The 62,508-nt window shown below is 40.7% G+C and overlaps 2 protein-coding genes across 3 annotated transcripts; one reads left to right on the forward strand and one right to left on the reverse strand.

Moving 5' to 3' along the window:
* The first annotated feature begins 33,680 nt into the window (after positions 1-33,680).
* nectin4b (nectin cell adhesion molecule 4b) lies at positions 33,681-52,512 on the forward strand. Of its 2 annotated transcripts, XM_076295064.1 has the most exons (12): positions 33,681-34,202; positions 36,598-36,789; positions 37,705-37,872; positions 38,119-38,397; positions 38,579-38,696; positions 45,456-45,607; positions 46,327-46,486; positions 46,593-46,668; positions 46,780-46,824; positions 46,940-47,122; positions 50,850-50,886; positions 51,828-51,915. In XM_076295064.1, the coding sequence occupies exons 1-11, from the start codon at positions 34,151-34,153 to the stop codon at positions 50,883-50,885; spliced, it is 1,461 nt and encodes a 486-aa protein (XP_076151179.1). In that variant the 5' UTR covers positions 33,681-34,150; the 3' UTR covers position 50,886; positions 51,828-51,915. The 2 variants fall into 2 exon arrangements, with proteins under 2 accessions (XP_076151179.1, XP_076151177.1); XM_076295062.1 differs by lacking the exon at positions 50,850-50,886 and having other exon boundaries at positions 51,828-52,512.
* Positions 52,513-56,341: 3,829 nt separating this feature from the next.
* Positions 56,342-60,638, reverse strand: LOC143134579 (uncharacterized). Its single transcript, XM_076295065.1, has 2 exons — positions 60,229-60,638; positions 56,342-59,571 (listed from the first exon to the last, which is right to left on the reverse strand). Exons 1-2 carry the CDS (start codon positions 60,506-60,508, stop codon positions 58,250-58,252), a joined length of 1,602 nt encoding a protein of 533 aa, XP_076151180.1. The 5' UTR covers positions 60,509-60,638; the 3' UTR covers positions 56,342-58,249.
* Between the last annotated feature and the right edge of the window lie 1,870 nt (positions 60,639-62,508).

Consider the following 62,508-nt stretch of genomic DNA (forward strand, 5'->3'; position numbering starts at 1 on the left):
TCTCCTGTTCAATTTTCTGTTAACACACATTGAGCTTAGGAATGCTGAATGCAAGCATCGCTAGGATGGAGGGGTGTGAGGAACTGGTGATGCGATGGGCAACCGGTGATGCGGAGGCAGAGCAGTTTGTTTTTTCAAAGGTTTTTTCAGGTAATTAGGTAATATAGGCATAATAATAGATTTTTTTTCACAGCCTGTATCCTTGATTTATTGGCCAAGGGAAATTTCTGAGATGCACACATGTGAACAATATGAATTTATTTACATGGTATAATGAATAAAGAAATAAAGATAGTGCCCAAACTCGCCATTTTGGCAACCATTTTGTAAATCCTAATTAGATGGTCAAAATCTCAAAATTCAGCTTGGGAACAGGGCTAGTTGGATTCAGCACACCTTAATTATGATAAAAAGTCCTGTTGCCAACTTTTACTAAGACATGCCTCTAGGATGCACATATCTCAAACATAGCAGCTCTATATCAATTCAATCCACTATCTGTAAAAAATCAAAAGAATAACATGATCATATATTTCTAGACTTCCACTCTTGTCTTTATCAGACTGTACTGCGGTGGATGGAATGATGTGCAGCTTCGGCTTCCATCCAAGTTCTCTCTCTTGTGATGTGATAATGCATTATGGCCCACTCCACTGCAGACACCAAACTAATAAGAGGCCTCTCCACATTGCACCTCAATATGAATCCCACTCGTCTACTAAACTAATCTAATGATAACAGTTTATTCAGTAGGTTTTAGGTGTCAGAGAAATGACAGTAGCAGGTCAGATACTGAATCCTAAATTTATGTTTGGTTCGCATTATAGTCTTATTTTCCCAACCATACCAGAAAACTGATTGTTTTATGTTTACTACAGGGACATAAAGAATAAGTTACAGTGTTATCACAGAAGTAGGCACCATTTAGTATAGTGTTATACACTGAGTTAGAATGACTTACAGCATATTGATAACATTACCATGTACTTTTATACACCTTGGGAAGGTTTTGGGTTAAGATATCAATATAAATACATTTATGTGTTAAATACCTGTGTTCTATACCCCACTGTCACACAGCATATAATGGTGTAATTAAATGTATCAAAAATGCAATGGCATAATGATCAGTTAATATGCTTGCTGGAAGGTTTCTCGTCCTCTTGAAATAGATTATGTGTGTAGTTTGATCACTGTTTCATTATTATTCTATGTTTATTCACCATGTGGTAATCACCATAAATTGTAGCAACAGGTGAACTGATTGATGCCCAGTGTCTTATAAATATCCAGTAGGTGACCAGAATGGAAAACTCAGAGGAAACATCACTGCTCATGTTGATATATCAGATACCAGATATATAATAAGATTGTTCATAAAGTTTGACTGTATTTTGCTTGATGCACCACATTTTCATCCACAAATTGACGTTTCACTTTAAAACTGTTTAAGATGTCCATTTCAACATACCATAGCAAAGGATTGGAAATATGCCATGATGCAATTGAATAATATGAGTTTTGAAAACACTAATGTTACCAAGATTGACATCAGATAAGATTACTTAACTACAAGAGTGATTCTATTCAGAAACAACCAAAGTCATACAGTAGGAGTCCACTGATAGGGACCTGCTGGCGAATATTCGTAACAGCAACTAAGGCTAGCTTCTCAAGATTAGCTATTTAACATGTGCTGGCCTGGCAGCATGATACGTTAAAGCTGGAAAGCCCCCCTTAGGCCTACACCTCACCTCAAAGTTCTAAATATAGGCAAATATTAAGTGATTATTATGAGTTTGAAATGATACTCACTTTAACACCCATTTAACCCATTTACTCCTAAAATGCCTGCTAAAAACGCCTATAGAATCCTATGGCATTCTAGACTAAATAACCTTATTTCCTGAGGGTTTTCTGAAAACATACTAAAAATTGTCAACGTCTACCAAAATGTAATATCTAAGCCTCTGTAGCACCTAGAAACATGAAATAAAAAGCATGCTGCGCTACGCAGCATCCAGCGGGAGGGTCAATGTTGCGCTACGCAGCATCCAGCGGGAGGGTCAATGTTGCGTCATGCAGCATCCAGCGCGAATGGGTTAAGGAGCAAAACATAAACAACATTAACATAAACAAAACCTAATATTTCGTCAATTTTCATCTAGTTAGGCTACTCTGTAATTAAACATTACAATTTACACTTTTTTCGAGGAAAGCATTTTTGACATTAGAAAAATATACTAATAGATACTTCAAAATACTATAAAAAATACCTCCCCTGATCATTAAACAACCATTACAACCATTTATGAATGTGTTTAATATTTTCTGTGTGGATTCATAGAAAGTGTTGCCATAAATGTCATAGAATGGTGGTTATTAGATTCTGGATTTTTCTCAAAAGTGCACTCTGCTGATGCAATAGCAGTCAATTCAGTATGATCAAAAAAATCTTCATGATCATGACACCCTTGAAAAAGAATGTACAAAGCTTAGAGTGAAGAGGATCCAATTACGGTTTTCTAAGGACAGAGAATCAATAACCTCTTTGCAAATTGACAATTGAAGTGTTACACTGTACTCAGTGGCATAATTACACTGTTCCTAATGCATTAAAAGCACTTACATCAGTAACTTATTAATTTCACTGCTTCAAAATGTGGTGATTGCCTCAAGTACTCAAAATCACTTAAGCAGCAATTTGTCAATTCTTGTTTGATTCTATCAGGAATTTTTTCCCCTTCTGCTGCTGAGAACTTGTTAACACTGGCTATGATTATTCACGTGTCTGTCAAAACTGACAATTAGCTTTGACAGTGGCCCAACATAGAAACAAAATGACAGCATGTGGCATCACGCATGTTGCTTATATCAACATACTCTCTTCTCTCCCCCACCCCCCCGCGCTTTGCTTGCATGGCTGATACACATCGTGTATCATCGCTCCCTGTGGGGTTATGAATGATGACATGTCTTAAAACGACCCTAACCTGCCCACCAGCTGACATCCCCTAAATAGTAACACTGGTGTTCATGAATATGGTCACCTCTCAGTTGCTGGATCTGAGATGAGAAGAAAACTACTGCGTGAGAAGGTTTCACTCTACCTGATGTGTTTAGTGAGGTGTGGGTGGGAGTGTGTTGGGGGGGGGGGGGGGGTGCAGGCTTTACAGATTAAACATTCCAAGAAATGAGACATGGGACAAGTGGTGATTAAAAAAGTGTTCCTCTGCCGACGGTCTGTTTAGCAGAGTGAGCACATACTTATAAAATACAATAAAATAGTTGAAACACTGCCAGTGACTGTTCCCAGAAATTCACTGACCCCTAGTGTCCACAATGCAGTGAGTGCTTATGAAAAAAAAGACCACAAGATAGGATTTAAAAAAATTATTCTGTTGAACTTATTTAGTGTTGTTCTGTATCACACATGTCCTATACAAAGCCCTCATTGTACTGCAACAAAAAAGACACCTATAACAAGATGCATAAGTATTGCAGCTCTAGCTTTAGTCTATATAAGTGGTACTTAGTCTCTATACCATAGACTTTTATCAAAATATTATACATTGTATTTCAGAGGTATGGTGTATATGTTAAGTCTAAACAGAATGTATTTCCTTATGTTTCTTTAAAGCAAAACACATCAAATCAAATGCATGTCTTACCTGTGTCCAGCAGAATCTGTTTACTTGCAGCAATTCCGCAATAAAAACTGTCCAACTGGTAAAAATCACCCACAGGATGCCAGCGGTGCTCTCGTATCCTCTTCTCTTTGGAATTCACCCTCTATCACACTTTCACTCTGTCCCTCTCCTACTCGCTGTCTCTTCCTTTTCTCCCTCTCTCGTTCACGCACACTCACTCACATTTGCTCATCAGAGAAGTGAGTGCACACTCTGTGAAGGCAAAGAACAGACAGGAGAGAACTGCCTCAGTCTCTCTCTCTTCTTTTTTTCTCTTCCTCCTCCCTCTCTCTCCTGCACTGTCAGAATGATGCTAGCCTGTGATTCCGGCTGGCTGCTAGGTCGCGGATGCTGTTAGCGCTTTACTGTGCTGGCTCCACACTGCTGCAGGGATGGTAAAGCCAAGAGGTGGGTGTCAGCCTGCCTGCCTGCCTGCTCCCCAGGGACATGGGATCTTCCCTTTTTCCAATCCCTGGATTAGTGGAGGACCCACCCCTTGCACAGATACACTGTCTGATGTTCTTTGTTATGTTGGACACCAAGAGAGTAGAACTCTTTCATGGCAAAAAAAAAACAAGCTCTCAGTCATATCCCAATGCAAAGAGTGTGTATTTTGTAGGTGATTGCTGTACTGTGACAAGTTCAGTCATATAAAGATGTAGTCTCACAATTTCCTAAAGCTGACCTGTCCCACCATGCATGTTGTACTAATTTCTGATTGCAAAGCTCCTGCTGGTTAATGTTTAATAACTTTTGATGTATGATTCCCATGTCTTCCCCTGACCTATTTCGGAAACCATTTATTTTAGTAAAGCCGCATTGTCTGCAATTTAGTGCTATGTTAAATGGTGACACACTTTTATTGTGATTGATCTTGTGTACATTATTCATATTTGTTCTGGTTTGTGCTTTACTGGTTCGTAATTGGAATCACAAAATCATGCCACCCCCCCCCCCCTCTCTCTCTATTCCACTAGTACACACTGGCCATATCTGGCATGGAGTGAACTGTAGTTTCTGGAGAATTGGGTGTGCTTTTTAAAATTCTCCAGTAAACACAAACATCAAAGCAAGGATGCAATGTTAAAACTGGCATAATTGTACAAAAAAGTATGAAAAATTACACCAACAAAACAAACAAAAGTGAGCTTCAGTCACATCTCCAAATAGAAGTGTCTTCTATCCTAAACCTTGATCTGATCTGAGATGAGGGGCACCACCAGGGAGTTTTACTGTCTAACAGATCAATTCTCTGGTTAAAATAGATCTGCAAGAGCAGTACACTGTCAGTGGTGCAAGTGGTCACATGTCCTTGAAAAATAGAGATATATTACACTGCTGGAACCAACTACAGAACCAACAACTACAGTTTTGAGGGGATAGAGTGACTGGATTAGCGAACATTGTGTGTGACAGTAGAGTGGGATTTTCAGCTTGTCATGCCTAATGGAGTAAGTACACACAGGATATCCAATACAATTTAGCGGATCATAGAGCCGGCTACAACTGTCGCCTGTTGTGATAGGCCTATGTCACGTCGGAGCTCCTTTGAACACTTGCGCAACCTGCAGTTTAAACGGCATCAGCACTGGTCTCGGCCCTGCTTCGCTTTACCTCACAGCTCTGATGAACAGCTGAAAAGGCTGAATCCACATGCTAATACAGTCTCCCACTGTTAGCTCATGTTTGTTGCTAAGCCACAGCTTTTTTTCACCCTTAACCTTAAACGTTTTACCTTAATTCGATTGTGGTCGTGAGGCATTGGGTAGCGTTTACTCTAACCAACCTCAAAGCAGATGGCATGATGTGCCCCCCCTCCCAACCCCACCCCCCAGAGAAACCCTGAGTGTTAATCCCTGCAGCACATGGTGGGCTACACGAGAGTGCACTCTTTACAGAGGAGGCACAGGAGGTGGGAGGAAGGGCGGCCGGGCTACTGTTAAGCTCATACACCATTACCAAACGGCGGCCAAACTACAGGATCTAATTATGAGTTTGACAGCTTTTTACAAGGAGCCTTGGCATGCGCATCCTTTTCACATGGACAGGACATCCTCTCTCTCACTCTGCCTTGGTATCACTCACACACACATACACTCACACACACACACACACACACACACAGTGGTAAACTCTCTCTTACACTCCTACTGTAATACTCAGAAATCTCCCTTGGTTTCACTCACACACACATACAGTACACTACACACCCACATAGACACAGATACACACACACACACACACACACACACACACACGCACACACAGTGGTAAACTCTCTCTTACACTCCTACTGTAATACTCAGAAATCTCCCACTCCGCACTGAGTGTCCTGCAGTGAGGGATTATGACATACAGTTCACCGCGGTGTAACCCTGACATGTGTATATTAATCTTCAAACAGCCCCTGATGCACAGATACATGCATATACACTGTACTACACACATCTCATAGGGAGAACCTGTGTCAGTGGCAGGATTCGTTTGTTAATGTGACAGAATGACACCATGAGGGTACTGAAAAAGACAACAGCAGAGGAGACTTGAACCTATAGACTGTGCTGAAACTGCAGCCTGCTTCCTTGTACTCTCATCAGATAGCTGTTTTTTTTTTGTAGTCATTACCAATTCCTCTAGTGGGCAGACACATGTATGCATACAGACAGAGCAGCCGTTCCGTCTTTGATAAGTAACTTGGCTCTGAGTGTGTGTCGGTTGGAAGATGCAGGGAGCCTTGAAGAGTATAGATTGTGTGCATTAGGCGTGAAAGCTTGTCAACGACAAGAAGTGGTTCTTGCCAGCTAAATGGTGCACTGCTACTGTATAAATACAAAGAATAGCATATAGGAATGTATGATTCCAGTTCATAAGGGTTTTCTTCTGTATTCATGTGAATGTCACATTGTATGGAACTGAGTTACATTTCTACCCTCATTCTTCTGATAGTTTGAGCCTTGTATGCTTCAGGCCTATAGCTCTACATATTCCACACACTTCTTCTGGTACCCCCACTGTCACAGCACAGGGGAGCTGAAGTGGTTTTTACAAGGGAAGAGGATTTTGCCTGACCTCATTTCTGACCATAACTCACCAACACTTGGCTTACAGGATTGGATTTGAGGTTGAAATCCCCTCTGGGTTATCTGGTCAATGCTCTGTATAATATCAACTAGGGGATACATTTCTTGGAATTATAGTAAACAAATGTTATTCAAGTACTGTAATCAATATGTTATTCAGTATTGCTATCATTCTTAATATTTTCACAAACAATTAGTAGAAAATAGATGATATCATCCTGAGCCCTTGCATGCGTGTAGGACAGCTCTGACCCCTGTCACCTTGTCACGTCTGTTACTTTTTCATGATGTGACACAAGCAACCCTTGAGTGGGTAATGTGTAAAACATTCCCTAAAACAATAAAAACAATAATCAAAACAATACAGACTAGTCTCTACATCTTTGAGGATCTCGCATTACACTTGGATCCACTAAATCAATTCAAACAATGTTTTTAATTAAATTTGAAAATAAGTCATCTTATAATGTGGAAATAATGAAAGTCATCTTGTGGAAGTAAACAAGTACAACAATATTATTGCTACAAAAAAAAAAAAAGAAGCAATATGTTTAGTGTTATATCTATGGCTTGTGATAGGTCGGCATGATATATTTATAGTAATCCATTTCTCATAAGCCTGTTAAAAAAAAGACCCCTCCTACACTGATTGCATGATTGTGGCTTATCATTTCCTGAAGGTTAAAATCTTCGACTGTCCAGGCAACCTGACCATACACAAATGAGAAACAGCTGATCGAGCAGGGAAAGCTCCAACTTACACTGTTACTGGTGCAAGGATTACAGCAAGAGACAAAGCCTCAGCTGTGCATACCATGATCAGCTTTGTTTACTTTGACATTATAATTATTCACACTCTAACCAAACATAATATGGCAATACTGCTTCTACTCTGGTTGATTCCTTTGATTAATTCGGGGAGCTGGTAGAAGCTCGCTTGCTTAGCATAAACATACACAAAGTTAATCATGGTCTGTGTCACTGGTTGTCAGCCATTCCCTATAAACAGTTTGATTGTGTATACTTCAATGCAGGATAACATCAAACCAAGACTGCAAAACAGTCAAATAAAGATGCCATGCTTAACTCAAAACCTAATCTTCAGTGCAACCGTGCACACAGTGAGCCACATTAGGCAAAGCTCTTGGCAACAACAATTCAGGAAAGCGTAATCTTTACCATAGTATGATTAGACACGATCTGAATTGCCTGTGGAGTGAACGGTGGCTTTTATTATTCTCATTAAACCCTTTCACATATGCATCGAGACGTGCACAGAGACACCCCAGATCACCACATTCCAAGACCACGCTAAATGCAGAGGGCTAATTAGATTTCCACTCAGACATTTAATGGTTGACGCAATTAGTGGGGAGCGAATGACCTGGAAGGGCAGGGCATGAACACTCATATGACAAAGTACGTCTTCAGGTTATCCCACGTCTACCGGGGAATGGTGTAGGCAAGGCCCTCCACACAGGGTCAAGGACCAGCGGGGAGCAAGCAGCCCTCTGACACCATGTGTGGTGAAGCATGTCAAAGTCGCGGGAAATGAGACTGCTAGCCCTCCCTGCACTCTGTCCTTACTCATGAATACAATGCATACAATACTCTCTGATGAATTTCCCCAAGGGGACAACTAATAAACTAACTAATACAAAGATGTTAATCACCATTTGTATGTGGTAAATAAAGGTGACCCACCTTGTATGTGGTAAATAAAGGTGACCCACCTTGGTCTGGTTGTCTAGTAAATACAACCATAGGCCTCTATCTCTATTCTCCTGTTCATAGTTGTGGGAAAACCAAAGTTATTCATCAAAATACAGACAGGTGGCTCTTCTGTATGACAGCAGCTTTGTCGAAGTTTCCATTTTCATTTGCAATCAGAGATTGCACAGGGAACAGAGTCCATCTTTGTGTTTAGTCAGGAAATTATAATTGCTCTTCAGGACAGGAGCCAAGCGTAAAGCATACAGATGCCAACAACACTGGCACTGATCAATGCGTTGTTAAAAAAAAGGTCACCTTTCCAGGGATCGCTGGATTCCTTTTAATATTCTAGTGAAACTCAAAAAGGCACCTCATTTTGTCTGTTGTGGCATACTAAGTGGAGCACTCTGTCAGGACCTTTCCTTACAAATCATCATGATAGATGAAGAAGACCTCAGGCCATGAGGCAGATTCTCCGACATGCATAAAGCATCATAGACCCTAACTGAAATGTGACAAGACATGCTGCTCTGGTATGGAATGGTGTCAAGAATGCTGCAAAAGATTCTCACTAATTCAGAAGCCTGAAAGATTATTACACGGTGTTGTGGGTGTAGATGAATCCGTCACTGATTTACCAATAATGATCAGAATTCAAACAGAAAATGCAAACAGGGTTGTAGTGGAGGCTAAATGCAAGTAAACGCAGTTTATCTACCACTGAAATTTTAGAAATAGAGTTTATCCACCTATCAAAAATCACACTGCATTATCTACATTCACAATATGTACACTCATCAATAGGATCCATTTAATACCACTGGTATTTATATACTAGAAACATTGGACAATAACCTCCACCCTTATCAAACATGTTCCAAATGCCTTTTTAAAAAAATCTAATGCCACGGCACAGTTATCACAGAATTCATTGTTTACCCACCTCTTTTACCACTACATCCCTGAATGCAAACCTAGTTTTTCTATAAGATCCACAGGGTTTGATGTTTTTGCAACGATATTGAGCCATGCGTCCCCAGAGTGCTGACTGACCCTAACAGAGCCGATTCAGTTGTTGAGAAACAAAGCCATTACAAACAGATATACAGGCTCTTGCTTGCCAGTCAGGATAAGGATTGGTTTTGTTGACATTGCATTTGTTCCCGCATAGGGCCTGCACTGCTAGAATTTGTGTTGCATTTCATCACCATAAAAATGAGCCCTTAAGCACAATGCAATGCTAATGGATACTCAGGTGGGCCTATGAAGGTCAGAGTGTAACCCTAACACAACTTTTTCAACAACCTCCATCACTTCTGTCTTAGACAATGATGGATGGGTATACCATGGGAACAAACTTTCCAGTGTAATTGCAGGTTATGTAAATCCATGCTTGTTAACAAGATTGTATCTTTCCAAACAAACAGACTTCCACTTCCTCTTCAACAAGCTCCATATTCTGCTTTAAGCCGATGCTGGTGAAAATGACATCTATCTCTAAAATCACCTGCATTACATTTGTTGTACAATGATTCATGCTCGCTCTCACAGCAAGAGTCTCCCATCAGGGCCGGTTGTTAAAGACTGTGGCACCTCTTTCCACACCAGAGCTTTCACCTTCCACAATGCCTTTGTTTAATTATCTGTTCAGCCTGGTTTGGTGTGTTTGGATGGACTACTGAGTAAACGGGAATCTCTTGTTATCCCCATGCATCCTCAGTATGCTCTGCAGCACAGCACACACAGCGCACAGAGCTTACTCTGGAGACATTTGCATTGTTATGCCCTACACTTGCCCTGCTTTGATGTGCAGAGACCTCCCTGAGGAACTTCTCCTCCCACTGCAGTCCTACCTGCTGGCTGGCTCGCGCTGTGGAGGAAAATGAGCTCATTCAAATTTTAGACAGGGCATTCTGAAGTCACAATGAGTCAAATTTTAGCAAATCTGTGATGCATATTTATGAAATTTCCATGGAACTTTCACACAAAGGAATGGGGCACTCTGGGAAAAACTCCATATTTTTTATGGTCAAAATGCAAAAAAGGTATCAAAGACTTGCTAGGGTTACTAAAGGTTGCTAGTTTCCACCTCTGTGACGCCAGATGCTTAATGCAGTCATATCTGTGGTGTTCTCCAATATAACACTGTTCTGTTGTTTCAGTTAATGGAATAACACATCATTTGTAATACATAAATGTTACATTAACTGTGTCTCAATGGCAACTGATTCAACATAAGTTAGTTTGACTTTGATTGACCCTGAACATCATCTGACTGAATATTTAAGCAATTATTATGACCGCCCCGCAGTCCAAATTTCCGTCAAGGATTCCCGGGACACTGTAAGACCGGGGTACACGAAACTTGGTGGGCATGTAACTCCACATGGATAGCATGGAACCATCGTTAGCCCCCCCGCTGGACTGGACCCCCCGAAAGGAGGGTAGGGCAGACACAGTTTTCTGTTAATATCTCGAGAACCGTAGGGTTTAGGAGGACCTTTTTTTTGTATGTTGATCTCAAAGGGCCATGTCAACCCATTCCAACAGATACACACGCACACACATACATTCACAGTAATCCTACGTATGACACATACTCACACAGTAGACATATATACGCATGCATGCACATGCACACACACAGGCACATAAACAGGAAAACACACAAGCACATGCACGCACACACACCCACCCACCCACCAGTGATGCCAGTAACGTGTTACTTAGTAACGCGTTAGTCTATTTTGACCACTTTTTTCGGTAACGAGTAATCTAACGCGCTACTATTTACAAACCAGTAATCAGATTAAAGTTACTTATCTAAGTTACTTTGCGTTACTATTTTTTTATTTTCCTTAGTAAAAAGATATATTCTTTGCTTTCTTCTTGTCTTGGGGATTAATGTCATGTAGGCTATGCTCAAGTTTTCAGCATGAGGACAATTCACGTGTAAAACCATGCAGCAACACAAACGTAAACAACAATGGAGGGAGAGAGAGACATTCTGTACTGGCGACAAAGTGCTGTCTAGCTAGACGTCCCAAGTCTCCCGAAGTTTTGGGAGTCTCCCACATATTGATAGCGGCTTCCTGACGCCTGCAAATTACATAAAATCTCCCGGAACCTAGAGCGAACAAGAGCACGCAAGCCAGACCGGACTTAAAATCGCGTGTGCATATGAGTTTAACGCGCACACAACGGAGAGGGAGAGAGAGAGAGGAGAGGTGCGTTTGTGCCTGAAGCGCATACAAGACAGAGAGCATCCTGTTCTGTTTTGCTAAATCAACCAATCAGTTTTCAGTGTAAGTGTGCTTATATCTCTTTTCTCCCAAACTTAATTAATCAGTTCAGTCAGTGTATCTAGGAACAGGAGCGTCATGGCAGCGGCAGCGCCCCTCAAAAAGGAAGATTTAAGACCCATTTCACATCAGACTACACAAAAGTGTACCCAATTGTCTCTTAAGATTAACACATAAGTCTTGCACACTGCACTGTTTGTAACAGCGACTTTAGCATTGCTCACAGCGGGTTAAACTGATTGCAAAAGACTTGTTGAGGTAAGTTTAACAAGTGTAATTTCATTTGCATATTACTCAGGCCTATACAAGATGGTTAGTTGCCAAGGCTACATGAAAAAAAAATCTACAAAAAAATCTACATATTTTACTATAACAATTTCTATCAATAGGCCTTCCTTATTTTGGTGTTGGTATTATTGAACAAACATCTGAATTTCAGTATCTAAGTAGGTTAGGTTGGGATGTCTGCTATACATGGCTGACATTAAAGGTGTTTGAGTCGTGACTCACTCGGATCTTTCACCCGTGTCTTTAAATTAACCCATGAGTCGCGAGTCTCTAGTATCATTAACCCGGATCAGTTGAGTCCTACTACAATTCAATCTAAAACGATAAACAGCGCCACACACAAACCTCTTGCAACATTAGCTAGCCTCCTAGCCCTAGCCATCGTAGCTGCCAAAAATGTAACAATTTCGTAGGCAACCACAACTCCACAAATCGACTCAAGCGACTGAGTGAGCAGGCAGTCCGAGATAACTGGTTAACTTCCCGCAGAGCCGGAAACATTGCAGACTCACAGACCATGAGACTAGAGTAGCAATCCGGGTTAGTCGGATCAGCCGGCCGGTTAGGCTACGTTGAGTACGAGTCAGTCGAATCAGCCGGCTACGTTGTCATGAGTGGATCTGCAAGAGCGAGTAGCTCCTCCTCGAGTTGAAAAGCAATTCCACAACAAAAGCCATTTCTTTCACTTCTGAAATAACATTCAATGTTCTGCATGTAGCCTAGACATAATTAGATTTGGTGTATAGATGTAGCATATTAAAATGCAATTAGGTCGTGCAGACAGTCCGAACTGCACGCTCATGGAGCTGCTTGAGTAGCCTATCCGGGTCAGTCGAATCAGCCGGGCAGGCCGGTTAGGTTGTTATGAGTGCGAGTCAGCCGAATCAGCCGGCTACGTGTCATGAGTGGATCTTTAGAGTAACTCCTCGTCAAGGTGAAAAACAAATCCACAACAAAAGCCATGCTTTCACTTCTGAAATAACATGTGTTCTGCACGCATAGCCTACTTTAAAATGCAATTAGGTCGCGAAGACAGTCCGAAACATTGCAAGCTCTGTATGGAGAGTAGGCTAGCCAGTCGGATCAGCCAAGCGGGCCGGTTACGTTGTTGTTATGAGTGCGAGTCAGCCGAATCAGCCGGCTACATTGTCATGAGTGGATCTTTAGAGGAGCGAGTAACTCCTCGTCAAGGTTAAAAGAAAATCCACAACAAAAGCCATGATTTCACTTCTGAAATAACATATATTCTGCACGCATAGCCTACTTTAAAATGCAATTAGGTCGCGAAGACAGTCCGAAACATTGCAAGCTCTGTATGGAGAGTAGGCTAGCCAGTCGGATCAGCCAAGCGGGCCGGTTACGTTGTTGTTATGAGTGCGAGTCAGCCGAATCAGCCGGCTACGTTGTCATGAGTGGATCTTTAGAGGAGCGAGTAACTCCTCGTCAAGGTTAAAGAAAATCCACAACAAAAGCCATGCTTTCACTTCTGAAATAACATATATTCTGCACGCATAGCCTACTTTAAAATGCAGTTAGGTCGCGAAGACAGTCCGAAACATTGCAAGCTCTGTATGGAGTTGCTTGAGTAGGCTAGCCTACCTGGGTCATTTGGATCAGCCAGGCGGACCGGTTACATTATGTTGTTATGAGTGCGAGTCAGTCGAATCAGCCGGCTACATTGTCATGAGTGGATCTGTAGACGAGCAAGTAGCCTAGTTTCTACTCATGTCAAGGTGATAATAATAATAGGCCTAATGAGAATAGTAGTAGTAGTAATAATAATAATAACAATAATAATAATTTATTCACTGCAGGGCATTTCTACGTTCCTGTTTCTATGTCTACATTGAAAGTCAATTGCTTAGGCTAGGTTAAGACAATAAATAAACAGTCTGGCTCAAACTGCTTTCTTTCCCGTGAGTGGGTGGAGGTTTTGATGCTATTATATTAGGCTATTTTATATTATATTATATTATATTATATTATATTATATTAGGCTACCTAACATGATATATATATATATATATATATATATATATATATATATATATATATATATATATATATATATAGCTATGATTAATAGGCTAATAATATTAGTTGCCTAGTATTAGCTGCCTATAATACCTATTAGAATAGATTCCTAGTAGCCTACTATTAGTATATAGTAGTGGTAATAAACAGAGTAGCATTAGACCTAGGCAAATTTTCTATTGTTAACAAAACAACAACAAATAATTAATTATTATAATATAGGCTACCCTCTCTGTCAATAAGATCAAAGTTTCTGAACATGAGCACCAAAAAGATGAACAATATGTGGATGCACTTTGACCAGGAGAGCAAAACTCTTAGGCTAAATGCAAGTACTGCAAAAACCTGGTTTCAAATCATGGAGGATCCACATCCAACATGAGAAGGCACTTAACGAAATGAAGCACCCCACTGCACTGCTTGAACGTAGGACTGAATTTCTTTGCGATTTAGCAATACTGACTCAAGTGACTCAAGTGACTCGTTCAACCCGGATCAGTTTAGTGAGTGACTCAGAATAACCCGGATCCTTAAAAGGAATCGAGTTTGACAGGCCTAGCTGACATTACTGTTAAAATGCACTTTCAGTATAGTGAGTATTGGCAAAACCGGTTATCATTTTTATGTTGAGGCGGTGGGGGTGTTGTCGGCAGCTGCTGAAAGTAACTAATAAAGTAACTTGTAATCTAACTTAGTTACTTTTATCAAGTAATCAGTATCAAATCAAGTAATCAGTAAAGTAACTAAGTTACTTTTTAAAGGAGTAATCAGTAATCAGTAATCAGATTACTTTTTCAAGGTAACTGTGGCAACACTGCCACCCACACACACACACATAAACATAAACATGTACACGCACACATGCACACAATTCAAGAATTTCTCAGAATTATGAACAGGCAAGATGGGGGTGGGGTTGTATAAAATGTATTTTACATGTGAAATCTATGAACTAATCATGTTTTGGTACTTGTTGTCTAGCAGATACCAGTGAGAATTGAGTGTGCATAATGCAATTCAGTGAGACAGTTAGAATCATATATGCCTTTCAGCGTGACTTATTTTTGTGGAAAACATGTGCTGGACTGGGCGGCGGTCATATTTTGTACCGCTCTACGGTACATCTAGTTACATTTTAAATGTGCATTCTTTTATCCCCACAGTGCAGTGTGTCAACAACAGTGATCACACTGGTAGTTAGACAATATTACTTCTCAACCTCCACTCATTCACTACCCTGGGCACTCTGAAGTGCACTATAGTGAATATCAAACATATAGTTAGCACACGACTCATTGACCTAGTGCACTAGTGTAAAGGGAATGAGTGGAATTTTGAATGCACCTACCTTCTTACCACAGAGCTGTTCATTTATAACAATTACTGTGTATAATGGCGCTCTTAGCATTTGCCATTTTTGACCGAACTACAACCCTTTCTAGACAGATTTGTAAAGTAGGTTGTTGTTTGGGAGAAAGTTATGTTATGCCACAGTGACTTTTCTTGCCCATAGTGGTCTGGCACCCTGGCTGGACAAATTAGTCAGTTGAGTTTAAATGAGTCATTGCATGCCCCCCTTTCACAGGCAACCCCCCCCCCCCCTCCCCTCCCCATCACTATTGTGCACAGAGACGTTCCTTGTGATGCTGTTCTCTGTTTGAATGAAAGAAAAAAGAAAAGCCCATAGGCTTTTTCATAGCCTCTTAAACATTGTTTTTTACGTTTGAACACAACGTAAATAGATGTCCATTAGCTGTTGCAGAAATGATCAACATTTTGAATTTCACACCACAATTTAGGGAAGCACTTGATTATGGTAAATAAAATAAATAAAACATTTGAGCCAAGACAGAGATCTTAACTAAAACAACACAAATCCACACATTTCATTATCAGCCTGGATAAAGCCATTTCCAGAGAGAGGGACAAAATTAGTAATCTGAATTCAAGGCTACTAAATGGCTCATTTTATGTCTTGATGAATGATCATTTAACATCAAGCCAAGCATTTTCCCTCAGTATCCTCCTATTGGCTGAAGCACTGCAGGAGATGATTCATCAGAGCTTATGCTGCTGGAGGTGATTCATTGCCTGTCCTGATAGCCTCACCCCGGTTAGCCTGGCCTGTGTTCACGGCTGGCCTGAGGTCTTCTAGCCCCATCACACATTCTAAGCGCTGTATGCTTTATGCTAATGCCACACACAGTATGACCAACATGCTGATTATGCAGATGACTAGCGTCTCCAGGGGCTCTGTTTTAAGACTATTGTGTAATTGCCCATATTAGTGCACTCCACACGGTCTACTATAGAATCATCAGCAGATGTGTGTGCAAATAAAAAACGCTCTAATCAAAACCTATTGTGAAAGAAATAAATACAGCTGTCTCACACTGAAGAAATAAAAGTAGTACAGACTTTTATGTGGATGTCGCTGAAGCCCTGGATGCATGGTCTTTCCAGAGCATCATCATTTTCACCATGCTCAGATTTCCATAAGGTCATCTTTTATTGGTTGATATGTAGAAGATACAACGTATGACATCAGTAAGCTTTAGACATGCACCGTCACCTGACTGCCACAAAATAGCTCCTTTACTGAGTTGTCCTGAATAAAATGAATTAAAAATAACATTAAAAAATACAAAATTAGCCACTGTAAAAATTATGGAATGAAAGTCAAATATCAACTTTGACTAATTATATAATTGGGATATGATATTTGGACTTGGACTGTGATGGAATTCTTTCTTGCAACGTTGAGATATGTTCATATTTTTGCCTACACATTAAATATTCACAGACCTGCATATGCACTGTCTATTTTCTGAAACCCCCCATTAAGCCCACTACTATACCACTACCTTAGAGAACCCATGTCTATACACCACTACCTTAGATAACCCACTTCTATACCACTACCTTAGAGAACCCACGTCTATACCAGTACCTTAGAGAACCTATGTCTATACCAGTACCTTAGAGAACTCATGTTTGTGTGTTTCATTATTTCTATTCCTCTGAGGCGTCTAGTGGTTTATGTATTTCTGTCTTTCAAATCATGACATACCTATGCAAATGTGAGAAACTTGTGAGGCTTTCAATTAAGCTTATTAATGAGATGTGTTTCAAGGGAATGGATATGTGTTTGAAATGCTAATCAGCTTTGAATGAGGAAACAGGATTCCATGAATATGGAAGTCATAAATATGTTTATATAAAGAGCAGACCCATCGCATCATAGCACAACTAAACAAGTGTGTAAAACAAGTGACTATGACAAATAAAATAAAATTCACACCATCATCAATCACACTTCCCAATTGTTTAAATTACATACAAAACCAGAGTACAACTAGGCTTACTGTTCTAAAGGTATCAGTTATAACTAGTGTGTTACACAATTTCTCTCTCACTCACACAAACATAAGCAGCACACATAAAATGACCCCTTGTAATATATGACCATATAATCAAAAATATCACACATAAGAAGCAACCAAAGGTTATCCCACCATCTTCATTGGAAACCAGTCATCATAAAAACATATTGCTTATGTTTTTATCATATTTGATCAATAGCATAGTCAAAATCTTGTGAAAATGTAACAAGTTTACCTCAGAAAACAGCTTCAATAACCTCTGACATAGATGGAAAACATTGATGACACTTTTAATGTATTGTATGTATGTTAATGTATTATATTGGCTGTGAGTGTCATCATAGACAGGATCTGAGAAATTACTCAAGTTACTAACCCTACAGTTGTTAGGCAGGCAAAGTTTAATTTGTTGATGAACATAATGGACGTGCGCATAATTATTAAGAAACACATTTGCTTTAGTATTTCACAAAAGTAAAAGACAGTGATACATAAATAATGCTGTTATTTAAAATGAGATTATTACATTGTTTCATATTTGTTTGTTATATGACTTGTGAACATATTAGGCTCTGATGTAAATGATAATGAAAGAATAAAAGACGCCTCACCACAATTAAGCATAATGAAAAATGGAAACGTAGCATTGATAAATGTATCCTTAGTTGTAATTTCCCTGTATGTCCTGCTGGTGACCTCAGCGAAAAGTTCCTGTTAAGATATTAATCTGCAAAGACACATACATCTGCAATGTTCCTGCTACGAAGATTTCAGCAAATAGTCAGAAAATCGTTAGACTTTACATACTACTTAGGCTTACAATGGTTTTGGCCCCATTATTGATGTGCCAGTTATTAGCTGAGGCTAGCACTGACTGGCCAGTGAGTGTCTGGAGCCCCCCCCCCCCACCCCCACCCCGCCCCAGCGGTAAGTATGAGATACCAACACTCGGAAGAATGACCACCAGTTTGTGCTACATACTTCTCCCTCCAGCTGACATTTTTCTTTTGCTTATGACAGTTGTTCCCTTCCTCAATTTCTTTGCATGTGTTACTTGCATTTCTTTTCGGCTTACCATTTTGAAAATAAATATGCTAATTCTTGAATGTGTTTAAAGTCTAATTGGTGAACGTAGAGGAGAGGTTCTCTCATGAAGGTAAGGAAATAGCTTGCCAGTATTTAAAACGGACTCCCAGCAGGTGCCTTTAATATAGCCTACGACTTGGGGTTCGCTCATGAAACATTAACTCCCACCTGACTGAGCGAGTATTTTTTCCTTCCCTTTGAAAACAAGCTGGGGAAATATTAAAGTTTCATATACATATTTCATGTTGGTAATTTCAGTGTCCCTGTTGGCAATTTGAAATTTCATGTGAGACTGTCACACACACAGGAAAACACTGGACTCTGTTCTTGCTCATTCAAAGTGCTTACTTTTTTTTTACCTCTTCTTGCTTTGACTTTAAAAATCTCTTTGGGACCTGTCCCACTTAAACATTGTGTGATCCCAGACATCAACCACAGTCAGATAACTGAAATCATTAAGCGCAGGATTCATCATTTATGGTGGGAATATTTGACTAGGGATAGCGTGGTTCTCACGCATTACACCACTATCCAATGGGTACAAACACAAACACAACGCACTTTTCAGTCTCAGCACTCTGCTCTTATCCACTCAGAGATTCATCTTAGAGGATTGTGGCTGGCATCATTCTGCAGCTTACTATCCATTGAAATTCAGCCCATCTTAGTGCTTGTATCCCACATAGAATACTAAGGAGAAAGAATATCTGTCCTGGTGTAGAAATTACTCTGACAGCAGATCATTTTGGAACTGAAGATATTACCAGTGTGCGAAACTGCCACTGGTTTAATCACTTAGATAGGTTGTCAATATTACAATTCAGACCAAGGTAATAGAGCTACAGCTATACACAATACATTCCATACAATGACCTTTGGCTGTAGCCCACATATCAGCTGGAGATATAAAGGCTGGTGTGGGAGATGCCAATATGTCTGTAAGCATCGGCTTCCATAGCTTAAGCTTAGAAGAAGAAAGCCTCACTTCCACTCTCAAGGTCTAGTTTGTTCTCAGGCCTGTGGGTAAGTCTGTCCCTTTCCTGTCCATGGATTATACATAGTTGCCTACTAGCCATGGCAGAGGCAGGCGGGAGCCTCCCATGGTGCCAAAACACTGCTATAATGTATGCAGTAGAGCATACGTGCGTGCACACACACACACACAGAATTCTATACCATATGTTAGTTCTTTTCCATATATAAGAGTGAGATGCAAAATGCGTAATAGAGGCTCCTTGAAGTTGTTGGAGGGCTTCAATACTATTCTGTTATGGATGCCCACCTCATCCCTCACCTCTGCAGGTGCAGGATGGCACATATGATATACATTACTGCAAATGTTTTATTATTATAATTATTATATTATATATTAATTACTTTGAAATGCACAGACCTTACTGCTGCTCAAAGTCGCATTTAATGTGACTCCTCTGAATCAATAGAGTTATTCTCCTAACAGACATTATAAGCAAATCAGAGGAGTTTACTAAGATGGAGTTTCAGTGGGACTACTGCGACATTATTCCTGCATATTCAGTGTGGACTGACCTTAGAATACATCAGAGAGCTGCAAAGTGACACTGGGCAATGACAGCGCTTCCTCAGGGATGGAGCAATAACAAATCAGTGGCCGGCAAAATGCCACTGAGCAAATGTGTTACTTTTGACACCTTGCTTTTCTGATGAGATACCTCCCAGGAAGAGGGTCATTTGAAATATTCAGCGGAACTTGGAAATGACCTTTAACATTATCACTTACAAGCCTATTATTCTTTCGGACAGACTGTCCATACAGTGCAGTGCCAACATTACTCAGGAAAAGGTACTGTCCTGAATATTTTTTTATGGCACACATTTATGACATTGAAAATGAACTTGGCCTGGAGTCTTTCAGTTTTGTTGTTGACAGAGCAAGAAGACTTGAAGAAGAAGAACTGAAATAACAGGCATTCTAAACACATTAAGGGGGGCAATTTATTGTGTTGTTTGTTTTGTATGAGGTGTGTGTGCGTGTGTGTCTGTCTGTCTGTCTGTCCATTGCCTCTGATTGATTGTATGTTTTGGGATGGAAAAATCAATCAGAATGATCCTTTTTTGTGCATCACTGCAGCTATTTAACTCAATACTGAAGATCACTGATATTCCTTAAGGATGAGCCATGCTGTGTGCATGTGATATTCTATAACTGGTGGTTTTCAAGCCCTGCAGGCCTTCTCACCCAGCAAGCACAGTGCTGGATGTATCGGAGTGTTTGCACATCAAATAACACATTACACCAGGCATCTGTTTTACTGATTCTCTCCACTGTCAATCATACGACTTAAAATTCCTGTGTTTGAGAAGGCAAATGGGCTTTGTATATGAGTGAAGAGAGTAACCTTGTAAAGGAACAGCACAACGATGCATATAGTGTCTGTTGAATGCCAGACAAAGCTTTGCCTAAATACAAAACAACACAGTTGTCCATTTAACCTTATCTCTTGTCTTAATTACTGATGACATTGCGATCATTATTAACATTACCTATAGGACCTTAGTGGCCTTACTGCTAATTAGCTTAACTGGAGTCTAAGTGAGGGTAGGTAACTCTATAACCCTAATTAATTATGTCCTACTGACTTCTACTCATTTGCATACCAGCTTTGTTGATGTTAGCTCCTTGTCTAGTGTGCCCGTCCTAGTCTGTCACCAGCACTCCAGATGGGAAGAATTGTAAACGTTGCAGAGAGCTCTGTTCAAGACACTTGTTCCTCACTGCTTCTCGTTATTTCATGAGAGTCTCTATTCATTTGTCATTCACCTTCTTGTGTAAAAACAGCTTTTGCTAGACTGCCACCCAGAGTCTATGGGAGGAATGAGAAAAAATCTCAAGTGGACCGCTTTAACTTAAGCTTTATGAGTCAAATGTAAGGCTAATTATCCAATATGTTTTAATTTTTTCAGACATTTTAATTTACTTTTTATTTTCATACAAGACCAGGTTGAATCCACATGAACATCACATGCAATTATGTCAATGGACTGTGTGTGAAAATACATGACATGAGCACTCTGCTATTTGTTCTTGCACACCATCTAGTGGTTGCTACAAACAATTTACTGAAGTCTTGCCCAGTTAGGGGTACATTTACACAATGCTGCCCACTGTAAATGAAGATTCAAAATTAGATGTCTCCTTTGTGTATTAGATTATAGACAAAATTGAAATGTCAATTTAACATTTTCTCATATTTCATAATTAGCAAAATAGCTCTCCCCCAAGAACAATTTAAGTCCAACTTAAGATCATGATATGCTGTTTTTTTCTTGTCGTCGCTCCTTATTTCACCTCAGATGATTCAAGATACAGTTTTTTACAATTGTTTACACACGTTTTCAAAACTCTGTGTCTATTTTTCAAAACTCCACACACAAAACCCACAATTGCTCACACAAAATGCAAAATGCCTCAAATCTTCAGCAAAATGACACACTACATTCAAAATGTCAAAAACACATGTTTAAATCAAACATTCGCCTCACATTACAAACACTTTTGTCATAATATGACATTTTGGATACATCATATACACACTGTTGCTCAAAAACTTGTCTTCCATAGCCTTTATGTATTTCCATACAAGAGTGGAAGTTACGGTACAGAGAGAAGTTGAAATACACAGAATTATTGAAACCAAAAATAGTGATTTTTCGCAAATAATTTGCTGTTGCAAATACAGTATTTTACAGCAACAAGAACAAAGCAAAGCAAAATACAATGACCACCAGATGTACATGGAGTTCTGAAAAAGTTGATCTTGCCTACTGTAAGACGGGAATGACTGACTAATATCAAATTACTTTGCTTTTTCCAAAGAAAAGTGTGTGTGTGTGTGTTTATGTGTGTGGGCGGGGGGGGGGGGGGGGGGGGGTTGTGTATGTATTCATAGGTCTATAGAAAAAATTATTGAGCTAATGGTAACTTGGGGAGACACAAAAATATAGTAAAAAAGACAAGTTTTACTGTATATAAAGTCGACTTTTTGTAGAACATTCCTTTCAAAGTATCTGCATTGGTTCTGAACATTTCAACCGTATTGGATGTCAATCCATACCTACATAGAGAGTACAGTATGTCTACTCATAGGCCTATACTAAGGCAATGATTGGATGGTGTTCAGTAAAGTAATGAGTGTTTACACATGTGAAGAGAGAGAGTGAAGCACTGGTTATTTAGTGTGGCATTTTGATGGGTTGTGTTTGAAAAATGAAATCAAGCAAAATGCAAAATGTGTTTTAGTCAATTGAAAACTGAGTCAAACACTGAGAATTAGTGTATGGTTTTGCAGATTTGGTGTGGGGTTATGATGTTTGGAAGACATGTTTAGAAAATTGTGTGACAAGCAAAGATTTAGTGTGTAAGCATTTGAAAAAAACTGTAAAACGGTGAGATCTCGAAGTTCATCAAAGTCCTTAATAGGGTAGTTTGATAATCAGGGTAAGGGTTTTGTTTCATTTAAATGTTTATTTGTTTACAATGGCAATATACACCAACAACATGCTACATAACAATTATACTTTTCGGGTTCTCTCTCAATCTCCATTAAGATCTAACTCAAACGTTATGCTACTCCATTACAGTTTTTTTCAACTGCTTACACACTAAATCTTTGCTTGTCACACAATTTTCTAAACATGTCCTCCAAACATCATAACCCAACACCAAATCTGCAAAACCATACACTAATTCTCAGTGTTTGACTCAGTTTTCCATTGACTTAAACACATTTTGCAAAACACCACACACAATTTTCTACCTAACACACAAAAATCTAACAGGAAGTAACTTGATTTCGTTCTTCAAACACAACCCATCAAAATGCCACATTAAATCACCAGTGCTTCACTCTTTCTCTTCACATGTGCAAACACTCTTTACTTTACTGAACACCATCCAATCATTGCCTTAGTATAGGTCTATGAATAGATATACTCTCTAGGTATAGACCCTTTCAATCTGCTCCTAGAGGATTTCCGGTTGAAATATTCAGAACCAATGCAGATACTTTGAAAATTACAGTAATCGGACTTTAGCTTACAGTAATGTTCTACAAAAAGTTGACTTTATGTAAAATTTGTCTTTTTACTCTATTTTTGTTTGTCACCATGTTACAGTACCATTAGCTCAATACATTTTTCTGTGCCTCCAGAAATGCCTTAGGAACGCTTACTGTAGAATTGTTTGTTTCTGCAGTTGAAAGGGTCTATACAGTAGGCCTATAAATACATACTGTACACGACCCCCCCCCCCCCCCACACACACACACACACACACACACACTTGTCTTTAGAAAAAAACAAAATCAGTGTTTTCAAAACTCCATGTACATCTGGTGGTCACTGTATTCTTCTTTGCTTTTTTTCTTGTTTGCTGTAAAATACTGTATTCACAACAGCAAATTATTTGGGAAAAATCACTATTTTTGGTTTCAATATTGCTTGCATTTTTACTGTGTTTTTCAACTTCTCTTTGTTGATACCGTAACTTTCACTCTTGTATGGAAATACATATAGAAAGCCTAAGACAGAAGAGCTTTAGGTTTTGAGCAACAGTGTGTACATGATGTATCCAAAATGTCATATTATGACAAAAGTGTTTGTAATGTGAGGCGAATGTTTGCTTTAAACGTGTGTTTTTGACATTTTGAATGTTGTGTGTCATTTTGCTGGAGATTTGGGGCATTTTGCATTTTGTGTGAGCAGTTGTGGGTTTTGTGTGTGGAGTTTTGAAAAATAGACACAGAGTTTTGAAAACGTGTGTAAACAATTGTAAAAAACTGTAATTGGGAACGCGTCTGAGCACACGAGAGAGTGGCAGGTTCTGGCTGGCTTGTCATTTTTGATAATTGATAGCTACTTTTTAATATAAGAAAGGAAATCATGAGGGCAACAAAGACGAGGCTGGAGGAGATTGCGGAGTTATCTGGTTTCCTCTGGCCCAGAGGTGGCCAAACTATATGGCCCGACACGCAATTATGTTATCATAGGCTGCTCACTACTTTTTTCCTGCGATAGATGAAGTTTTGGTTAGCTTTACTGCAAACTACTTTTCACACTTCCTAGAGAATGTTTACAATGTCAACAATGTTAAAACAGCATGTTAGGCTACATAAGGATGATACTTGGGTTAGGCAGATCTCTCGGCAGATCTCTCGGCAGATCTGACTTGAAAGTTGCTCCATTTAATTGGGAGCATGTCTGAGCGCGCATGAGAGGGATAGAGAGAGTGAAAGGTTTTGACTGGCTTGTCATTTTTGATCATTGATATCTACTTTTTAATATAAGACACTTTTAAAAGGAAATCATAAAGGCAACAAAGACGAGGCTGGAGGAGATTGCGCAGGTTCCCTCTTGCCTACTGGTCCGTTATAAACTGTGAGAGCCAGGGCATTTTGACATTATGGTATTATTGACTAGTCTATATACCATAATTGGTATTACAATAATTGTCTAGTCCCTAATAATTGTCTAGTCCCTAATAATTGTCTAGTCTCTAGTGTAGTCTCTGATAACATAATGTTATGCAACATGATCACATATTTAGAGGTAGACAGACATGTATGCAGATAAAGTCAAGCACTTACCCTGATCATCAATCTACCCAAAAATATACGTATGCATTTTGATTTCCATTAATTAGTCATGGGTAAGGCACCCCTCGTCGACACTTGCTATGTAACCAATTCCTTCTAAAACACAATTCCTCTACTCCTAAAAAAAAGAAGTAAATTGATGCCTGGCCCTGAAGAAGTACTTCTATATTCTCAAAAAACAATTTAAGTACTTACGACAATGTTGTGAAACTAAGCATAGTAACAAAATAGGTCCCCTTAATAATACTCATTTTGACATTTTACAGCTTCCAGAGAGTCCACAACACAACCACTTCACTCTTATCCCCCTACCCCCACTCATCGACCCGCCTCCCTTTCCCAGGCGTTTGGTTATGCAATGAATTAAACAGCTAACAGTGACCAAGGGAGGAAATTTGGCAAGTGATTGATTCAGTATTTAACACCCTCCCAGATGATCCCCTCATGATCACAGAGTCAGTTTCATGACCAGGATCAGTCTGCCATCTGTCTCCAACTGAGCTTTTGTGTAATGGTGGCTAACGCACCCAAGACTCTTCATCTAAAGCTTTTTATCTTAAGTTCAAAGACATGTCTTGATCATGACTGTAGACTAATAGAGAAATAGGAGTGAGGGAAAGAGAGAGAGAGAGAGAGAGAGAGAGATAGATTTAATATTATATTGATATTTTATTTCATGATTTTACCAGAAGAAAATTAAGTGGAGTATTACAGTTTTTTCTGAATGCTTAAACGCTAACCGTGATTCTTATAGCACAATTTCTAAAACTATTAATTTGTATAGCAAAACCACTCACTCACACAAGCACAAACACTACTTTGCACTCACACAAAACTGTATACAAACTGCAAAACTGTATACAATCCACTGCACAGCACTCTTTTTGCAGAACTGTAAACACAACTCAATGCTTTACACTTAATTTCCAAATGATCAACATACTCCTAGCAAAACTATACACATGTATGGCTATTATTTACACTATTTTGCCAACTGTCTGGCCCACTGGCACATCATGAAAACTTTTAGATAATTAGTTCACTTTGCAATCAGCATTAGCAGTGTAAGGGCCCGTCCCATTTCTCCCCCCTTAAAACTTCCACTTGGTTTTGATTGCCCTCAACATTAAAACCTCGACAAGGGAAGTGGAGGTGAAGATCTTTCCCTATGAATTGGGACACCACTACATGCAAATTAGCGTAGCGAACGTGCTCACCTACGTCACGCGCAGCGCCGACGTGTCTACCGGTAGTAGCCTGCTACTATTTTCATTCAGGAACATGCCCGTTCCAGCGGTCATTGTTGTGTGGGCTGCGCTGGTTTATCTAATAAAATAGCACTTCCCCATGCTCCCTAAAGTAATGGGACACCCTAGCCCTACACATGCACACGCAAAAACGAGGGTTAGGGCAAAAAGGGGTAGGGGAGGTATTGGGACAAATAGGCCACAATAAGCTGTCCGTGTGGAGTACAATGGAGGGAGCAGGAAGAGTAAGAAGAGTGAGAATTAGAGGAGGCCTATAAAAAAAGAGGACGTGGAGGTGAAGAAGTAGGAGGAAGAGGAGGAGGAAGAGGACGTGGAGGTGAAGAAGTGAGAGGGACAAGACAACAAGGACAAGGAAATGAAGTTAGAGGAGGAGGACAAGGAGGAGCAAGAGGAGAACGAGGAGGGTAGAAGAGGAAGGGTAAGAAGAGTAAGAAATAGCCCTTTTACAGGCAAAAAAATCAGTCTACATGTGGGGAAATTGACCAGGCATCATGTCAGGCGCCTCGGATTTGGCCCCTTGGCTGACAAATATGGATTTTATTACGTGGAAAAAGATAGAAAACACCCCATCTCTCTCCCACTTGCTTCTTGTCACTTTCTTCACATACTTCACAGGCACAAAAGCCCATATATATATATATATATATATATATATATATATACATATATTACCCTGTACGGCTGTCAAACGATTAAAAAAAAAGTAACTAATTAATCTCATATTTTGAAATGAATTAATCTAGATTAATCATGATTACAGTTTTTCTCGATTGTTTACATACATTTACTGAAAGCATGCCTCATACTCTCAGAACTCTACACACAAATCAAAACACACACACACAATGGGCAAAACCCTTCAATTCTCCTGCAAAATCTGATTCATCACAGGTAAACACAATAAAGAATGGGAACGTAAATTGGATTATGGATTCTAAGTTGTAAATGTCCTGTTGGTGACCTCAGTGAGAAGTACTGTTACAGTAGCCTAAGACGCTCTTAGCCGGTAACGAGAACTCTGGAGCACTCGTAGATCTAGGGCTGTATTTTGGGTCACCAGCGCATGGCGTAAAGTTCGTTATTCACCGGCGCGAAGTTGAATTCGTTATTTTGCACCTTTATTTTTTAAGCATTGCGCCCAGGGGTGTGGCAATTAACAACCTAGGGAGGGACCTGGCGCATTGTCTAAAAATCGCTATCATACACCACCTAAACCTGGTCAGAAGTCAATGGCGAGTTGTTTATATGCTATTTTAAGAGCGCATGTCAACAGTCATATTGGCAGGTGCACGCACCATCCTTCTATCATTCATGAATCCACACCAGCGCACGTCCATGCAAAGCATTACAAATTGCACGATTACAATGGTAAACATAATTAGAATAAAGATATTACGAAATACTGTACATCTCATGATGAGTAGTTATTCACCATCATTTGCAAAGTGATTAGGGGAGAGGCGAGAGACATGTATGGAGCACAGCTGAAGACGCACTGTCACGAGATATAAGCAACTCCTCTGCAGGATAAATGTTGTTTTATTCAGTCATTTGAGCAACATTAGGGTAAGTGTTGCATTTTCCAGCCTATGTTTTCGATGGTAACCCATTGTCAGTCAATAGTGAAAGTAACTGCATATAACTGTCTTGTCGTTGACTGACTCCTTGGTGAAGTTAGTTTCACTTTGCCAATGAGTTCAAATAATAGACGAGTGCAAATGCGTGAAGGCTATGCTAGGCTTTAGTAAAGCATGGTTTAAGAATGACTATTCCATACGGTCTCGCAAGCAGCCTCCTTCAAATGCGCCGTTGAATGCCAAAATACCGATGCATTTATTTGACATATCGCGCGTTGCGCCGTTAAAGGGAATGACAGATGTCATTCTCATTGGTTTAAAATGATGTTATGCCCCAAACACACCCATATGACTGATTAAAAGACCTAGGAACACCTTGTTACGCCATGCGCTCCACTTTTGAGAACGAAACCCCTCCCAATGTGAACTGAACATCCTACTAAATTTGAATAGACTTTTGACAAGTGACGATGCACTTTAGAATGTCATGATAGGGCCCACGGTCTCGCAAGCAGCCTCCTTCAAATGCGCCGTTGAATGCCAAAATACCGATGCATTTATTTGACATATCGCGCGTTGCGCCGTTAAAGGGAATGACAGATGTCATTCTCATTGGTTTAAAATGATGTTACGCCCCAAACACACCCATATGACTGATTAAAAGACCTAGGAACACCTTGTTACGCCATGCGCTCCACTTTTGAGAACGAAACCCCTCCCAATATGAACTGGACATCCTACTAAATTTGAATAGACTTTTGACGAGTGACCATGCACTTTAGAATGTCATGATAGGGCCCCTAGTGTTTTCACGACGCTCTTAAGGCCCATTCACACCAAGAACGATAAGCTATGATGGTTTCGGGAAACAGTCGGCAAATCTTAAAGGCCTATTCACACCAAGAACGATAACGATAACCATAACCATAACGATAAAAGCGTTCACACTGAACAACGATAAACAAAGTCTCTCCTTGTGTTAATGAATGTGACGGTTAAAATTTGATGGGTTCTGATTGGCTATTAGCTTTTTATCGTTCTGAAAATCGCTCTGAAAGTGATCCCCAACGATATCGTTCTTTATGTCGTTATCGTTATAGTTTATGTGTGAACGTCGTCATTCATATTAACGAGAACAATATTTATTTATAGTTATCGTTATCGTTCTTGGTGTGAATGGGCCTTAAGACGTTCGTAAGAGGGACGACGCTCTATAGGCTTACAGTTTTTTTCAACTGCTTACACACTAAATCTTTGCTTGTCACACAATTTTCTAAACATAGGCCTATCTTCCAAACATCATAACCGGTCCGTGTAACGCTTTGCAGTGCTGTGTTCTATTTGCAGAATTCACATGAAAAAAATATAAAAATAGGCTTACAAATCTGTTATCCATTCTTTAGGACGGCACAGTAAATGGGTTATTGATGCTTATTTTGATTTTCAATTGAGCACAGTTACGGATTTCTGTTCAGAAGTAAAAAATTGAAATGATGCGTCAATTTTCTAATTTTCCTTTTGTGGTTGGACTGAACCATGAGCACCAGGGGGAGAACACCATCTAGCTGGGCCAGGCTAGATGGTGGACAAGAGCGCCGCCTGAAGTTGTTCGTGATTTTGACTCATTACTTAAGAGATTACAGTTTTTTACAACTGTTTACACACGTTTTCAAAACTCTGTGTCTATTTTTCAAAACTCCACACACAAAACCAACAATTGCTCACACAAAATGCAAAATGCCTCAAATCTCCAGCAAAATGACACAACATTCAAAATGTCATAAACACATCTTTAAATCAAACATTCGCCTCACATTACAAACACTTTTGTCATAATAATATGACATTTTGGATACATCATGTTGCTCAAAACCTAATGCTCTTCTGTCTTTCATAGGCTTTATGTATTTCCATACAAGAGTGAAAGTTACGGTATCTACAGAGAGAAGTTGAAATACACAGTAAAAATGCAAGCAATATTGAAACCAAAAAATAGTGATTTTTCCCAAATAATTTGCTGTTGCGAATACAGTACTTTACAGCCAACAAGAACAAAGCAAAGCAAAATACAATGACCACCAGATACATGGAGTTCTGAAAAAGCAGATTTTGCCTATAGAAATGACTAACTACTATCAAATTACTTTGCTTTTTCCAAAGAAAAGTGTGTGTGTGTGTTTACAGTATGTGTGTGTGTGTGGGTGGGGTGGGGGGGGGGGGCTGCGTGAACTAATGGTAATAGTAAAAAAGACAAGTTTTACTGTACATAAAGTAAACTCGACTGTAGAACATTCCTTTCTAAGTATCTGCATTGGTTCTGAAATCCTATAGGGCCAGATTGAAAGGGTCCATACCTACATAGAGTATATATATTCATAGGCCTATACTAAGACAATGACTGGATGGTGTTCCGTAAAGTGATGAGTGTTTACACATGTGAAGAGAGAAAGCGAAGCACTGGTGGTTTAGTGTGGCATTTTGATGGGTTGTGTTTGAAAAATGAAATCAAGTTACTTCCTGTTTGATTTTTGTGTGTTACAGTTTTTTACAATTGTTTACACACGTTTTCAAAACTCTGTGTCTATTTTTCAAAACTCCACACACAAAACCCACAACTGCTCACACAAAATGCTAAATGCCCCAAATCTCCAGCAAAATGACACACAACATTCAAAATGTCAAAAACACACGTTTAAAGCAAACATTCGCCTCACATTACAAACACTTTTGTCATAATATGACATTTTGGGTACATCATGTACACACTGTTGCTCAAAACCTAAAGCTCTTCTGTCTTAGGCTTTCTATATGTATTTCCATACAAGAGTGAAAGTTACGGTATCAACAAAGAGAAGTTGAAATACACAGTAAAAATGCAAGCAATATTGAAACCAAAAAAAGTGATTTTTCCCAAATAATTTGCTGTTGTGAATACAGTATTTTACAGCAAACAAGAAAAAAAAACAAAGAAGAATACAGTGACCACCAGATGTACAATGGAGTTTTGAAAACACTGATTTTGTTTTTTTCTAAAGACAAGTGTGTGTGTGTGTGTGTGTGTGGGAGGAGGGGGGTTGTGTACAGTATGTATTCATAGGCCTATAGACCCTTTCAACTGCAGAAACAAACAATTCTACAGTAAGCGTTCCTAAGGCATTTCTGGAGGCACAGAAAAATGTATTGAGCTAATGGTACTGTAACATGGGGACAAACAAAAATAGAGTAAAAAGACACATTTTACATAAAGTCAACTTTTTGTAGAACATTACTGTAAGCTAAAGTCCGATTACTGTATTTTCTCTATTTTCAAAGTATCTGCATTGGTTCTGAATATTTCAACCGGAAATCCTCTAGGAGCAGATTGAAAGGGTCTATACTAGAGATTATATCTATTCATAGACCTATACTAAGGCAATGATTGGATGGTGTTCAGTAAAGTAAAGAGTGTTTGCACATGTGAAGAGAAAGAGTGAAGCACTGGTGATTTAGTGTGGCATTTTGATGGGTTGTGTTTGAAGAACGAAATCAAGTTACTTCCTGTTGGATTTTTGCGTGTTAGGTAGAAAATTGTGTGTGGTGTTTTGCAAAATGTGTTTTAGTCAATTGAAAACTGAGTCAAACACTGAAAATTAGTGTATGGTTTTGCAGATTTGGTGTGGGGTTATGGTCCGTGTAACGCTTTGCAGTGCTCTATTTGCAGAACTTTACAATATTTATATGTTTCTTATACTCCGGTGCGACTTATAGTCCGGAAAATACGGTAATAAGAAAACCACAATTAACCTGATGGATTAGAAGAATGAAGTAAATTGTTGGGGTTGAGTGAAATATTATTCCTAAAATTCCTGAAGAGATTAGAGTGAAATGTTATTCCTGAAATTTCTGAAATGCTGTATTTTTGAGAATGTCTTCCTATGTAAGTAAATAGGTTGACACATTTTCCAATCGTAAGATCTCAAAGTCATGACGGTGTTGGGATAAAAGTCGTACCCTAAAATTAGATTACACCATCTCTCTTTTCCTCCTAACTCGTTGGGATGAGGTTCTTGACGTTCTTGATATCCTTTGCATATAAAACATACTCCTATGAGGTGTGTTTACAGTTCTGCAAAAAGAGTGCTGTGCAGTGAATTGTGCCTACAGTGTGTGTTATAAAAATTGCAAACTGAGTGCAAAGCAGTGTTTGTGCTTTTAGTTTTGCGAACTCAGTGAGTGGTTTTGCTATACGTATTAATAGTTTTATAAATTGTGCTATAAGAATCACAGTTGTGTTTAAGCATTCAGAAAAAACTGTAACTGTGGCTTATAGTGCTTAGGCTGATTGCAAAGTGAACTAATTATCTAAAACAGTTTTTACATGAGAAAGTGTGCCAGAAAGTTGGCAAAATAGTGTAAATAATAGCCATACATGTGTATAGATTTGCTAGGAGTGTGTTGATCATTTGGAAATTGAGTTTAAAGCTGTGAGTTGTGTTTACAGTTCCGCAAAAAGAGTGCTGTGCAGTAGATTGTGCCTACAGTTGTGCAAAGTGTGTGTTACAGAAACTGCAAACTGAGTGCAAAGCAGTGTTTGTGCTTTTAGTTTTGCGAACTCAGTGAGTGGTTTTGCTATAAGTATTAATAGTTTTAGAAATTGTGCTATAAGAATCACGGTTGTGTTTAAGCATTCAGAAAAAAACTGTAAGCACTGTATTCTTGTTTCTTGGCTTTCTCTGCATCAGTCTGCGTGTTCCTGACAGTGACCAATTTAACCACAAGAGAGCACTACAGCGTTCTTTGCTTTTGTGTGTGTGTGTGTGTGTGTGTGTGTGTGTGAAAGAAAGCGAAAGAGGGGATCATCTTTCACTGGCTTCAACAAAGTCAAAGTACCTACGGGGAGGCCTACACTTGCCTGTGATAAGCTTCCGTTACACCTGAGGCGTTTTCTGGATGGGCTCAGTTTGTTTTTGCATGTGGGAAGTCTAAAGAGAGGGGTAAAGTGGAGACTACTAGTCACTAGTTTGAAGGATAACAGGCAGCTTGTGTAGACCTACTGTATGCCTAGACTGGTGTATGTACGCGCAGTGTTTTTCATAGGTTGGCTGTAGTGTAAGCCGGTATGTCATGTAGCCCATTGTCCTCTCCTGGCATAATAGCAAGCTTAGTCCAAAATGTCATATTTTCTAAGATGTCACATTGTGTGTGTGGTCACAGTTTCAGAAGTTCATTGTGACTTGGGCGTTGTTTTGTTGACATCTTGTTCATGGGAATGTCACACTTTGTGTTGGTGACTGAAAGCAAGTGTGCCTAGGCCTACATCTCATTGTTTATGACAGGCAGGTTTTGCGTTGTTTTTGACACTGCCAAAATATCTTCAGGCACTGCCCAATCCGCAGGGGAAATACTGTATGACATTTGTCGTCATGTACAGTCTGCGTGATCATTTGCAATGGTATCTTGCATTTAAACTAGGTTGAACCAAATGCAGCCATTCCCTAAGGTTTTTATAGGGTCAACAGAGAATTCGGCTTGCGGCTATTTACACACACACACACACACACACACACACACACCGAGAAAGAGGGCGGAGTGGAGGGAGGGGACAAAACGGGAGCGCACACTGGCCTGCAGTCCCACCTGCATGCTGTGCCTATGGGTAGATAGTGCATTGCCCATGGCGACACGTGTGGTCGTGCACGCAGGTGGATTTGGATACAGTGCTGGCCGGTTTGTCAGAAGTTCTTTTTCACATACTGAAAATGCACGACGCGTAACAGCATTTCACTTAATATTCGAAAGCTCAAATAGTTGACCTTTTACAGATGTTTCGTCTTATACCTGAGGAATGCTCTACTCTGCCACTGTGAACTGGATTTACCTGTTTAGGAAACCAAAGTAATATGCGAATCGGAGTGAAAGAGAAAGACGAGATAAACTTTTCACCAGCTGTGCCTCCAAGGTTTTTTCCCCTTTTTTCATCCATTGCGAACTAGCCTCGCCGCGGGGCAGCGGGATCGTATCCGGCGGATTGACACCTGTTTTTGGCTGCCTTCACCTACCGTAACCGGACCAGCCGCTTGCCTAGGACCCCAGGATCGGAGACGAACTGGGCTGAAACAATGCTCCGAAGTGTCATGAGCAGAAGGCTATGCCTTCTGGTCAATATTCTGGGTAAGACTGAAGAAAAGGGACAGTGCTTTGTAAAGACTTGATACTAATATGTCTTAACTTAAGAAATAGTGTAAGCTTTTGAGCTTAATCTGTTGGCCAAAGCACACAATAGGCTTATCAAATGTTATTGTCCAGTGTAGTCCAAAATTACACCTTAGCCTAATTTCTTACATTGATCTCCATCTAAATATGACAGAAATTGCCACAATAGTAGTTCTTTACCACCGATCCAATTGTAACAGTTTTAGACAGTCTACTCTGGACAAGCATGGCACTGATCTGAACTTTTCCTAGCAGTGATCTGGGAAGTAACTTACGTTTTAACAAAAAGCCGTGTGTGTGTGTGTGTGTGTGTGTGTGTGTGTGTGTGTGTGTGTTTGATTGGTGCACTCAATATGTCCTTGCTATTGCTCAGTTATCTGCCCATTTTGCAGGCCAGACAGCAGGAAATGGTTGTGTGCTTGAGATCAGAGGTCATCCCTTGTAGTGTGTATGGGTTTGGGAGTCCTGGCCAATACATTTTTACAGTTAAAAGTAGTTCACAGTACAGAAGTGAAAGAGTTTTGTGTTTACTTGTCTATGCCAATAGTGAAGTTTGTATTGAATGACAAATGCTGTGTCCCTCCTCTCTGTATTCTGGTCCAGGAGCTGTTGTGTTGAACATTCAAACAGACCATTGTGTGTGTGTGTGTGTGTGTGAGTGAATATTTGACAAAATCTGTGTTTATATGTCAGAGAGAAAGAAAGAGAGGGAAAGAGGGACAGAGAGAGACAGAGAGGGAGGGAGGGAGGGTTGGTCACTGTCCTTGTGGGTGTCTGTGTGTGTGTGAGAGAGAGAGTGTGAGAGAGAAAAAAAAAGAGAGAGAGAGAGAGAGAGAGAAAGTGAGTGTTTGCCTGACTGCACAGAAACACATGTGCCCGTGTGTCTGTATGTGTAATCATTAATGATTCTGGTTAATATTCTGACATCCACCTCTCTCTCTCTCTTCTCTCTCTCTCTCTCTCTCTCTCTCTCTCTCTCTCTCTCTCTCTCTCTCCACAAACACATTCAAATGCAAACATTTTTCCCACATAGGGTTGTGTTTGCACTTTATTCCATGTGTCTCCTTAAACACACACACACACACACACACACACACACACACACGCACACATGCACACACACACACACACACACACACACACACACACACACACACACACACACACACACACACACACACACACACAACCACCTTCCTGATTGCATGACAGAGTGAATCTCTGTCTCGCGCCTTGCCTGGTAAATGGCATGTAGTGATTAGTTAAGAAAAAACAGTGTGAGAAAAAGCTTAACAGCATGTGAAACTTCAGTGCATTATGGGTAGCCAAAGGCTTCCCAAGGCTTTCAAGAAATGTTCCCATACCTGAATGTGTGTGTGTGTGTGTTTGCAAGGTTAATGTCACTGTGCTGATCCAGTTGCCCATTGGACTAACAGTGCAAGACAAACACACACACATAAATATAAGCAGAGATGGCAAAAGTACACACTTTCTATACTCAAGTTGAAGTACGTACACTTGTGTTAAAAAGACTCTGGAAAAGTACTGATTAAACTTCTTTACTCAAGTGAAAGTAACAAAGTACAGAGTCTAAAATGTACTTAAAATCTAAAAGTAAAACAAATCCCTAAGTTCTAAGTCTACCTGTAATCATTCCTCCACACTTTTCTTTCATTTCACATTTTTCTATTCAGTGCCCCTGATAGATTTATTTCCATCTTCACTGGTGCTATCTAGAGTCTTGTTTTGGCACCCTGCATCCCCTGCATATTTTGCAGCACATATACAGTTGATATTTGTTTTCATGTGTGGAAGAAGGCGCAATGAAAAAAAAATATTGATGTCTTCTCTGAATAGCCTTAAAAGAAAAGTAACAAACCTGTTTTGAAAATGAAATACAAAGAACGGATATTTATGTTAAAATGTAGGGGAGTGAAAGTAAAAAGTTGTCAGAAAAATAAAAACTAATGTAAAGTACAGATACCTGAAAATCACATTACACCAGCATACACATAAACATTTGAAGGTGCGTACACGCACACAAACCAGGCTCGGTGGTATGGCAGTCCGAGAGCACACTCAAACGTCACACAGTCTGTGATTCTGGGTAAAGGATGTTGATATTGGACGTCCAATTAAATGACACCCCTACATTCCATCTTAAGGCACAGTCTGAGCCACTACGTTTGATTCCAATGTATAGTGCCAGGACTGTGTGTCCTTGACACACACAGGTTGTAGTGTGTTACTGTACATCAGTTGCAATGTACTGTAAGTGTTAACAAATTGTCTTCATTATGTACATTAGACTGAAGTAGACTTCTCTGTCCTGCTTTACTTCTGTCTCCTGTAGTTTGTGTGTATGGAGGGTTTGTGGAACCGCCGGAATCTTTCTCCCTGCGGTCGGTTGCTGAGTCGGAGACCCGGTTGCCATGCCGGTTCGACCCTCAGGAGGGAGAGAGTGTCGTGCAGGTGAACTGGAACAAGGAGCAAGCAGATGGAAACTCCGAAGTCATCATCACTGCCCACCGCACAGAGGGAACAGGTGAACACACACACACACACACACACACACATATGGGCACACATACATACATAGACACACAGACACACACATGCACACACCTCTTTCACACTCAATATTTTCTTCAAAATCACACTAGGTCTACATTTCAAACTGCAAGAAACTATCTCTGAGTGAAAAAAAAGTAATTCTTTCTGTACAATAGCAAATGTTTTCATCCATAATGAACATGTAGTTGTAGTCAATACTAGCATACCAGTTTTCCAAAATACAAACAGTTGATGGAATTACTAAATCCATATTACTTTTCATGTATCAGATCTACAGTACAAATACCTGTAAAGGTCCCTTTTTTACTGTGTATGTCCATATACTTCAACTGAAAAGACCTTTAACACTTGACTATGTCTCTGATTGAACTGGTCTACTTTACACAATCTTCTAAATGGTCCAGTTATCTGTTCATTCAAAAATGGCTGTTTCAATATGGCTTTTGAACTACTGTTGTTACAGTGTTTATTCTAATTTAAGTCTAAATTAAGGTTTTATTCTAATTTCCATTTTTGAACATTCGGTTTTCATTTCTGGCAAGTTGTGTGTAAGCATTTGTAAATAAGACAAAAAGATCCATAATTCATTGGGTGAGCATGTATGTAAAGAAAATGTAAGCATGTTAGAAAATGTTTATTGACTACATGTTTATTGACTACATTGCTTGAAAACAACATAACTTGTTAATAGTATGGCAGATTGAGAGGCCCCAGGCTAATTTTGAAAATGTAACTGCAGATTTAACAAAAGCATGTTTGTGATTGTAAACAATTGTAATGCATGTATATATGTTTCTGCGTATACTCAAAACTCTCTCTCTCTCTTTCTCTGTGTTCTTGTCTGTGTGTGTGTGTGTGTGTGTGTGTGTGTGTGTGTGTGTGTTAGTGGTGGGCCGCTTAGCTACACGAGTGCGTTTCCAGTCAGAGGACCCGCTGCGCGATTCCTCTCTTTTCATCCTCAACACTGAGATGTCAGATGAGGGACGCTACACCTGCCAGGTCATCACCTTCCCTTCTGGAACCTCCCAGAGGCCAATAAGCCTCACCGTCTGGAGTAAGACCCTCTTCCTCCCTCTTCACCCCCTCCTTCTCTTTTTCTACCTCCTCCTCTAATATCTTTTCTTATTTTCCCCTCCATCCCTTTCATATGAACCCAGATTGTTTAACACCTTACTTACTTCCACATGCACATTAACACACACACACACACACACACACACACACACGCGCGCGCGCGCGCGCCTGAATGCTTATTGGTTGAGATGTCTCCCAATCCTGATATTTTGCTGTGCCCCCCCAGCAATACCCATCTCTTTATTGGAGCCTATGATTTTGGAGGAGGGACAAACATTTCGAGTCGCCGCCCTTTGTCGCTCTACAGCCCACCCACCACCCACTCTCTCTTGGGATACTGACCTCCCTGGCCAATCACAGAACAGGACGGGCGAGGGTGGGCGTGTCTCTTCCCAGTTTGCCCTGCATCCTTTGCGGAACATGAATGGCAGGAAGCTGGACTGCCTAGTGAGCCACCCCACTCTAGAGCGCCCCCACCGCCTCAGGAACACACTAGTAGTGCATTGTAAGTCTTATCTGTCACTTATGTCGTTAGAAAAAGTTTTATTTTTAATAGCAAATGCAGTTTGTTCTGAATTATGCTGTTTAACAAACTACACAAGTCTGTTTCCTTTTCTATCTCACTCTTCCTGGTCAGAAAGTCACAGTGACAAATCTGTGTGTGTGTGTGTGTGTGTGTTGATCAGTTCCTCCTAATGCTGTGATCAGTGGTTATGATGGGAACTGGTTTGTCGGACAGGAAAACGTTGAACTCACCTGTGAGTTTGGAGGAAACCCCAAGGTAGAAAACATCACCTGGACCAGGTAACCTCTCTGTCTGCATACACCTGTTTAACAGCCTCTGCCTACATATTTGTTTCTCGGTCCCATTGTAAATTACCACCCATTCTCATGTCTCCGTCTGAGTATCTGTTAGTTTATAAGAAAACATATTTTTTCTCCATTGAACTCCACATCTGTATTTTATACTGAAGTCAGTTTAAATCCCTATGATTTCCCTTCATTGTCTGGGTTATTGTTAGGGTTAGGGTTAGTATTAGCTGATGTGTATTTGTCTCTGCTAGAATGTCCGTCCTCCCCCAGAAACTCTTATTATCTACTTTAGATCGTTCAGAGGAGTGGCACGCGCTAGTAAGCCATTTAGCGGCACCTTTTGTGTTGAGTGATGACATGCCATAAAAGCTGAAACTCTGACACTCAGATAAAGACTGAGACACACACATGTACACATTCCATGCACAAATACACACACCTACCTCTCTCTCTCTCTCTCTCTCTCTCTCTTTCTCAGACACACACACACACCGCTGTCCACTAAAAGAGAATGGTGAATTTGAGTCGACTCCTTCTTTTGACTGTGATATAAAAGCTGGAGTGTCGCATTGCAGCTAGATGCAGTCACCGAAAAAAAGAGGGGAAATGTTCACACGAGGGAGGGGGCAGAGAGAGAGAGAGGGAGAGAGAGAGGGAGAGAGAGAAGGAGAGATCCAAAGGCTAGACAGTGGAGTGGAACAGAGTTTGGGAGACCCAGAGAAGAGGGGGGAAGGAGTAACGTGAGCCAAAATCTAAATCTAGGCAGGAGGAAGGAGGAAACAAAGAGTAGAGAGGGGGAACAGGAAGAAGAAAAAGTGCCAGAGAGAAAGAATGAAAGAGACAGACAGAGAGAAACAGAGATGTAAAGATGAGTACAGAGAGGAGTGGGGAAGAAAGAGAGACGTGTTCTAAGCTCATAATAGCCTGCTGCTGACTGGCTCCAAAATACCACTTAAAACAGCTCAACGGTAGCCTGTTCTCTCTCTTTCTGTCTCTGTCTCTCACCTTCCTTCTATCCTTCTGTCACTCTTCTCTCCCTCTTTCTATGCCTCTCTCTTTCTTTCTTTTTCTTTCTCTCTCTGTGTCACTCTCTCTTTCTCTCTCGCTCCTCCTGTCTCTGCCCCCTCCATCCTCTCTCTTCCTCTCTTTCTCTGTCCCTCCCTCTCTCCTCTCACCCTCCTCTCTCTCTCTTTCTCTCCCTCCTCTCCCTCTGTCTCTCTCTGAATCATAATTAAACACCAGGATGTTTGGTCAGACGACACAGGGGGCAATTACCCAACTTGCTACCTATTATAGGATGCTGCTGACTCTCCTCTTAACCCTTCACTAACCGGCAGCATGCTTACTCCACCTCACACACACACAAACACCTCGCTGTTTGAGCAGGTCAGTGATGGGGGTGATGAAGGTCTGGGTTTGGAGAAGGTCAGTGATGGGGGACGATAAAGGTCTGGGTTTAGAGAGACCGCGCAGTAGGTGCCAGTCTGGGTGATGAGGAGGGCTTGTTTCTCATGTTCTCAGTGTAGGATCCATGGGGCGTTCATCTAATGCAGGATTGCATTTTATGTAATTAAGTTACCTGAATTTTCAGCCATTTCACCAACACTGCAATGATTTAAATGGGTCATAATGGGTCTTGACCAGACTCCCCAAGCCAGAACGGAGAGATATAGAAAGTCTCCCATCCCATTTCTGACTAGACTTCTAAATGGGACATTAAAGTAGTTTTAAATACTTTGTAACTCATCTTAATCTTATGTATTTTAATATAACTTATTTCTTTCTTTTTTTTTTACTCTTTTGCTCAGCCTGTAAATGCTCATGCATTTCAGTTTTCTTGGCAAAACTGCCATGTGAGTATTTAATAAAACTTGAACATAATTTCAGAAAAATGGATAGATACACTTTTAGCACAGGGTGCACTTATATTTATGTTTATGGTTCTCAGCAGACGGTTTTATCCAAAGCGACTCAAAGTGACATCGATAATCATCAATAAACATCAATAAACATTAGAATTAACAGTTTATAGTGATTTCCTAAATTAAAAAAAGCAAGGTCTTTAGGTGCTTTTTGAAGGTCCCAAAACTATTGCTAGAATGAAGAGCATTAGGTAAATCATTCCACCAACAGCGAATCACATAAGAAAAGAGTCTTGACTGTGACCTCATAGTGTTGATGGAAGGGCGACATAGCAGATGCTCATCAGCGGACCGTAGCGGGCAAGTGGGGACGGAGAGTTGGATCATGGAATTAAGATGGCAAGGTTCAGATCCATTAAGTGTCCGATAGACCAGAGTGAGGGATTTGAAATTAATTGTGGCTGCTATAGGAAAGCAATAAAGAGTATCAAAGTTACATGTGTGATGTGCCACTGCCATCTGAATCATCTATAATGGTCTCACTACACAAGCAGGAAGGCTAACTAATAATGCATTGCATCAGTCCAGTTTGGAAAGAACCATGGCGTGCACAATTTGTTGTGTGGTAGACTGTGTTAGATATGGTCTGATCTTCTAAATATTTTATAGGATAAACCAACATGACTTTGTGACTGAGGTTACATGCTCAGAGAAATTGAGTAGGTCATCAATTGTGATGTGCTGTTTGAGCAGGGGTCAGTGTCAACCTGGATGCTGATTTGTTGTGGAATAGCTGTAATCTTTTGGAGAGATTCTGAGATATCCCTGAGGCATGCAGGAATTGTAGTCATCAGGTGGGAAAGAGGTAAAATTGTGTATCATCCGCATAACAATGATAATAGGACAGGCAAATCCATGGGGTCGAATGATTTCACTTAAGTGGTGTAAATGGAGAAAAAAAGGGGCCCAAGTACTGACCCCTGAGGTACATCATGAGATTTTGATACCTGTCCTAAGGCACACTGAATGAACTTCCTGTAAACCTAAGTGTTTTTCCAGTGAAGATTAAGTGATACGGGAACATACGCATGAGCACACAGGTTACACATCTTGACAAACACATACTGTATGGTATGCAGTCAGACAGGTATAGTGATAAAAACTGACACTGACTGAGACACTCAGGCAGACTCAGGTCAGAGATACATAGAAAATACAGCACACACAGATAGGAAAACAGACAGGAGTCAGGAGGCGGGGATATCAAACTACAGAGGAAAGAGACAGGGGTCAGAAAAGGGTACAATAGACAGAAGTCAGCTGGCTAATTCAAAATGTTGGTGCCATTGGGGAAAAGGGTGCTCCAGCTGGCTGCTTAGCTTGCCTACCTGTTACCAAGAAGCACAGTAAAATATCCAGGACTGACAATGCCAGTGAACTTATTTGCTACTTATTATCAACCATATTCTTGATGAGAGGTAAAACAATTATAAAACTATCTATGGTGAGCACACACTGCTTTGTTTGCGTGTTGTATATCTATTTCAATTTTCAATTTAATTTCACTTATAGAAAACATTACACTTGTCTCATGGCGCTTTACAGAATGTTAGACAATCAGAGAAAAGAAAAGAAGGCCCATGGGTAACAGGGGCGAGGAAAAACTCCCTAGAATTGGAGATACATATAGGAAGAAACCTCGAGCAGATCCACGACTCAAGGCCCTGACCCATATGCCTGGGGTCAGTTACAGAACAGTAAGGTCTGTATACATAATAAATGCATAAGTTAGTCAGATGTAGAGAATAGAACATGGTGTTTAAAGCCACCTGAGGTGTATGTTACAAGAGGTGGGATGGTTACATATCCGGTATGATAATGCATGAATCCTATTTAGTGTCTCGTCCCATTGTTGAAAGTTCATATATATCTGTGCTTTTGTATTTCGGCTTATCTTACAGGCGCAGAATGTACACTGATGTGCATAAGTTAAGAAACCCATGCTAAAGTTGGAATAAAAAATATTTTGGAAATGCATCTTAATGCCTTAATTAAATAAATGAAAATCCAACCTCTTAGGACCTCTAATTTGGTTTAATTTAATTAATAGCTGGTTTGATTTGCATTGAACTCACTGGCTAACTGTAATTAAACCATGATATCTCTAGGTATGGTGAAGGGTATGTGATGATGTGGGGCTATTTTAATTCCAAAGGCCAAGGGATGAAGGGAGAACTATCAGGATGTATAGTATCCTGGATCCATGAAATAACTGGCCTTTAAAATTTATTTCAAGGAATAACATTTATTTATGTACGATACATGATTCATTCAAAAAGAAAATTGGTGTCCTTTAAGGTCGGATTTTTCCTCATTTATTTAATTAAGGCATTACGATCAATTTTCAAAATATAATTTTTATTCCTTTTTTTAGTCAACTTTAGCATGGGTTCCTTAACTTATGCACACCAGTGTACATACTAGATGTCTGTGGACCGTAGTCTTTGCTGTGTGATCCCGTGGAACTTTTTACCACACACAGGCAACACAAGGGGACTCAACAGTCAGTGGACACCGCAGCTAGTGCTTTTGAAGTTGGCTTGGTGTGCGTTAAGCTTAAGATCTGTGCAGAATTGCGCAGCCACTTCAAAGGCAGCAGCTATGTGTATATGCAGGAGGCTACAAATGGTTGAGACACATAGAGAGACACACACATACGGGCCACGCTGAGCTCACCCAGGGTGCACGTGGTTGAGACAAACAAAGCATGTGCACGCACACACACACACACACACACACACACACACACACACACACCACACACAGACATACATACAATCACATACATACAGACAAATTATGTCTAGTTCACACAAGCAGGCACACACACACACACACACACACACACACACACACACACACACACACACACACACACATAGAGCTGTCCCAGCCCCATCTCCCCCATCCATAGAGGCAGTATAGTAGTCTATAGTGATGAAACAGAGGAGGATAAAACAGATCACTCAAAGAGAGAGAGAGAGAGAAAGAGAGAGAGAGACATGCATGAGGCAGATCAGACACAGACACAGCTGTCTCTGTGCTGCCGCTCAGTCCGGTGTTTGGGGTAATTTAGCATCGCGCCGCCACTGATGAGTCAGCTGTGATCCGTACAGTCTGGTGCTTCTAGTTAAAGCCCCACTTAACAGTCAACTAGTCACGGCAATGAAGGAGCCCTCCACCACCAGTCTGCCGGTCTGGTCTGGTCTGTTCCTCATCAGGCAAAACTAAATAGATGTTTTACTGTGGCATTTGGAACAGTGGTTTCAATCAAGGTACCATTGTGTAAATCGTAAACTGACTAAACTTAATTATAAAGGTGTACAGTGTTTCCCACAGAATTTGATTCTATTTGTGGTGGTAGACAAACCTCGGTCGGAATTCCTGCAGAATTTGTCTACAGTTAATATTGTGTAGCCTCTTGGATTCTAAATAGGCTACACCTTGCAATTGCTTTCACATGAAATCAAATTGGGTGCACAATATAAATTATAACATGGTCATAAACAGAAACTTATGTGCAACTTGTCATGTAGACTATGTAAAAGTTATTAAAAAAATTTTGCTTATTTATGCTATATGACACAAAGGAAGTAATAGGCTACAATAATTAAGTCTGATTTGTGATGTGAACATGTTTTACTGTGATTAACATATGACAATACTAATGTGTCACTGCACCTAACTGTCATAGTATAGCAAAGCATAGAAATAGTACAGCATGGAAAATCATTGTGTGGCAGTGGATGTTGATATTGTGGCACGCCACCAGTAATTAATCAACCTATGGGACCTATAGAGTCGAGTTAAGGCCTAATTAAAGTTGCAATAGGGTTAGATTGGTTGAGTTAGAAGGCCAATTGTCATGTTGACATTGTTGTACAGGTGACTATGGTTGTGGCTGTTGTCATGTAAATTCTTATGGTGACTGTGGTGGGAAGGTGTGCCATGTTGGGATAATGGGCCATTGTGAACCCAGAAAAGAGCAAGGGGTGGGGCCACCAACCTGAGAACGGTTTGACAGACAACTCAGTAGTTACTACGGGAACATGATCCCCCCCAAAGGACTTGATTCATCAGTTTCTGGGGCGTGTTGTTTCAAGAGATTTAGAAAGAAGGAGGGAGAGAGAAAAAAAGATTAATACATACCTGTTGTGTGTTGTTTGTCACATGAACTCCTGATAGAGAAAAAGGCCACCCGTAGGAATGCCTCACTACAGAAAGAGAGCAATTTGTACATCAGTCTTGTCAGTACTGAACAACTCTGAATGTAAAGGTAAACCCCCCAGTCTAGTCTTGCCACATCGTGTCTATGTGTGTGTAACTAAAGTACAGTTTTAGATAATTTGTTTGTTTGTGTTATCACGCAAAGGGTACGCAGTCAGGTTTAACAGGTTTTTGGTGACATGAACCAGGAAGGTTGCACAACCTTGTGCGTGTGGCGTGTGTGTGTGTCACATCAGGGCCAAAGAGGCATAATAATACCTAGCCATGCAAGTGCAGTGCAGACCTCTTGAACTTAAATGGCCAACTGAACCTGATATAGGATCACAGCCCTTACCAAACTGATCTACCCAGTTGAACCCATGTTCTTCAAGTGGAACCGAATAAACTCTTGTGATAAAACCTGAAATCGAGTTTGATTGGCGTTATATTGTACATGTATATTCATGGCCATATGACAACATTGACCTAGAAATCCATTTCAAATAAAGCGCTAGAAAAGTTAAGTTCTAGAGTGAAGACTATAGGAGGGTTATGGGAACAGTATGCGTTTGCAGTTGATTAGTTGATAATGTTCCTCTCTAACCTTACTTTTACTTTGCAGGAGAGGTGGAGATCTACCAGAAGATGTATCTGCCGAAGGAAGCCGGCTTGTCTTTGGTAGGCCGCTGGTCGCGACGGACGCAGGCGTCTATGAATGCGAGGCCAGGAACCGCATGGGGGCGGACAAAGGAGAGCTGCAGGTGACCGTGAGAGGTGGGTGCACTTGTTGTGATGGTCACCTCTGATTTCAGTACAGTTAACAACTAACAACTCTTCTTTCATTTGATTACAGCACAGCTGTACAGAAATACAGAAACAATAGAAACACATTGAAATTGAAAATGAGAAGATAATGAAAATGAAACGTGGGTGTAAAACACACACATACTTCTCTTATTTCTTGTCCTACTGAAGTGAGGGGTCCATCTGATGTCTCAATTATGTGGGCATTTCTACAGAACAAAAAAAAACTAACATTAAACCCTATTAGCTTGGTTAAAGGAGTTTAAAAAAAGCCTGTTTGGTTTTGTATGTGTGTGCTGCCCCCTGGTGGTAAGTGTTTGTCATGGCGATCAGCTTCCACTTGTGTAAGAGAACAGAGGGTTCTGCTCAGAGTTCCTACAACTTCCTAGTGAGGGATGGAGAGGTATGTGTCACCTCTGATTGGCTGAAATAAACCAGGAAAAATAATGTGAACTAATCTGAGGTGTATGCAGAGAATGAGAGAGAGAGAGAATAATGTAATAGCCTAGTCTATGCCAAGACTGTGTGAGAGAGACCATGTGTGTGCTTGCCATTATGTATGTGAAAGGCTGGCTTTTCTAAAGTGTGTTTGTGTGTGTGTGTGTGTGATGTACCTGATGTCTCTCTGTGTGTGTGGACTCTAATCTCATGTCTGTGTGAGGGTAAAATAACCCTATGTCTGTGTCCAGAGGTGCGGTTGCCTGAGCCAGTAGTCGACACCTTCCCTACAATCATCGTGGCCGGGGTTGCTGGAGCCATAGTGGTTATTATGGTGATTGTCATCATCATTGTGATCCATCACCATAGACGCAAGAACAGGATGTTGAAGAGGGAGCTTTGTGAGAGAACGTGAGTCTGTGTCCTCTCTGAACTAAGAAAATATAGCAGTGCCACTATCACAATGTCATAATTTTAAATCCTTTCTCTCTCTCCCTCTCTCTTTTCATCTCCTCAGTGAAGAAATTAACAATATATCAAGACAGACCTCGTTAAGGAGACTAAACTCTACCAGCACAGACCTTAGAAGTCAGGTAAACACACACACATACACACAGAATGCAGGGAAGATCTAAATATAATGTCACTAGATCTGTGTAATCACACTCTTGTTAACCCCCCCCCCCCCCCTCTCTCTCACTCAGATGGATGATGTGTTTGTTGTGACTAAAAGCAGTATATCTCTGGAGGTGAGTCTAGTGGCTGTAGAATCCGTTCATTTTCCTCTTAATGATTAGATTAAGATGACAACTGCAGGGTTGCAAGGTTGCTAATCTATTTCTCTGTCCCTCTGTGTGGTGCCAGGAGTGTTCTGCCCTACGCCAGCCACCAGGGGGAGTGTCTGAGCAGGAGCTGGACAGTCTGGGCCGCCCCCCCATTTACTCGAGCTTTCAGCACCCCAGAGACAACTACTCCTGGAGAGAGAAACAGAGGGAAGAGAGCAAGCGCCGTGTGGAGAACTACCTCAAAAACAGTGACCACTCTCTGGTGCGTATGCTGTGAGGGAATGTGTGTAACAGTGTGTGTGTGTTTAGGCTGTGGAGACCTACCTTAAGAGCATCGACTACTATATTGTAGAGTAGTACATACAGTACGTGTGTTTGTGTGTGTGTGTGTGTGTGTGTGTGTGTGTGTGTGTCTGAGAGATGGAGAGCTCAGCGTGGAGACCTACATCAAGAGCTGGGTCCACTCTCTGGTCTACGTGTGTGAGTTAGTGTGTGTGTGTGTTTGTGTGTGGTAAAGAGAGATAGAGAGATGGTGTTTTCTTACGTGTGATGGCAGTGAGGAAAGGTACACAACCAAAATCATGACCGGGGACATGTTACCAGCAACAAAGTTTCAGCAGCAAATCAAAGTTCTCTGGGGCAAGGCCCCATCTTATACCGGTTTAAAACACACAATTACCGGTACATTGTACAACTCATTACGTACAGACATATGACAATATATGGACACTTAAATAAAACAAATGACCATCATGTTGCAGTTTCCAGCAGACAATAGACAACTCAGGGATAAGCACAGTACCCCATATACACTCCTCAGTCTCTCCTGCTTTTTGGAGGCTGCATCACATAATATTAATTCTATATCAGCACTATTCTCTGCAGAAGCATAGGCAATGCATATCACTTGTCTGCCTCAGGGAATTCCCTCACTATCCTAACAATGGATGCCGAATGATCTTTATTAGAGAGCCATTCATGGAGCGACCAGGTTGGATGTACAATGGCTGTTGCATTAGTGAGACACTCAAATACTGAAGAAGAACCTGGTTTCTTTCGAAACGTAACATATAGTATGTAAACCTGAACTAAAACATACATTATTACACAAAAATGTAATGTTCAACACATTCAGTGTAGGGAGAGGCTCAAGCTTTTTCCCACAGTGTTTTTGTTTCTCTTTCTCTCCTTTCTTCCTTTTCTTTTTTCATTCTTTTTTTTTAGTCATCCTTCCTTTTCCATCCTCATCTGTTTATTTTTTTATGTTTATTTGATATGGACATAGCAATTACATTGGACAAACCAGATGCATTGTTTGAGTGTTTTAGCACAGATGCTAATTCGCAACACTTGTCCATAGGCGGCTTTTGAAAAGAAAGAGCAATTAAAATATCAAGAAAGGAAAGAGGAAAAAACAGACAAAGATAGAAAAAAAACAGAAAGGAAAAAAGAAATGCAAAGAAATACAATCAATTTTCAATGTAAGGAACATAAATAAGATACAGAGCAAAGGCAATCTGAGCAAGCAGTCAACCGGTTAAAGGACTATTCATGTGAGCACTGTTGTTTAGACTTTAGTGCTAGCCATTGTTTGAGTCCTTTGTTAAAAGCTTTACTGTTAGTTTCTAACTTTAGCTCAGTGAGTAGAGAGGTCCAAAGTTTGGTCCCCTTTACAGAGAGAGCAGACTAGCAGAAAGAAGTCTTGCAGCTAGGGATGGAACAATCATCACAGGTGGAGGCTCGTGTGATCGCTCTGTGAGAGCTCTGACGCCTGATGGCCACTGTTTTGACACGTGATTATTTAGACATTTAAAAAAGAATCTTAGAGTACTAAAATTGATAACATTTTCAAAAGTGAGAAGGTTGTGTTTGCTTAAAATGCGGCAGTGATGCCATTTCAGTGGTTTCTGGTCCATGATTTGTATTGCTTGCTTGTATATTGTGACTAGGTTCATACACTCTAAAAAATACTGGGTTATTTTCTCAACCCAAACGTTGGGTTGAGGCTGTCAGGGCATTTTGTGGGGTTGTTTTTACTCATGTTGGGTTATTTTCTGTAACCCAGCTTGTTGGGTTGATAGTTTAGGACAGCGCCCCTCCTCTCTCCCACCTGACGTGGAGTACACTACCCAGTACCTGGGTGACTTTAACACAGCTGCATAGTTATTTGAGAATTCGAAAAAACATCGTTATTCTTCCAACCGTCCAGTCCACCAGCTCTCAGCATGCAATGGAAATCAGGCGATTTCGTAAGGTATGTATCTTTAACTTTTTTAAAATGTTTTATCCAGACGGATTTTAAAAGTCCACCCAGAGATGTAGAAGCTACCCTTCATGAATGGATATTCTGCCTGCCAATTTCGTTCAGCCTCAAACAGGTTAACAATTGTGTCATTCATGCTAACTAACGTTAGCTAACATTAACTTACAATTACTGTTCATGTTAAATATACACAAAGACAGACTCATAAAAACATAGTTCTTTGTTCACTGGGTATGAACTGCTGACAGAAACAAAACGAACTTTTACAACGAACTAAAATGAGCATACCAAGCTGGTTAACATTAGCAGACCATATAGCTAGCATCAATGCTAATTAAATATGCTTCGTGGTGGTTGTAGCCTAGACTATGGTTGCAGCTAACGTTTGTCAGCTAATATTAGCCACCACAGAAGTAATGTTAACGTTAGTCTCTTCACAAGCCACACGTACGGTAATAATAATGGCAAACAACATCTTATTAATTAATTCAGGGTAGCTTCATATTATAGCCATGTAACTTAACGTTACTTGGTTGTAGCAGAGAAGACGGGCTCTGGTTGTAGCATCAGACAGTCATTTAGCTAACGTTACCCGGTTGATTTAACGTTTCTCCTGGTGGATTTTTCATGTTTGTCAACATCATTCAATGATAATGGTTCATGAAAATCTTGATATAAAGTTCTGTAAATAACAGTGATTAATGCACTCTTTTTTCCCCTTTGATTCACAGGGGTGATCCCCAAAATGGACGGTGGAATCTGCCTGCCTTCATGGAAGTATCACAAGCTTTTTCTAGCTATCTGTTCAAAAAATAAACTGCCAAATAAATAAATGTCGAACTGTTTTATTTCATTGCATGGCTATTGTTGCCCATTGGATGGATTTTAAAACATTATATTGTAACATTAATGATTTGCAAACATTTATTTGAATTATTATCAATTAATATGATTGGATTAAGGAGAAAAATAAGATACTTAGAATAACCCATAAATTAGGTCAGCATAACCCAGAAATGACAGTGAAAATAATATAAATCCTGGGTTGTATAAGATAGCCTACCCAACAATTATGTAGGTTTAACCTAACAGTTTTGTTACGATAACCCAATGTTTGGGTTAGACTATCAACCCAACTCATTGGGTTGACCGAACAACCCAATTTTCGGGGCTAATATAACTCAGTGCTGGGCTCGACCACTATTTACCCAGTGATTGGGTTGAAATTGGGTTGTTTTTAACCCAATGTTTTTTAGAGTGTAGTATTGAGGAAGCCTGTGACCATGGTGTGATGCAATATTATAAATGAGAGAAAATCATTGCATGCATGTATATAGTTTTGCAGCTTGGTGTGACAGGTTCTTTTTGATAAAACAAAAACAGTTTAAATTTGGTTTGACGTTATTACAGATGTGCTTAACCTGACTGTCAAATTTTCTTCCCTGATAACTCTTTAATCTGTTCTTCCTCTTTCCGTATTTGTATGCCTTCATCTCTTTACCCCTCTCTTCCTCTCTGGATACAACTCTCTCATTTTGCACCTAAACTTTCTAATATTACCTCCCCAATTCACTCTCCTCCATGTTCTTGTCCTCATGCATTTCTGACTCCACGTACTGAAAAAGTAATTTCTCTTAATCTCTCTCCCTCCCTCCTCTCTTTCTGACATGCTCTGTCATACACCCCCTCCTCTCTCTCCCTTTCTCTCTATGCTATCCATCCTCAGACCTCTGGCCTGCGCTCCTCCTTGGTCCTCATCTGAGGTCAGTCACTCCTGAAGATGAAACCCTAAACCACCCTACACCCGCCTCCCCTTCGCCTGTCTCTTTCTCTCTCTGCTTCTCCGTTTTCCATTTCTCTAGTCTTTTCTCCCTCAATTCTGTATACTTTTCTGTATCTGTAACCCTTGCCACCTATTTCATTGGGTGTGTTTATGTATGTGCATGTATTATATAAACTGTCTTTGTTTTTCTTTTTCCCTCAGGGAATTAATTAATCAATTCGTTCATCAATGTATACATTCATTATTTCTTTCATTCGTTCATTCATTTTTTCTCTCTAATGTACCATTATCTCTGTCTAATGTATTTCCTAATGTGTCTCTCCGATGCTCTCTATTGTTGCTCTTCTCTCTCTCTCTCTCTCTCTCTCTCTCTCTCTCTCTCTCTCTCTCTCTCTCTCCTTTCCTATCCACTCTGGGTGTCTCTCATCCCTGGTTTGTTCTGTGAATTGAGAAGATTTGTCACCACCTTATTGTTCAATTATCGGTTTGTCTTTCCTGCTGTTGTGTTCTTTTGCATACCTAATGTTTTACCTAATCTTGTCAGGCGGTGGTAGCATAGTGGTTAAGGAGTTGGGCTAGCATGCAGTAGCTGTTGTGGGTTCAATTCTCGGCTTCCACCGTTGTGCCCTTGAGCAAGGCAGTTAACCCCAAGTTACTCCAGGGACAATGGGCATTGTGATATAATTGAATTATGTAAGTCGCTTTGGATGTAAGCATCTTCTAAAATGTATAATGTAAATGTTTACTCCTGCTGACTTTCTGTCATCTTTATGTCTGATCTCTCTTTATATCTATATATCTTTTATATTTCTACTATGTTAAGCGACCTTGGGTTTGAGAAAGGCGCTATATAAAATAAACATATTATTATTATTATTACCTAATGTATCTAATCTCTCTCTTTCTACTGTGTATCTCTAGGACTCTGGGCTTCACTCCTCCCTGGTTCCTCCTCTGACTTCAGAGGCCCCGCTGCTGGAGCCAGAGTCCCAGAGCCATAGCCCCTCGGGGGGGACGGAGGGAGAGATGCAGCCCTGGACCTCCAGAGAGGGGGTAGTGGACGGACAGGCCGATGGGTGGTCTCCGCGAGTAAGGGTGGTGGATGGCCGGACGGAGGGTTGGCTGCAGAGAGAGAGGGTGGCAGAGGGGGTGGACGAGGACGATGGCGCAACAAGCTCAGTCCAGATCTCTGAGGCGCTGTCCAATCACTTCCACTACAGCAATGGGTTTCTGCGGCCCAAACCTCACCCCAATGCAATTATACTGCACCCTCGAGGGCAAATCGTATAACTACCCCACCCCCAGTGTTGTTCCACTCACCCACCAGGGCAAATCAAATGATGAACTATCAAACCCCATTCCCCCTCCATTGGACCAGCGAGGGTACATCACAACTCTTTATCCTCCTCATCCTTTCTCCTCTAATCATGTTTGTACCCTGAAAAGTATTTGGTAGACGCTTTATTTTTTTAACGGTCAAAGCTGCGGCAAATGCTTCAGCCAGAGCTTCTGGCTGGGTGATGAAGTTAGGGCCGTTGCTAGCTACTGGGACTGGTGTTGGTGGCTCTGATACCGTTTTTTTGGACTAGACCCAGCCTAGAAACAAGTTCTGGTATGGTATGGTTTCAAGCAAGAACTGACTCCAACCCAAAATTGTCAAAGTTCCAACCTGGGACTGGGCAGTGGTGGCTTAGACGATAAGGAGATGGGATAGCCAGAGTGTCAGGGGTGGTGGACAATGTTGTGGCTAGAGCAAAGCACCTAACCACACTGCAAAAACTGCTTATCTAACAATTAATCTTATATCAAGATAAATTATTTGGTATTGTTTTCAGTATAAAGAGACTTACCTAGCACTTTCTCGTGAAATCATTTGACTTAAAATAAGTCAAACTTTTCTTAAATTAAGACATCCCATCCACAGGGGCAGCCGTGGCCTACTGGTTAGCGCCTCGGACTTGTAACCGAAGGGTTGCCGGTTCGAACCCCGACCAGTAGGCATGAGTGTGTGTTCACTGTGTGCTGAGTGTGTTTCACTAATTCGTGGATTGGGATAAATGCAGAGACCAAATTTCCCTCACGGGATCAAAAGAGTATATATACTTATACTTAAAAAAAACAATACTTAAAGCAAGCAAATTTGTCTGCCAGTGCGTTAAGCAAATTTGTCCGAAAAACAAGAAAATTTGTCTGTCAGTGCGTTGAGTAAATTTGTCTTGATAAGACTCCTTAAAATAAGTCAAAGTCTTCTTAAATTAAGTCTTATTAAATTTTGATAATGTCAGTCTACCGACCCGAGACTGGACCAAAGTCTGCCAAAAATCAGTGGTCTGGAGTACAGTTCGCTAGAACTCCGGTGCAAAACCAGGAAAGAAACGCTATTGATAACGTAATGTCCATACGATTCTACCGCCTTTTTTGTGGCGTTGCCAAGCGATATTGGCAAATAGAAGCTAGTGTTTATGACATAAACAATGTGAACAGAGACCAGCTGGGGCAGGGCTAGGAGGGAGTAATCACACTCAGGTTCAGTCCATTTAAACAGACCAAGTGTGAAGGCAACCTAAGTCACAAAGTCACTTAGAAGCGTCTACTAAAATACATCAAATAAAAATACCAAATAGAACTGAACATGGTTTTGACCCAGGACTAGCACGGCGGTTGGCCAGAGTTGGTGCAGATTCCCCCAGGCCGGAACAGTTCCAGGATATACTGCTATGTGACTCCTATTTGTTCAGTTGGTGTGACATGACATCCTGGCAATCACTGTGACTACAACTTGCACAACAACTTCCTGACGTTTTCAGTTAAGCTCAATCACTGCTACAATGAAATCGGACACTTATTTTTACAGCTTTGTTTTCACCAAGTGGCCTAACAATGTGATTGTGCAATGCCAATTCTACCAACCAGACAAAGTGTAAGGTTATAATTTGTGGTTGGAAGAACCTCAATTGCAAACCTGCTCAGTGTGATACATCAAAAGACAGACTAACATGATGGAAGAACATACACGTTCTACTCATATGGATAACTAATTAACACTTCAGTTATTACAATACAATTGTTAAATGACTTGGACAGTCTTTCAGAAAATGTGCTGTTTGGACACCTGAAGCCCAAGTGTGTGCAAGGCAAGCTGAAAACAAGTCTTTCCTGTTAGTTGCAACAGCTCAGTATGACTATTAAGAGTGACAGCTACAACATGAACGCATCTCTTTACATTAGTCTTTTACAACAGAATTTCTCCTGAGGATCTGTATATGAGGTGTGACTATTAGATAATGAGACTGATAGCGCAATTGTAATGAAAAAAAATCGTTATACCCATATACCTTGTGTGTCTCATTATTTAATAGTCACAACTAATATTTGTACTTTTAAACTATTCTTAGACTTACTTTTTACTTGGTGCTACTGTATTACCATATGTTTCTTTTGAGTGTTGCATATGAATAAAACATTTTTTATTTTTGTGTTATTAGACAGTGTTAAGTATTTCATGTATTAAAACCTACAGTGTGTCATTGGTCCAAGCAGGTGACTGAGGATGACCTCTGTCAGCTGTAAAGGTAACATGTCAGGCACAGAAGAAAGACAGCAGACAAGGTGCTAGTTATATAGCCTGACATAGCCATAATCAATTCTAGTCAGTTGAGTCTGATACTGCTCCATTGGGACGTAATTATGGGGCGTGTTTCAACCGATACGGGGGGAATGCCTCTGCACTTTTTGTAAAAGTTATTGTGCCATCAATATCTCCTACAACACTCATTAGCGAAATCTAAGAGATACGTCGTAGGGTAGGCTATTAGGAAAAAAACCCTCCGTTTTTAAAAAAATTCTGTTGAACACTGATATGCTACAAACATATTATAAACAGCTGGGAAAGGCTGTCGCAAATCCCTCGAACAGGTGGTCAATCAGAGATTTCAAACGAACGAGGGAACAACATGTCACAATGCAACACGTTTTCCCTTGATGAAAGTGAAACCATGAGTTTTCCCACATCTTAACTTTGGCCAAAGTTTTCAGAAATAATCGTTTTCAGTGATAAAACCTCATTGAAATAATATGCATTTTCCATATGGGGTCAGAAGCCATTTGTCTCCTTCTAGCCACAGCGTTTTTGTTGCAAACATAATCAACCTAAGCCAGGGATGGATTACTGCACGGGCCTACCGGGCCCAGGCCCAGGGGCCCAAGGGGTCAAGGAGCCCTGAAGCCCAAGCCTTTGCATGGAATCATTGCCTCAATATCAACAAATCAGGATGTAGGCTATGAATCTGATTGAATTTAGTATTGGCCATCCCTAAAATGCACCGGAATACAGGAAATCACATCAAACAAATGAAACATTTTCTGGGGGAAGACCCCCAAACCCCCCCTCCCACATAAGTGACAATTAGTGGGGGGCCCTTAAAACATCTGGGCCCAGGGGCCCGAAAGTTCATAATCCACCCATGACCTAAGCATGCTCAGATGACGTGATAGACGAGGCGCTGTTGCTCACCTGTCCATCATCGTAAAGCCCGATTTGATTGGTCCACCAGGCGAGCATAGTTGCTCCACAACGGAGAAATGCCAGACCGAACTTCCCGATCTCACATGTTGTGGGCAGGACTAGGTTCGGCTGGCACCCAGGCTACTAGTTATAGCAGAGACTTTCTAATGAGGAGATACAGCACTCAAAAAAACCTCCATAGAAATGCATGGGGTTAGTTTGTAACGCCAATATGGCAGTTGTCTACACATATCCCACCCCTTCCGCGGCAAAACGTCGACATGTGAATACATTGAGCCAACCATGTGCTGTGTTGTGAATACATTGAGCCAATAATGTGGTGTATTGCGAAGGCATGTGCCAATCATGTGTTGTGATCTCGCCGCTGGAGCAAGATTGGTGTTGTTAAGCCTTGCGCATGCGTAATTTTGCCGAAACAGATGCCCGATGAGTGCCCAAAAAGAGTTGCAATATGGCCGCCGAGTGGAGGGACTTGCCTAAAAGGACTTTGGTTATAGTCAGGAGAATTACAAATGTACTGATTTTAATATTCAGTTTCATTGCAAGTCACTCAACTTGTAGTAAGTCATGAAACCCAATAACAAACCCAAATCAGACAAAGTTGGGACATTGTGTAAAATGTGAATAAAAACAGAATGTAATAATCAGCAAAACTCATATTTAGTTGCAAAAAGGACACAGACAACATATCAAATGTTGAAAGTGACAAATTTGACTATTTAATGAAAAATATATGTTAATTTTGAATTTGATACCAGCAACATGTTTCAAAAGTTGGAATGTGTAAACCTGTGTGAACAAATGATGAAACAATGTAATTTTTTAAAAATTACAAATGCCATTCGTTTTGGAAATCATGGACTCATTTGGGCTAAAGAGGAGAGGGCCTATCCAACCTATCCTGCTATGAACCGAATCTATGATGGTGTGGAGGTGACAGCATGGGCATCTTGCACATCTGCCAAATTACAATCAATTCTGAATGAGGTATACAGGTTTTGAGCTACATATACTGCCACCCAGGCAATGTCTTTTTTCAGGGAAGACCTTGAAAATTTCAGGAAAACAATGCAAAATGAATTCTGCATATATTTCAGTATTTCTCCATAGAGGAAGAGTCCAGGAGCTAAAATGGCCTGTCTGCAGTCCAGACCTGTCAAATTAGATGCATCATGGAATGAAAAACATGACTAAAGGCCTATTCACACCAAGAACGATAACTATAACCATAACGATAAAAGCGTTCACACTGAACAACGATAAGCAAAGTCTCTCCTTGTGTTAATGAATGTGACGGTTAAAATTTGATGGGTTCTGATTGGCTATTAGCTTTTTATCGTTCTGAAAATCGCTCTGAAAGTGATCCCCAACGATATCGTTCATGTCGTTATCGTTATAGTTTATGTGTGAACGTCGTCATTCATATTAACGAGAACGATATTTATTTATAGTTATCGTTCTTAGTGTGAATGGGCCTTGGGTTAGAATACCTCATAATTTTGAGCAACTGAAATCTTATATCGGGCAGTAATGGTACAACATTTCATTCACAAAACTAGCAACTGGTCTCCTCAGTTCCTAAACATTTACAGAATTTTGTTAAATGAAGAGGTGAAGAAGCACAGTGGTAAACATTCCCTGTCCCAACTTTTTTTTAAACATGTTGCTGGCATCAAATCAAATTAAAATGAACATATTTTCCATTAAATAGTCCAAACTTTCATTTTTTTCTATTTGATTTGTTGTCTATGTCCTTTTTGCTGCTAAATATGGGTTTACGAGACTTGTATATTATCACATTCTGTTCTTATTTGCATTTTATACAACATCCCAACTTTTTCTGATTTGGGGTTGTATAACTGGCAGCATGGAAGACATGACATTAAAATAGACAGTTATAGTCTGGGTGTTTTGTGGTTTCAATATACAGTATATAATAGTAGAATAAGGGTGATCAGAAATTACCCTTCCACCCCTAAAGGACACTGCCTATTACACTGGGTGACTGAGAAAGTTCAGTTGTGAAAGAAAACTATGTCACTAGAATTCTTACTCCATGTAACAGTTGGGGGGTAACTTTCTAAGCAGGTTGCACAGTGTGGCGTCCTTTTAAACAACACAATTAATGTGCCTGCACTGATGTCACATAGCAGTACGGTTCTTGAATGCGCTGCATAAAACTTGGTGTCCTTTGTTGATTGTAAAAAAGTTTCCTTAGAGGTAATGACCATGGTAAAAGTAAGGGTTTTAAAATTCTCTTGCAAGTGTCTTTGTTTTTGTGTTTGAGTTATTAGATGAGCCAGAATCAGCAGGTTGTGAGTTTGTTAAACCCTAACTGTGTGCACCTTTTCGTATGGTCCTGTGGCTGCTATTATGGCTATGTTTTGCGTTTGGGTGTCTGGCTCTACTCCTGTGTGCCTTTGGCCTTGGTCTTTATGTTCACCCCCTCATCAGTAAGGACGAGTGTGTGTGTGTGTGTGTCCATGTGGTCCCTCTTCAAGCTTGTGTGTCCTGGTATATCGGTAGGGACACGAATGTGTGTGGATGTTTGAGTGCGCAGGGCTGTCACTGCTGCCCAACTGGTGTGTGTATCTGTGTTTAACCGATCACTGGTAGGGACGTCTGTGTGTACATAAGTGTGTCTAGCCATGTCACTATGCAACCTTGTGTGTGTGTGTGTGTGTACCTGTACTTAATCAATCATTGGCTCTGTGTGTGTTACCCAGTCACTGTAGACCCTCTAATGTATGCATCTCTATGTTTAACCAATTATCCATGGTAGAGACCTATGTGTGTGTGGTAGTGTGTTTAAAATTGATCACCGGTATGTCCGTGCGTGTGTGTGTGGCAGTGTGTGTGTGAGCCGGTCTCTGTGCACCCTCTGGTGGGTGCGCAGGTTGCTCTGCTGGGTGAAGCAGCGTCCACACACACCGCAGCTGTACGGCCGCTCCCCCGTGTGCACGCGCTGGTGCATCTGCAGGTGGCTGAAGCGGTCGAAGCTCTTCCCGCAGAACGAGCAGATGAACCACTTCTCCCTCACCGGTGCCCTCCTCTGGACATCGCTCCTCCCCACAACACCACCGCCACCGCTGCTGCCGCCGCCACCAACACCAACTCTGCCACTGTGGTTGTCCATGACAACGTTGTTGTTGTTGTTGTTTACCTGGCCTTGCACAGATGTCTTTTGAGCCTGGAGGTGTTTATCCCGAGAGGCAGACGGCTGCAGGCTGAGGTGTGACATCCCTTCCTGTGTTGGCTTTGGAAAAGCTGCTGTGTGCATGTGTGCGGACACAGCCTTGCTCCAAACCGCCGAACCGCCTCTTCTAGGCCCTGCCCTTGAGCCACTGTTAGGGGACACGGCCAGCCATGGCTGACTGGAGGGGTGGACCAGCGAGGCCACACCCAGTGGGTGGTGACTGACAGGACGTCCCTGCCCCTCTAGCTCTGCCTTGCGGTGAGGCCACGGCTGCAGGTCTCTCTGCTCCACTTCCTCAGGCCGCAAATCCATCTGGGAGATCTGCCCGCTTCCAGAAACGTCCATCGCAAAGGGCTCCAGGTGTGCTTCTGCTTCCTGTGGCTGTGTTGTTAGCTCTGCCCCAGCCCCTCCCATTGTCTCAGAACTCATGTGGTGTGACTCTGCCCTGCTGTTTGCCCATGACTGGGGACCCCCGTGTTCCGCTGCCCCAGGCGTGTACTCACACTGCACTGCCCCCTGGTGGAGGGTCTGGTCCAGCTGCTCCTCCTCCTGCTCAGCCTTCAGCTCCAGCTCCAGCTGCAGCTCCCCAACCCCCACCGGACCCTGAGTGTGTGTGAGCGCAGAGGCCGAGTCCTGAGAGTCTGTGAGATGTGTGTGTGTGAGCTGAGAGGTAGAGGTGTGAGCACGTGCGCTGTGTGGGTTTGAGTTCGACACATCTGGAGTGTCCAAGTCCACCCTCTGTCTGGTCTGCGCACTGAAGTCCTGTGTGTGTGGGACCTTTGTGTTGCCGTCTTCTGTGTGTGAGATTTCTGCGTCGCATTCGGCACTGTGACAGACGAGAGAGTGCGTTCCCTCAAGTTGTTGCGGAGGACTGGTCAGGCTCTGCTGCATCACCGGAAATATGTGATGGTTCTGGCCGGTTCCTCCATGGCATTCCTTAAGTCCTGAACAGAAAAGCAAAAAGCCAAGTTAACTATTCCATAGCAACAGCAACAGTCTCTATGCTAGCCAATTTTGTAGTCACACATTACACTAAAGCGAATTACAGTAGGCTATGTGCGTGTGTGTGTGTGTGTGTGTGTGTGTGTGGCCTGACATACAGGAATGTCAGGAATCAAGATGTATCAAAGATTTATCTATCCAGTAAATCTGACTTACAGAGGTGCACCGTTCTGACCAGGTGTGTTTCCTATGTTTTACTGTAAATTTGTAAATCTTTGCACAATGCTGTAAAAGCATTTGTTTTCTACAAACAGTGCCCTACAGTGGGCTACATAGGCGAAGTAAAAACTTTGAAACATCCAGTCTTTTGCAATCAATCTGTCTCACAAAATAATGTGTAACTTAGAAGTTTTGAAATAGCTAGCTAGACTATACCACGCAGAAGTGCTGCCTTGTGCATTTTTCATTAAAAATACTAGCCTAAACTGTTATATTGACAACATAAGCAGTTTGACTATTTTGTTCATAAACAATGGAGTAAGGACTTGCCATTCTGATTTCGTTGACAGTTTCATTGGCATAATTCTTCATTTTGAGCATAAACCAGGCATTTTGAGCAAGATAGGCTACTATACGTGCTTTTGCTGGTAGGCTGTTACCTTCATCGTGTTTCCTTTCACCGTCCGCTGTTTCTTCGCAGCAGGGCAGAGGTGCGGAGCCTGTCATTCGACGTGTTGACTGCAAATCATCTTCCAAAGCGACCACTTTTTGCTTTAAAGCCTCGATTTTTGCGTCCTTCCGACACATTTCCAATCGCAAGAGTAGGAAACCGTCATCAAACACCTTAGTTATCTCGGCAACAGCTGATTTAGACAATACCTCCATGATCGAAGACAACCTGGACTGAACATTAACACTGTTGCAGTCCTTAGATAACATAATTGACCAATTATCAACCGTAGATAGACTAGTAAACGTCTAGAATTATAATTGTAAAGGAATGTAATTGTAATCGATAATCTTATACTTCAAACGATTTCACTTTGATAACTTGGTCATCACTGCCTCAAATACGTGTTGTTGACTTCCGGGTAGGCGGTCGCTAAAATATGATTGGTCTTCAGAAGTCAAACCAAGAGGCTAGTAGCCTACTCAACCTAGCCTGGGAATACCCAGACGGACTCAACCATTTTGACTTGCTACAATGAAGGCTGAATGCATGGTTTAAGTGAATGACCATGTGAGATTAAAGACTTTTAAAACACATAGTCCTCGTGTGAGTGCCTCAGATTTGTCAAACAATGTTCAACTAGATCCCTAAATTGAACACCAGAGACACCACGCCCTAACAGCACTCCCTGTGAATTGCGTGTGGCTGCAGGCTGTATTTTTATTGATATTTTTCAAAAACATAATAGCCTAAAGATTGATTAAAATACTAAATGATAAATGCTTAAAAGTGAATGAGACCTAGTGCATTATTTTTCTTACCAAAAATTTGCACACAAAGGCTGTAACTGCACTGTGACCTGTGATGAAACACATGATTATTTACAAAACCACCTTGAATAGCCTACAAAAGTAGACATGTTGTGGGTTGAAAATGTTTTGAAACCCAATAGTAAAAGTTAAGAAAATTATAGTAATTTAAATAGTTACCCAAACCTGAATTTTGTTGCAAGTATGTAGGCTATAGCATGGCACTAGGCTCTTTGGACACAGACATTTTCAATACTATTCATTGATGATATCAGGATGCATTTTTCTATTTTGACATTGGGGTTTCTGCTGTGCTGTAACAATTAGTTTTTCCGATTTCAATAGCCCAATAGAAATTCCCTCCACTGGCAGTAGGCCTACATAGGCTATGGGTATGCATTGTATTAACCAGCTTCAATAGCCTTGTTGACAACAGACCCTTCTGTATAGGATTATTCCCAGGCTATATGTTTTAAATTAAGCAAAATACTTTACAAATATCATATCTACCAAAAAGTGTAGGCCATCGGTATTACAATTTGTGGTGAGCTGTGGTGAAGGTCTAAAATGATACAATAAATAAAATCCCTCAAATGTTGTGCACACACTAATTGAAATCATCAGTGCGGACAATACCCAGGATGCTACCATTTTGCTCATGTGTGTCTTTTTTCTCATATCTTATATCGCATATCTTAATTTTGTGTCTTACATTCCATTTTCTTCTTATTCTCTCCATCTCTATTTTCTGTCTTTTCTGTGGCAGGGGGTTGCAGAGAGAGGGAGAAAGAGAGAGCAGAGAATCTACTGAACAACCATAAGACTAGGCTATATGCAAAACTTACTGTCATCATACTGACAAATCCATGGAAGAATGTTATATTACAGTCATGGAATGGAGTGGATTGGAGAGGGGGTACATGCTGGGCTGGTTGAATTAAATGTTGGTTATAATGACACATAACACACTCAAAGACACACCTACACCGCGCAGAGCTGTTTATACATGTCCTTGGTTTAATCAGGCCATTTAAGGTTGAAAAACACAGAAGACCAATTTAATGGTTTTGATAATGCCTGACATTAGGGTTTTCATTAACTAACATGAATTAAGATTTGTAGTTCACATTAATTAAACATGGACTACAATATGTATTATTTGTGTTATGTGTATATTAACAACACAATAAACATTTAAAAAAATGATTAATTAATACCAAAGTTTATCTGAAGCAATCTAGAATGTTTGATTGAGACTGGAGTTTATTTGTGTTAATAATTAATGTTAGTTAATGATGCCTTAATATAAAGCATAAAGCAGAGCCCGATGCGATGCAGACACTTGACATACTGTGACATAAGTTACCTGTCTGAGGCTGTGTTCACATACGTCTTCTTTGAAGCTGCAGCGTCCTTTTTACATTACAATCCTGTCCAAGTCCTGAGCTTTAAGTTAAGTT

Source organism: Alosa pseudoharengus, unplaced genomic scaffold (genome assembly GCF_046254945.1).
Source record: "Alosa pseudoharengus isolate Yale_2024_CS ecotype anadromous, Long Island Sound unplaced genomic scaffold, YU_APseudo_1.1 YU_APseudo_1.1_scf_2, whole genome shotgun sequence".
NCBI lineage: Eukaryota > Metazoa > Chordata > Actinopteri > Clupeiformes > Clupeidae > Alosa > Alosa pseudoharengus.

Bases quoted from the DNA above. Each gene is read 5' to 3' on its own strand.
- nectin4b (XM_076295062.1), top strand. From the start codon at position 34,151: ATGCTCCGAAGTGTCATGAGCAGAAGGCTATGCCTTCTGGTCAATATT. The intron at 38,398-38,578 runs GTAAGTCTTATC...TGTGTTGATCAG, and splicing joins GAACACACTAGTAGTGCATT to TTCCTCCTAATGCTGTGATC. The intron at 46,669-46,779 runs GTAAACACACAC...TCTCTCACTCAG, and splicing joins GCACAGACCTTAGAAGTCAG to ATGGATGATGTGTTTGTTGT.
- LOC143134579 (XM_076295065.1), bottom strand. From the start codon at position 60,508: ATGTTATCTAAGGACTGCAACAGTGTTAATGTTCAGTCCAGGTTGTCT. The intron at 59,572-60,228 runs GTAACAGCCTAC...TTTTCTGTTCAG, and splicing joins TGAAAGGAAACACGATGAAG to GACTTAAGGAATGCCATGGA.